A 72,089-nucleotide genomic window follows, 5' to 3' on the forward strand; every position below is an offset into this window, starting at 1 on the left:
CTAATTGGGCCGTAGAAATTATTAAATCTCAAATATTAGCCGACTTCGTAGCGGACTTTACCCCCGCAATGGTTCCCGAGGTAGAAAAAGAGCTTTTGTTAACCTCGAGAAAAACCTCGGGGATCTGGACCCTATATACGGACGGTGCATCGAACCTAAAGGGGTCTAGATTGGGTATTGTTCTTAAGGCCCCCGCAGGCGACATTATTAGACAATCAATCAGAACTTTAAAATTGACTAACAATGAAGCCGAGTATGAGGCTATGATTGTAGGTTTGGAATTGGCTCGAAGTTTAGGGGTTGAAGTCATCGAAGCTAAGTGCGACTCCCTTCTTGTCGTAAATCAAGTCAATGGTGTTTTCGAGGTCAAAGATGAATGAATGCAAAAATACTTGGAAAAAACTCAAGTAATCTTGCACCGGTTTAAAGAATGGACTATGCAACATGTACCGAGAGAACAGAATAACAAAGCAGATGCGTTGGCTAACTTAGGTTCGTCGGTTGAAGTGGAAGAGTTCAATTCTAGCATAGTCGTCCAATTGATGAACTCGGCAGTAGAAAATGGTCACGCCGAGATAAATGCAATGGGTCTGACATGGGATTGGCGCAACAAATACATAGATTACTTGCGAGAAGGAAAGCTCCCAAGAGACCCTAAGGAATCGAGGTCTCTTCGAACCAAGGCTGCGAGATTCTGCTTGGTCGATGACCAATTGTATCGTCGATCTTTCTACGGACCTTTGGCTAAGTGCTTGGGGCCTGGAGAAACGGATTATGTGATGAGGGAGGTTCACGAAGGAACCTATGGTAATCATTCGGGTGCCAAAGCCTTGGTCCGAAAGATAATCAGAGCGGGATATTACTGGAACTGGATGGAGGAGGATGCGAAAAGCTTTGTCCGAAAATGTGATGGGTGCCAAAAGCACGCATCAATGATACACCAGCCGGGGGAGTTACTGCATCCGGTTCTATCCCCTTGGCCATTTATGAAATGGGGAATGGATATTGTTAGCCCTTTGCCGTGGGCTCCAGGTAAGGCTCGGTTTATTTTATTTATTTGTGACTACTTTTCCAAATGGGTTGAAGTAGAGGCCTTTGAGAAATTAGAGAGAGGGAAGTCATTAACTTCATTTGGGACCATATGTTTGTCGGTTCGGCATTCCAGCCGAGATAACTTGCGATAACGATCGTCAATTCATAGGCAATAAGGTTAATGACTTCCTCGAAGGATTGAAGATCAAAAAGATTTTATCAACTCCGTATCACCCGAGTGCAAACGGACAGGCGGAGTCGACAAATAAAACCATAATCCAAAATCTGAGGAAGCGGTTAGAGTCGTCAAAGCACAAGTGGAAGGAAGTTTTGCCGGAGGTATTATGGGCCTATAGAACGACATCAAAGTCAAGTACCGGAGAAACACCATTTTCCCTAGTTTATGGGGCCGAGGCTTTAATTCCTGTAGAAGTTGGTGAACCGAGCCTAAGGTTCTGGTATGCAACGAATGAGTCAAATGAAGAGGCTATGGCTGTAAAGCTTGACTTAACGGACGAACTACGCGAGAATGCACTGGTCCGTTTAGCAGCTCAAAAATAGTGGATGGGAAGATACTACAATCGAAGGACGAACCTTCGGCATTTCCAAGTTGGGGACTTAGTGCTTCGGAAGATTACCCTGCACACTAAGAATCCCGATGATGGAAAATTGGGTCCGAACTGGGAAGGACCGTATAAGGTAACCGGAATAACTGGCAAAGGATCATATCAATTGGAAACCGGAGACGGCCAACAGCTGCACAACAACTGGAACGTAGCACACTTGAAGAAATACTATTGCTAAGGTACGATCCGTTAACCCTTTGTGAATTCCAATAATTCTCACCTTTCTTCTTTGCAGGGTCAAATCGGAGTAAATTCGAAGGTCTTAGAATTAGGTCTGAAAACACGTGTTGCACTCTTTTCCTTAGCTCGATTTTATCCCGAAGTGGGTTTTCCGGCAAGGTTTTTAACGAGGCAACAAGTACAACGTGTTACCTTAGTTTCGAAGAACGAGGCTAAGTGCCGTGAACTCGAAGACCAGCTAAGTACTGGGGACTGGATATTCAACAACATCATTTTCATGTAATGTTTCCCCATTCATGCTTCACGAACAAACACTAGGGGACTATGATACCCTCGCCAGGAACAACAAGATCGGAGGAAAGCTCAAAGAAGCAAAGTAAGAAACGAAGTCAACGTCGAAACAATTTTTATTTTCTTTCGGAATTGACCGAGCCTTCTGTATTAGGTTTTGATGTAAGGGCCAAATGATCGAATGAATCGTGCCCATATAGTGTTGCTACGACAAAAGCAGAAGGGGTCGGATGAAGTCCTTAGTTTTTGTATGAAACAAATATTTGAAATACGAAGAGAAATACTTTTGAAAAGTACGTTTCAAATATGCTCTTTTATGAATGATACCCTCGACTGGGGACTGTCGTCATAAAATAGACGAAGGCACTAAGGTTATAATTAACCGAGCCCAATTTACAAAGAATTCAAACAGTCGGAAGAGGGTCGAATAATTAAAGACCTCGACTTAAATGCCGAGGTGATTCGGAGACGTCCGAATTCACAAAGCATAAAAAGGCTCCCGCGGGCAAGCCATCAATAAGTTATCGGTCAAACAGGAACCGGTTAAAGTAAAGCCCAAAACTCATAAGTTAAGTTGGCTCGATTTTCTAAGAGAAAAAATGTTAAGGGCTTAAGGTCGAACCTCGGCCATTTTTTACGAAGCAAACATCAATACGGAACAATATCATAAATTATACCCGACTTAAAGATCGAAAAAAATACTGGCAAAAGGAAATGCGAATTTTATATATAGCATAAAGGGCCGAAGCTTTACACTTGTGAAAATCACAAAGATCAAAAACAAAAAAAGTTTCTATAAGCCCTATTTACTCCGTCGAAGAAGAACCCGAGTCATCAGAGCCGGACCCTTCAGGGTCTTCCTCGGAGCTATCCTCGAGTGCTTTCCTGGCCCTATCCTCGATCATCTTTGCGTCGGTTATACGAGCAGAGGTATCTTCAATACCGCAATGAACCGCCTTAAGTGTAGACCTTCGAGACCTCCACTTCTTGTGTTCTACTAGAAGGGTGGAACGAGCCTCGGTAGCCTCAATTTCTTTGTGGGCTTCCTCCAGGTCGGCCTGAGCCCTCTTTAATTTTTCCTCCAGTTCGGACTTCATATCGCTCAGAGCGACCCGAACCTCGTTGGAAGCTGCCAGCTCGGCCTGAAGTGCATCATTAGCTCGGACAGCGGCCTCGAGCTCACTCTTGAGTTCATCACTGATCCGGGCTCGAGTCTCGGCCTTTTCTTCGACAATCTTTAACTTGTCTTTCTCTATGGCCCTCTCGACTTCGAGCTGCCTGAACTTCTCCTCCGTTTTTGCAGCCTCGCCTTTAACCGAATCAAGCCCTTCCCTCAATTGGGTGATGGTAGCTTCAAACTCACCAAGTTTGGTGGCATATTTAGCGTTCCCTTAGTTGAAATGCTTGTTGTCATCTTCCAGGACTTTGCTCTTTTTGACTACTTCGTCGAGCTCAGTTTTCAATCGGAGGTTCTGTCTTTTGGATGCTTTGAGCTCGTCTTAGAGAGTTGGAGGAGCAACGACTTGGCTTACTTGATCTTCTTTTTGTTGCAAGAGAAGTTTAAACTTGTCTGTTTCTTGGCCCTAAGCATCTAACTGGGCCTGTAAGTCATCTATCTCGTGCTGGGCTCGGAGAAAACCTTCGTTCACAAGCACAACACTCTGCAAGAATAAAATAAACAAGATTAGAGATCGTTTACAAACAGTGAAAGTTACACCAGATATATTTAAACTTTTTAGAAGAATGTTTACCCAATTGTCGGCATGCATACCCTCGTTTAGAAGGCACTGCCACGAGAGTCCCTTCATTTTCTTTTTATCAGAATCTAAAATGAGAGGTCTTAGGTAACTGGCCACCCCCATGGGACGAGATAAAAAATTGCAGTCTTCAGGAACGGTGACCATGGTCGACCTGGTCCTCTTCGGCTTTGCACTTGGAGCCAAAAAAATATCTACAAGTCTAGATCTCGAGCCTGACTCAGCAGACCGGCTAGGCCTCCTCTTTGCTCATGGAATAGGGAGATGGCCATACCCCGAGGCTTCCTTCTTTGCAAGAGGAGTATTGACAAACATGTCATCAAGATTTTCCTGATCCGAAAATGGAGCAGGAGGAGTTGCAGTTGTCTCGGCCCTTGATGGTATCTCGGCTGTAGTAACTATTTGGGCCCTTGGAGGCATGTCGGCAGTTGTAGTTGTTTCGGCCCTTGGTGGTGTCTCGGCCCCTGAAGTTGGGTCGGCCCTTCTATCCCTTTTCACCAAAGGCACCACCTCGGGTGAAGTGTCACCTGTAATGTAAATAAAATCAACAGACTTTAGTGGAATCGGGGCTTGGATATATTTAGCTATTGGGGGGAAAATAACCTCGGCCCCCACCCGTGACTTGGCTCGCCAGTCTTGACAATATTTTCCCCTGCGGACCTCTACCGAAGCTGTCTCGGCCCCTGTGGCACCAGGACCCGTGGTGATGTTCGCAATCCAAATATCATCTTCGGGTTCATCTCTCAGACCTCGACCTTCGGATGAACCTACGGCATCCTTCGAGCTCTTCTTTCTTTTCTGACCCCTAGACTTGGTCTTTTTCTTTTTCTTTTCAAGCTCGGCAATGAGCTGTGCTGATCCTGATATATCAAAATCCAAACCTGGTGTGGCAGGCTCATCTCTATTTGGTACGGGTCGTGAGGTCGAGGAGCCTTTACCCAAACCTGGATATTGAAGGATTAATTCGGAGTAAAGTTGAACAAAAGAGAATGACAAGAATTAAGGGAAGGAAAGGATACCGTGATTCTATGCTATCCATCGGTCATGGGTATAACTCTCTCCATGTCCGCTTTTCGTGCGGTGTTGACCGATAATTTTTTCAATCCATCTGGGAAATTCGGGAATTGCATCCGGAAGCCATGCATCGGTTGAAATGTAGGAAAAAGTTAGAAGGAATGCTCGAAGACATGTAAAAAGGAGATAAGCCCATAAAACTTACGTTTGTCATTCCATCTTTCGGGGAAAGGCATGTAATCCGCCGGTATAATGTCCTTGGTCTTAACCCGACAAAACGCTCGTGCCAGCCTCGATCCCTGTTCTCATCGACACAGGAAAGAATGGGGTTCCTTCCTCATTTAGCGAATTTTATAACACCTCCGCGGAAGATCCTCGGGCAATATAACCGGATCAGATGGTGCAAGGTAAAGTTGATTTTGGCATTATTAGCCAAAAGACGGAGGCAAGCCACGATCCTCCAAATGTTCGGGCCTATTTGAGCAAGGCATACTTTATATGTCCGGCACATTTCGAGGATAACCGGATCTATTGGAGGGTTAAGCTTGAGGGTGAAAGGATATATATAAACGTATGAAAACCCCTCCTTGAAGTCAGTGATTGACTCGTCTCCACCGGGAGCAAAAATGTCTATGTGGGGGTTATCCCAGCCACATTCAGTCCGAACTAAGGGAAGATGTTTCTCTTTGATCGAGGATGGGTAACGTCTCACATCAAAACCCCGGTCAGATTTCTTTACTATCGTTTCAAAGGCAAATTCGCAATTGAAATTGAATTTAGAGGGGATTATGTCTTTGGCCGTCGGTTCAAAGGCAACGATTTGTGTTTTGTCTCCGGGGCTGACGATAGGCTCGGTAGCTAGAGAAAAAATTGAAGGAACATTTTGGGAAGCAGAGTCGGTATCCGTTGCCGTTTTTTGGGTTTGGATGATGAAGATATGAAGATCTGGGTTGAAGATATGTAGATTTGAAGTCTAAAAATATGAAGATACAAAGATTTGGAGATGAACAAATGGAGTTAAGGAAGGTTTAAGAAGATTTTCGAGAAAATGAAGAAGATTTTGGAACCTTGGATGAATTTTCTCAACAACTTTTCGAAGACACGAAATTTCGGAACAAAGATTCAAAGAGGAGCAAGCACAGAACGAGGATAATCAAAAGACAACGAGTGAATGGTGAAAAGCAAAAATCGAAATCACTATGACTCTTTATATAGAGAAAATGTTGAGGCGGTTACTGAAGTCATCCAACCAAGAGGAGACACGTGTCTGAAAACAGAGAGACGTGACATGAAGGGACGAGACCTTGAAGCGATTACCGAAGCTATCTAACTGGAAGGAGACACGCTCCGGAAGTCAGAGGGACGTGGCATGAAAGGACATTTTATTTCCCGCTTGTTTTCAAAGTAAAAGCTTACTAGAGAAGTCACCGAGGCAATCATTCCACTTCCCGTCACTTCGGCCAAACTTCGATCCGAGAAGTGTGGGGACTATCTGAATATGGTAAAAACCAAAGTAACTTGTACCCGGTAAGAACCAGGGTACAGTTTAAAGAAGTCTGATATGAGATCGAGGAAGAGTAAGATCGTTGATAATCGATGGGAACGAAATCCGAGGCGTTGTGAGTGCATTCAACTCTGTATCAAAATCGAGGGTATGTTGATGGGCACAGAAAACCCGAGCCTGAAGAGAGCACACTCTACATAGGCTCGGAGAATCCGTTATGGAACAAGCCACTCGTCATCTGACCGTTCCGCCATTTGCGCTGACAACAGTACGGGTGTTAGACCGTACGGACGCAGCCTTATCCATTTTAGGATTTTTCTAGAAAGGTCTTTTCTTACATTGTACTAAGGCCCATCTATTGTTAGCTATAAATAGAGGTCTACCCCTTCTTTTTTAGATTAGCTTTTTCATCATTCTTCACATTTGTAATCAGAAAAGTGGCAATAAAATCTTCTCAAGTGTTTTGGCTAGGTTAAAGAAAGCAACCTCCAAACCGAACCAGTTCGCAGAGCTTACAAACTTGGCTTCCTAAGTTTTCTTCACTGTTACTTATCAATATATTATCATTTACTTGCTATTATCTTATCCTGTAAATTAATCTGACCACATATCCTATCAACCACTTACAAATTTGATTATTATCCATTTTCAGGGGTAAACAACTACAAAAAAACAGAATTTAAGATTACAAAATGAAAAATAAAAATAAAAACTGCACCATTTGTAAAAAAAAATTCTTAAAACACTGCAACAGTTAAAAAAAATTCTTTAAAAACTGTGAAAAAGCTTAAAATACAAGGAACCCTACACAAAAACAGATAACTGAAAAAAATATTAGCAGAAATTAAAAATAAAAAAACCCATCTTTGCAAATAATCAAGAAATAAGTAAAAAAAAAAAAAAAAAAAAAAAAAATTTAAAAAAAAAAAAAACTTACTGAAAACATATACTAACTGTAGTCGGGAAGTCATTGAAGTAACAACACGAGTCCAACAAAAAAAAAAAAATAGAACCGTCTCTCTTCCAATAACTATCTTCCCCCATCGAGAATATCTCTCTCTGGGTTGAAATGGCTGGCATGAATTTAATCTCTATTGGTAAACAATACTTTCTTCCCTATCTCCTAATCTGATACTTAGTACAAAATTGTTGTGATTTTATCTGCATTTTTTATTCATTTTTTGTTTTGTGGGTATAACTGGACTTGCTCTTTAAAGTTTTTGTTTTTGGTCTCTCTACCTGGATATGGGTGTTATTGGTAATTGTATTATTGGAGTAATATTTTTGCTTTCTGATTGAATCTTTCCTGTTTAAATTTTTCGAATTAATTTGCTTAATCACTACTTGCCTACATTTCGCGGCAAGAATTGGCTTTATCAACTTACAATTGTGAGACTGTTTATGTTTGTGCTTTGGCGTAACGGCTAAATTAGAAGCAGTTGTCTTCACGTCCACTTGACTTTTTGGCCACTGACCCAAATGCCACCAAAACTACCCTTTTCAAACATCTATCTCTTTTCAGAGCATATTTTCTCTACTTATAAAAAACCGTCTCGCTATGCAGTTGTCATTTGTTTTCTATTGATTGGTAGTCTTTTTTGGGATGGAAACCAAGTTTCCTTTCTGGGTATCATCAAATTCCTGTTGATCAGATAAAATTTTACATCACAAGGTTTAGGAATTCTAACACTAAGTTCTTCATAGGGTAAGTTCACAGTTTCCAGTTTGTGGTCGCAATTGTTGGAAGCGCTTTCAAATGAAACGATTAGCTATGTTAGATTTGACCATGTTTTCACTGCCCTTCTTCCTCTGTAGTAATTCCATTATTCATCTTCAGTTCTATCTCTTTCTACTATAGTGGAGTGTGTGTTTATGTGTTTTTTTGTCTGTGAGAAGACTACAAAGAAGGCTCTTACATGAATGATAAGTTCTCACATAATTTGCTTTCAGAATTTGTTGTTTGAATGTGTAGATATTTGTGTTCTGAGCCGTATCCCAAGAAAACTCAGAATTTTTATAAATTAACAATATCAAGCTTCTTAAATTTGTGATAGATGGCACTGAGGTAATCCATTGTGTTTTCTTTTGTTTTTTCTGCTTTATTTTCAATGTTTTCTACTGTCAATTATCTCAAGTTGCCATTTTTATGTCATATCATTGCTGATTATGTAAAAGAGTGTAGTTCCATTTATAGTTGTTGTTCAATGATGGATTTGATGTTTTTTTAGTAAAATAAAGCTGAAATTCTACGAAAGCCACATGAAGGAATTTTTCTTGCCTCATTGCATATACAACAACATCAACAACATACCGAGTGTATCCCACAAGTGGGGTCTGGAGAGGGTATGATGTACGCAGACCTTACCTCTACCTTTATGGGGTAGAGAGGTTGTTTCCGATAGATCCTCGGCTTCTAGCGTAATTGCATATAACCAAGGCAATTTAATAATTGAAATGTGAATTTTTGTTATTTTTCTTCGTTCTCAGAATTTCCAATAATTTAGATAATTTGACGTTTACCCGTGCTTGAAGATGATATAGAAATGATAGGTTCCACCACATAGAAATGATGTAGATCTTTTCAATATGGCTCTGAAGGCTAATAGGAGCAACACTCTCTGTAACTTGATAGCATCCAATTTCCCATTATGGGTGAAATATTGAACCTTTGAATCACCACGTCTATTATCTGAAGCAAAAGGACCAATGGACATATGTAAATTTTGAGGAATAATCAAGAGGTAAATTGTGATGGTTTTTTGCAATACTATTATACATTCTTCCTGTCAAAGTTGTTGGATCATGTTAAATAGTTAATACATACTTGCTTATGTTAATGAATGTCTTAATTTTTCTGATGAAGAATAGAGTAGCCAGGAAAAAAAACTATGTAGTAGATGAGTGAAGTATAAAAAATTGCATTTGGAGTATGAAGTTTTATAAATCGTATCCCATGACCTCACCTGCTGATTCTAATGTATCTCTACATAGGATATGATGATATGGAAGAATAGCATTCATGAACCAAGGTATGACTATTGCAAAAAATACACAAACGTGTGGTCTCCCCGAATGAAGATCAGTCATACTTCAAGAACACTTAATTGACTTGCAACCACCCATTGAGAGTACTCAACCTGAATGAAAGAAAGTTTCAGGTCATATTAATATATTGACTTATGTATATGAGTTTTTATTCCAAATCACGAATAGGCTTCCAATGAAACAGTGGTAAATAATATGACGAGCAGAAGATAAGGTTGTCAAAGTTGTTTCTGTTATCCCTTTTCTCCTTTCTACGACTATGATGTTAATTTATTTGCCTATGACATTAGAGAAAGTAAATATGGAATTAAGATGTCCATTGTGCATGACCAAGAGGCATCATATTTCACAAGAATAGGTTCAATTTGGGTTTAAACATCTGTATATTTGAAAAATTTGTCCTGTTATATGAAATTTTGTTCTTTTTCTTTTTTCTCAGACTTCACCAATAATTTCGATAATCTCTGAGAAATTTTCACTCTTTCTGGAATCCTATTTGAAGAATTGAGGCATAAGTTACATGTCTTGGAGTATTTTGTTATGATTCTTATGTTATATATTTGCCCAAAATTATTTTCTCTCTAACTAAGAAGAGAAGTTTCAAGTACGAGAAACTCAATAAAATTCTACTAGATTGGGAAACTAAGAAGAAGAAAAGGGCAAAGATATACTGGCCAAAGAAAGATCTTATTCGATCTCAACGGATTGAGAAAGGAACTATTATTCAGACGAGAATCAGTACATTTGAAATGTCATCCAAAATTGAATGTAATGACTCCTAATTTTCCTTTGATTTCTCTCAATTTTGTCATTTATACACTTTAGAGAATGCGGTGAATGTTTTGAATCTTAAGCGGTTAAATTAATGATATAAATTCTTGAAATTTCAGATTGCTTGTGTGTACCATAAGTGAGTTGTTCCATTGAGATGCTTTGCCACAAAAACTGTTTATGTTTGGGTTCTTGAGAAAGTCATTTGCTTAATACTTTTTAATTGGCTGTTGTCAAACTTTTTAGTATAAATTTCTCTATTGTTTCAAAGTATCAAAGCAATGAGAGTGAAGGTGTTATGTTTGTGCAATTATTTTGTGTCTATAGATTTTTTAAAGACAAATACTGGGAGAGTCCCAAATTTGTTCTTTACGGTTTATGGTTATCAGTGATTGTTATTGCATGCTTATGTATAGCTAAATTGCCTAAAATTTTCGTTTATATGATCAATTAACACAAATATGATAGCATGGGTGTTACAGGCATTATTTAACTCCTCTCATTTGGTGCTTTATAAACATAGTAATCCAAGATAGGCTCAACTTGAATTTAAACATCTGTATATATGAAAACTTTTTCCTATTATAACTGGGTTTCGTAAGTCGGTATTACGTCTTCTTTTAGGTTTGTAGGTTGGATTTTTCCCAATCAGCAAAGTTCTGCTACTGCATTCAAGGATTACAACTGTGTCGGTAACTTAGATAGGCATTTACCTGAATGACAATTTAGTGCTCTTGCAAAATTTGTGCGTTTCTAGATGTCATTTTGGTTTTCATGAACTGCTAAGACTCTCTGATTGGTCTGAAGCATATAAATGCTTGTGCAGTTTCAAGTTTTTATTTATTGATATTTATTGTCTAATTCTTCAAACAGGATCATCATTATCATTGAATTAGATATTTTACTTGAGATGTGTGATCAAATTGGAGAACCATAACATTATCTCAACATTGATGGTAGTACTCCTTCTGCCACGACCAGCTGCCTCACTGCAGGCCTTCCACCAATCAAATTAGGTGGTGTAAGTGGAAACCCTCAATCATTTGCTGCTATTTCAGCTACTTCAAGCTCAACGCCAAGACCAAGTATGCCTGGAGGAATGCAATCTCCAGAGACAAACCGTACCGGTTTTTCTTTCCTTTTTGGTAGCAGTAGTTACAATACTTCCTCTGTTGGAAATATTGACTCTAGACGATATGGTTCAGGTGCACCCTTTACCCCAAAGCAGAATCTGGTCTTGCGTTATGTGCGGCCAATGAAAAGAAAATCATCAGATTTCCTTAGAATTATTTAGATAGCCATATTCTTGACGTAGGATAAGCATACTGAAAGAATTTCAAGCACTAAAATAAAATTTAAAAAATAAATAAGATAGCAGGAGTATGAAAAATCATTTAATCTGTATGTCAACAATTAAAATTAAAACTCAGAGTCGGATGTGAGCTTATCGCCTACTGATCTTACTCAAATAAAGTTAATGGGAGCAGAGCAGACACAGAGGAAGAAATCTTTGCTCTTCGGGCTAAGATGCTGACTTTGCCGTGGAAAGAGTAATGAGAGGAAATCTACTGAAAATAAAGGGAAGAAAATTTAATTTCTTATTCTATATAAAATAAATACTAAATATACCGATAGATTTTATGATAAAAATAATAAAGGAAACATACCTACTTTGGTAGAAGGTAGAAACTCGAATTATTCCTTAAGACGTTTGAAGATGGATGTTGGACTATTGATGGGAAGATTGCAAAAAAATATTGATTTACTTGCATCAACATCTAAAGAACCTGTTCTCTAATTGAGTTCAAAGTACAATCATTCTGTTATAGTAATTCTTGATTAAAAAAAAATGAAACATATAATGAGTGTCGATTATGTACATAAATATTATGAAGACCAAAAAGACTACAAAATATATAACAAGTCAATGAACGTAACAAAGCCAGAATTATTTCATGCCCCTTGTGACTACCTTATTTTTCAACAACAACAACAACATACCCAGTGAAACCCCACAATGTGGGGACTGGACTACCATATTTTTCAAGTTACATTTGCATATGATACAATATATTTAATATTCTCTGCTCAACGCACGAGTACGGATACTAGTATATCATAGTGAACCCCTAAATTACACCCCCCCCCCTAAAAAAAAAAGCAAAGAAAAAAAAAAGGGAAAGAAACTTAAAAAAATGAGTAACAATGTCACGATCCAACCAGAGGGCCATGACGGACACCCGGAGCTAACACACGGAGCACCTCTAAACATAAAACTCATAAACATTTCTGGGTGGACAATAAAGATAGCTCATGGATATCATAATCTATAAGGACATATATCACAACATAACGGCACATCTCTATATAATGTTCGACAATTATGCCTATCATAACCAGCTGACAAGGCTACTAAAATGTTATACAACGATATGAACCGGGGGGTTATGAAACGTCTAACTGTACACACATGTCTACGAGATTCTACATAGAATACAAGCGACCATGAAGACCAATACCAATAGATTGCAGCTCCGAAGTAAGTGGAGTGCTCCTAGGAATCCGCTGATAAAGCACCTACGGATCTGATCCGTCTCCCTGCCTACCTGCGGGCATGAGCGCAGCGTCCACAAGAAGGGACGTTAGTATGAATAGTGTACTGAGTATTTAAGCCATGAATAACAACATACAAGAGAGATAGAACATAACATGAGATAAAGATAACCTGTACATCTGATTGCCTCTTAAGGCGGATACCATGCATGCTAACTTTAACTTTTGGAAAAAACACTCCTCATATATATATATATATATATATATATATATATATAAATAATAGTGCTGCGGAACGTGTAGCCCGATCCATAAATATATTTTGTTATTGCGGAATGTGCAGCCCGATCCATATATATATATATATTATATTGCTGCGGAACGTGTAGCCCGATCCATTTACCCATATATCCCGCGTCCGGGCATCCCGTGTCTGGGAGGATATCATATTATACCAACTGATCAGGTGATTATGCATATATAACGCCTCACCTTTCCCAATATCCCCTATATATATATATATATATATATATATATATATATATATATATATAATGTAAGTAGTATGCATGAGAGCCCAAATAAAAGCTACGACTCTATTGGAGTGATGTAAGATCGGTAACCTCCGATTTATATTATGGAACAATCATCATCGCTATATCTCACCTTAAAGGAACAATTATTATAAGGTGAGATCAACGACAATGTATAAAATCGAGAAAATCATGAAATAAGCTCAATAATCTCATAATAGCATTAAAATCATAAGCTTTGGAAATTCTAGAATTGGAATCATCATCATTATGTTCATCATAGAAAACATCTCATCTTTAGTATCATAAGAAGTATTTAAGAATCAGGAACTTCTAACTTTTGAAAGTAAGAAGGTTATGGAAATATATATGGAATCATAACATAGGAATCATGCCTTTTAAAAGAAAGGCACTAGCCTTAACATACCTTTTCGGTCGCCTTAACTTTAACTACTTAACGCTTGTCCTCCCAAGCTCGTAATCTACATTCAAGAGAATTCATGCTATTGTTAGGCTTATCGTCATATGCTTATCTTAAGCCTCCAAATTAAACCCCTTTAGAATCTGCCGAAATTCAAGCAGCATCTCCCCTATATCTTATACTCCCTCTAATCTTCAAAACAACTCCCAAAGCACAATAAAATATCAACAATTCCATAATCAAAAGTTTACATTCAAACTATACTCAATTCAATCCCAAAACTTCTTTTCATAATCAATCCATAACAACAACTTCATACAACCCCTTATATACTCGTATACGACAATTCCTTAACATCATTATTATCCCTCATAACAATATTATACTCAAAACATACTAATAATTATAACTCAAGTTAATTCACAACTCAAAATATCATCAATTGACGTCGTATTGCGTTGAAAACTAGACTCGACGAATTTTATTTTAGGCTCTTGAAACACCTCAAAACTCCTGATATACCCGGAGATATACCCCTCCAAATTTGACCAAAAATTCTATCAATTTTTTTTCAAATTTTTAACAAACTTATTTTCTTCGATTTGCTTGATCCCGGAATCTTTCAAAACTCTCTATACATGATATTTATCATTAATCATACTTGATAATGGTCATATCCTTTGATTCCAAGGTTGTCCTTCCCAGTTACGACTTACGAGATCGTAATTCATCCTTTACTTCATTGTTATGTACTTCCCATGGCTTGTACCTTTCAAAACTTCACGGGATGTTTTCGATACTCCATTAATACCGTGAAGTACGTAGCATGCTCATGCTCTAAAAGTTCGAGGTGTAACATCCTTCCCCTTTTAGAAACATTCGTCCTCGAATGTTGTGGCTTGTGAGCTTACGATGCTATCGTTAATTTCTTGAAATGGTTGTCCTCCTTTAGTTCCTAATCTCCATTCTTCTTCGGCTCCTTATCATCGTCCTTGCACCATTCTGTTAGCCATTTCATTATGGTGGTTGTTTATATGGTTCTATGTTATACACTTTCACAATTGATATAATCAGCAGCTTGAAATTTCACGACTTACAAGGTTCTCCCTAATCTCTGACAGTGCTGCTGTCTTGCTATCCATAGGCACACTATCTTCCTTTCCTTTGAAGATTATTGAACTTCCTACAAACATTCCTCTTTTAAAGCTTTCACCTCTTCTAGTACTACAAGTTCTTGTTAGTAGTCTCGATTGTCCCTTATACTTATTCCTGGTCAGCTTGCAGGCCCTTCTTACTCCTCCTATTACCTTTTAGAGTACTTTATTATATATTTAGTTGTAACCAAAATTTCTCCGGTGTGAGTGATTCGAATCATCGCCCGGAACACAACGTATTGCGTTGACAAAACTTATTCTCTTTCCCATATTTGTCTCCTGATATACCTGCACTTAATCCATTCTCACTTTTCTTTAGCACATTCTTGACATATCGGTTCATCTCAAAATTTGACTCCTTCAATCCAATATACTTCGCTCTTTTGAGCTTGGGAATATTGTAGCTCATCTTAGAACTGAATTTGTTCTTCCCCCTTTTTTAAGGATGTTCTCATATACCCGTAACCTTTGACTATTAACCATTTTTGATAGTCATCTGACCGACCTTAGCGATCCTTCAACTTCTCTATTCCTTATGATGTCGGAGTTCTTTTCATCGCATGGTTTAACTTATTTCCTTTTTGCTAGTTGAGTTCTTGTATCAAATCAAAATGCTTATACATATCGGATACAATTCAGATGCCTTCTTTATTGTCTTTTCACCTCTACTTTTCATGACTAGTAATCCTCTTGGCTAATGAATTAATGGGGACATCGAAATTCAATAGGCCCCTTATGGAGCGTCCGACTATACCGCGCTCCTTTAGTCCTAGTCTTTCTCCATGACTATCTTCTTAATATCATTGAAATTATCCTTGCTCTGGGTTCCCAATTCCGATTTATGTCTATACTATACCATTAAAAGTTGATATTCTACACCATCCATTCCCACGACTCTTCCTTTCATTAGCTTAGCTTATTTTGTCCCGCAATTCTTCTTAACTACTTGTTTGCATCACAACTATGCATCATAGTCCTTTCGTTCTGTCGGTTCTTGTTCTTATCATAAAATCCTCACAAAGTACCCCCTTTCCTTTCTTCTTTCGTCGAGTCTTCATCTTATTTTATGATACTACAACTTGTACACACACACACACACACACAGATATATATATATCTCGAATTTTCTCGATTTTCTTCATGATCGCATCTTTCACACAACCATTGTCTTATAATTTCAATTTATCTTCCTTTGGTCAAGCCTACTGACTCATTAATCTTCTCCTTGTTGTCGGCGGCCACATAATTCCCTTTAACCATTTCGTTAACACCTCCTCCTTCCTTTAGTCCTCATAGTTCTTTTGTTTTCTTTTACTCGTAAAACACCTGTTTCCATTAGTCATCCTTTACTCTTAGATTAGGAAACTTTGGAGTTTTTCGTTATGAGTGCGAATCCCTTTTGATGCTGAATATCTCTTCTTGGGGTGTTTTCTCTCCTTAAATAGGTGTACCAATCATGTGTTCACATCCATTCTCCTGGTTAAAACTCAGGAGCTTAAAATTTCCTCGTTGCTCTCATAAGACCTGTTTATTTCTTCTCAAGGATGCACCTTTGTCCATTATTTACAACCTTCTTGATTCTAGTTATGAAGACGTATAGGTTGGTTCCGGGGTCCTCACGTTCATCCTTTGTCACGTACAACATTACTCTATCTCCCGTTGATTTATTTAAATTTGATCCTATTGTCTGCTTTCCTGCTTTCATGCTTTCATCCTGACCTTTTCCTCAAATATATTACCCGATCCTCAATGTGTATACGTTTTCCTTTTCCAAGTTTCTCTCCCTTTCATGATATCATGACCTTCTTTTTCCTAATGCTCGTGCTTACATATTTGGTCATGTTACCGCTATCTGACTTTAATTCCCAAGAAAACCCAATCCTGATTCTTTCTGTAGTGCTTGCTACCTCAATTTTCACGTGCGGCACAATCAATATTTTTAACATGTCGTAACATCAATCATAAAGGTATACATAATACTCGATGTAGCCATTCGTGACTTATCTTTTTATCGCTTTTCAACACCTTTTCTTGCGAGATATCCCGTTGCCATTTGATTTTGTCCTCAATCTGTGGCTTTAATACATCTCCCCTCTCTTTTTGCCCAGCTAGCCAGAGAATTCTAGTTGTAACACTCATATGCTCCTAATTTCCCTCGGGCTATTCTGGTTTCTCGTATTTTTTTTTTCTTTTTTCGTATGTCTAAATCTGTAGGTCTTCCTAGCATACCTTCCCACGCCCTAATTGTAAACCCTGACGGTATAACTTTACTTAAAAATCTTTACTCGTACTTGTACCCTATCTCTTGGTCTAAGATAATCAACCTCGCATCCTTTACTTTCATGTAGCAACCGAATCGATCCTTGCGATATTTTATCTTCACTTGTACACCTACTCTCTTGTCTCCTTACACATAAACCGACATCCCACCTAATTTCTCTATCGTCAATAATCTTCACAACACCCGTCCGAAAAAATTTGAGATAACCTTCTTATAAGGATTAGCTAGAAATACACCACATATTCCTAAGGTTGATACAATCTCTACTTCCTTTGTCAGCCAAGCAATATCATAATTAGAAGTTATATAAACAATCCAGAAAATAATCATAATTGCAATCCAACTTACCTAACCATTTCTCATTCTTGAGTTCAAGGTCGTCATTAACACCCGAAGTAACTTGGCCCTAATGATTTTCAGAATAGTACCAACTATCAAATACTCAGAATCCCCTTGAAGTCGAATGACTGGTGACTTCTAAATCCCAATGTAAACCCACATCATATAGGAAAGTTCGATAAAACGAGTCTGAGTGCCTGTCATCAACCCGTCCTGATCTTATGTGTGTGTGTGTATATATATATATATATTGATACAAGCCGAGTTTCATCAAGAATATCCATTTCAATCCGAGCTAGGGATCACGTCTTTGGAGACTTACTAGGTGCTTGGATTGAAGGCATGAAGCTCAAGAATATGCTAAAATGGAAGTATAGGCCTTATTTGGATGAAGTAGGGAGAAGAAGTTCTCCCCTTCTTGAAAAGGATTCGTCCTCGAATCTAAACCTTGCAAAACCATAGGGAAGACAAGCAACAACAAGGTCCTCAAAGGATGAGGGTTAGTGTTAGAGTAGCCTACTCTACGAACATGGAAAATATGCACACACTTGTGATATAACCAAGTATCAACCATGATTAAGAAGAACAAGCTCTCATATAGAGCACTAAGAACTTGGTTTTCGCAAAGAACATGAAATGAATATATCATAGCGGAACCAATGGTTTCAAAATACCGAAAAGGCAATACTACATTGATTCTACTAGACATGACACATAAATTTGAAATATCACCGGGGTCAAACGGGAAGAATACCCACACATCGTGGCCAAGAGAACGACTATCTACCCCATTTGACCCCCTCCCAACATAAGATGCACCCCTAACACAAGCATGATTGTCATCATATGCGAATAGATAGTAAAGAAAGGTTTCACACAAAACAACTTCATCTATGGTGTCCTCACATGTAGCTTCACTATTAAATTCAAGTACATGATCAAGCATACTACTAAGACTCGGAACACACAAGGAAGAGTTAACACTTTGCAAGCAAGTATCACCTCTCTTTTCAAAACACTCCTTCCCCACAAGTGTATTATCATTTCCTAAGGGGAGTTTTCTATCATAGGGAAGAGCGTTATCATTCCATAGTGGATTTTCAAATACCATGTAGTTCCCAAAAGTGGCTACATTTTCAATATTACAATACATTCCACTAGGCACTTCACTCTCATTAGTCATGTTATCATCAAACAAGACATTATCTTTAAAGAGAGAATAATCAATGAACAATGGTAAGCCGAAGCATGTAATTTCATTTTCAAAAAGACAAATGTCATTTTTCAAAGTACCTTCATTTGCATGACTATCCACATGACACACATCACCATCACAAACGGGAGTCTCATCACTCGACACAAAGATAAAGCCAAGAGACTCATTTCCACATTCATCAAAGAAGGGTGGGGTGTCACACTCATTCAAATGATCAACTAGAATCACATCATCACTAATCGGAGATTCATTAATCACATCACAAAATTCTTCGACTAGTGGACTAACATTACACTCAAGTTGATCACATGATAATGTATTTTCATTCAAAGCACAAGTGTCAACACTAGGTGGACACAAATCAATCTTGCAAGAAGAATCAATTCGGTCATCTAAAGGATCAACTAGTGTAGGGACACTTTTAACAATGACATTATCATCACATGGTAAAGAATCATTAAAGTCACACAACGACAAGCTACTACTCACACTCACATCACAAACTTGTGCATTCAAAGAGTTGGAAGTGTTGAGTTTAGCTATCGTACCTTGAAGTTCACACGAAGAATCTTCTTTAGTTGACAAGGTTTCCATGGAAGAAGATTTTTGCAACCTTGCATTCATTTTCTCTCGTGGAATAGGTTGTGGAAAGAGAAGACTCCCACAATTGTCCACTTCATACTTGTGCCCCTCTCTTTCATAGGTAGTTCTATGAGTTTCGAACCAATCACGCTCTCTCTTCGTCGTTTCTCCTTACATTCCGCAATTTCTATCCTACTCTCTAGGTGATCCAATTGACTATTCGGTGATCCATTTGACTATTCAATCTCCTACCTTGTTGTTCATATCATGCAACAACCTCATCAAATCAACAATTGTAGGTTCCCCGATGGGAACTTGCATTTCTCCACCTTGATTAGTCATTAGTACCGATTTAAGAAACTCAACAAAGCAAGCAAACACGTTACGTTAGTTAAAAATAACTCACCAAACGCTCAAGTATGCGCACCTTTTGAATGCCTCACAAATTGCTTCGGCTAATGGTTGTATGCTTGTTAATCCGGTTGGGTCACAAGGTCCCGTTCACTACTCGAGGTCAAGAGTGGATTCTTATCGACTCGAATAAGAAAGGACGACTCAATTTAAAGCAAACGCACTTGAATCAAGAAATTAACGATGAAGTTATAAAACGAGAAAAGAACGAAAAGAATTGGCTTGAAAGAAAGGACTTAAGAACTAATTAACAACCAAGTAAGAATCAATTACTAGTTGTTAATTATCTAGGAGAATCAAAGAAATGAGAAGAAGAAGTGAGCAAACCTTAGCCAAACACTGAGACAAATTTTTGGAAGTTTTGACCAACACTAAGAAATTCGGAACAGCTTGCAGCATATTTTTATAACGCCTATAATTTTTTCTACAGACCTCTGGTTGATGAACGGCTTGTTGATTCGGAAAGTAGACTCTCTGAACTTGAATTTACATATATTATGGGTCCCGTAACTCCTTATACACACAAAGATATGCCCTCTCAAAGTTGGACCAAAATCTGCCAACACTTGAAAATTTTTTCTAAGTGTCAAGAACTCCCACTCTCTGAATTTGGCCCCCACGCGCCCGTCAGAGGCGCGTCAGACTGCTGACGTCATTGCTGACGTGGCGGCTGACGTGGCAGATGACGTGGCACTTTTTTTTTTTTTTTTGAAAAATCAGAAATTTAGAGTAAGTATTTCTGATTTTTTTTTTTTTTTTTTTTTTTTACTTATTTGGGCCGACAAACACTTTTTCACAACTTTATTTGGCAACTTTTGGATCAAATAGCCCTTTGGAGAGTCTTTTTCCTTATGAAGATTTGAAGGTCTTCAAGAACACAAGAACAATTCAAAAATTCAACTACCCTCAAACCAACTCCAAATTAGCTCAAATTTCGGATTTAAGTTCTCTTTGATGTAGAGAACAAAACCCAATAGGTTTCAACCTTCAATTTCAACCAAATCACAAGACTCACTTTTCAAGTTCTTGAGTTCTTCAAAGCTTCAAATACTAAAAATGGTAGATCTTTCAAAAGTACTCCAAATCACTTCAAATTTTGGATTCTTAACCTTCTTCACTAGGAGATACAACCCAATGACTTTCAAGCTCTAATTTCTACTTCTTCTTCAAAACCCACATTCAAGTTCTAAAACCTTCAAGTTCCAACAATGGTGAATGACTCAATATGACTCCAAATAACTTGAAACTCAAGATCTAGACTCAAAAAACACTAGGGAACTCAAATCTAGTGTCAAAAACAACAAACAAGGGAAGATCAAACACGAATTTGAATTTTTGAATTTCAGATTTTTTTTTTTTAAATTTCAATTTTTTTTTTGAATCAAATCCCAAGCTAGATTTGTTGAAACAAACCTAATTTAGGCTCTGATACCAATTGATACAAGAACGGATACGCGAAAACGAGAAATTAAGAAGATAAACAAAAGGAAAAGAAAAGATAGATAATTTGACACAACTTAAGATTCAATTTAGCAACCAAAGTTATATAAAACTAAGACCTCTAAATTATCATCAAAAGAAACACCAAATTCTTAAGGTGACCTCAAGGGAAACAAAGTCCCAAGCAACCAACCTTCTCAACAAAGAATTCAACTAAAAAGCTTCAACAAGCTCTCATCTCTCATGCTCCCAATGGAGTCTTACAATTTCACAATTTCAATAATTCATATCATAAAAGTCTACCAAATGAAATAAACTAAGATAGTATTTATACTAGATAGAAAAGGAAGACTACTATAGCTATTACAATAATACCCTTAAGGAAGTGAGGGCCTTGTTTGGTTAGTAGTCTTCTCAAAAGATGAGAAAGGCCTTCTTCTCCCTACTTCATCCAAATGAGGCCTATACTTCCATTTTAGCATATTCTCGAGCTTCATGCCTTCAATCCAAGCACCTAGTAAGTCTCCAAAGACGTGATCCCTAGCTCGGCTTATATATATATATATATATATATATATATATATATATATATATATATATATATATATATATATATATATATATATATAAATATAAACTTCTAGAGTAAAACGTTCCCCTACTCGTTAACTTCCTTTCCCTTATCAATATCTCTTCGTTATCTCTTACTCACCAATCTATAAATCGTAATACTGTATTTGAATTCTTAGTGCCAACTTTCCCTATATCTTCAATAAATCTCAATTCTCCGAAATCTCGAATGCAACTCATTCCAGTTCCTTTAATCACTAATCATTTCCCCCTTCAGGGTTCATCCCTTAAATTAAATTAAAATCATTCTAAAACTTCTCTTTGAAAGCGTCTCATAATGGTTCATTCAATCATGACTTACCAAACATCCGATTGTCACATTTTCCCTTCATTCTTTCTGTATAGCATAGACATTTGAACAATTCAATTTGTAAAATTTTTGACAGAGTTTCCTCTATACCTCTTACTGCCTCATTCCTGCACACAGTCCAGAAAACACATCCAATGCCTCACAGGGCGATCACAAATACCTGTAACATCTAGCTAAACTTTTATATCAAAGTCTTTCGGAGTAACAACTTCAATTCTCATCAATTACCTCATAGTGGCATAATCAACTGCTTATCCACAATCAAAACATTTAGGGTTAGAATCAGGGACATCACATCCTATAATTTAGCTCTACGGCATGATCTAAGATGAGAAGGAAGGGTTAATGGTTCCTAAATGCCCTGCAGCCTCTTGTTTATAAGTGGCGCGCTTCACACCCATAAACAAGACTTTACTGGACACGGCTCGTAGACACTACCTAGGATAAACTGCTCTGATACCAGTTTTGTCACAACCCAACCAGATGGCTATGATGGGCACTCGGAGTTAACACACCGAGCACCTCTAAACATACATCTCATCAACATTTCTGGGTGGACCATAAAGATAGCTTATGGATATCATAATCTGTAAGAACATATATCATAACATAACGGCACATCTCTATATAATCTTTAACAATTATGCCTATCATCACCAGCCCACAAGGCTACTAAAATGTTAAACAATGATATGAATCCGGTGAGGGGGGAGAGGGGGGGGGGGGTTATGAAACGTCTAACTGTACACACATGTCTACGAGCCTCTACATAGAATACAAGCGACCATGAAGACCAATACCAATAGACTGCAGCTTAGAAGTAAGTGGAGTGCTCCTAGGAATCCGCTGACAAAGCACCTATGGATTTGATCCGTCTCCCTGCCTACCTGCGGGCATGAGCATAGCGTCCACAAGAAGGGACGTCAGTACGAACAGTGTACTGAGTATGTAAGGCATGAATAACAACATACAAGAGAGATAGAACATAACATGAGATAAAGATAACCTGTACATGTGATTGCCTCTTAAGGCGGATACCATGCATGCTAACTTTAATTTTGTAAAAAAAAAAAAAAAAAAAAAAAAAAGTGGATCCCATATTAAAAAATCAGGTGGGCCCCATACTAAAAACACCAAGCAATATTAAAAACAGAAAAAAAAAAGTGGACCCCACCATCTCCAAACTCATGTAAAAAAAAAAAGTGGACCCCATATTAAAAAAAAGCAATGTCAAAAAAAAAAAAAAACATGCACCCCATATTAAAAATCAAACAATATTCATATAATTCCCAAAGTATCCCCATTAAGTCAATAATGGTGGATTCATTGCCACATGCGTATCAACCCATTAGTGGGAGCAAATGAAATTATTGTACAGCAAAAAATATGGACTCCATATTATTGCTTTTCTTCAAAAGGTTAAGTAGCCAAACCATACAATTTCCTTTCTTTTCTTAGATTAGCCTGAGACCTAATATAGATATTTAACTGTTGTATTTGTTATTCCGTCATGTCATTTATTTGTTATGTTTACTAAAATAAATATACTTAAAATATTTATATTTTAAAATAAGATGGAATTTAATTAATTTTTCATTTTTATTCTTACTCTAATAAATGTGAAAAGAGATAAATGTCATAAAAGAAAAAATAATATTAAATGGAGATCAAATAATTAATAAGGTAAATTAGTCAAATTATAATTCTAATTGACGTTTCCTTAAAAACCCGTGTAAAAGACAACATGACAAGTAAAATGAGCTAAACCAAGAATATTTACCAAAAATTTTAAAACAGTAGTTCTTCATTTAAATAGAAAATCAAATTTCTACTTTGTTTCGTTTTAAACATGTAAGATTAATTTAATAATTTGAATTAGAATTATCTAAATCAAAATTTGATAAAAAAATAATAAGTATTGTTTAGGTCCAATCTACATAAATTAATAATAGAATATTTTACACCTTTAAATTAATCGAATTAAAATTCAAAGTATCAACTAATGCTTAAATATTGCTATTGTTTTATCTCAAAGAGAGGAAAATAATTTCTTTTTAAACAAGTTTTCTCTTTTAAAAAGTATTAGTAAATTTTTGCCAACTTTGTATTCGTAGCAAACACTAATATAATAAAGTTTTGGATACGGAGCACAAACTACAATGTTGTATTAATCATGTTTTGGACATAGTATATATATATATATATTGCATAAAAACAGTGCCAACTTATGTATGTTTATTAGCAATATAAAATATATATATTATCACTACCCAAACACAACTACATACACATAGATACACTATAATCCAAAGTGCGCACGGGCATACGCCGTCTAGTATATATATAAATATATTATATTGCTGCGGAACATGTAGCCCGATCCATAAATATATTATGTTGCTGCGGAACGTGCAGCCCGATCCATTTACCTATATATCCCGCGTCCGGGAATATACTAACTAATCAGGTGGTTATGCGTATATAATGCCTCACCTTTGCCCATATCCCCTATATATATATATTATGGAACAATCATCATCGCTATATCTCACCTTGAAGAAACAATTATTATAAGGTGAGATCAACAAAAATGTATAAAATCGAGAAAATCATGAAATAAGCTCAATAATCTCATAATAGCATTAAAATCATAAGCTTTGGAAATTCTAGAATTAGAATCATCATCATCATGTTCATCATAGAAAACATCTCATCTTTAGTATCATAAGAAGCTTTTAAGAATCATGAACTTCTAACTTTTGGAAGTAAGAAGGTTATGGAAATATATATGGAATCATAACATAGGAATCATGCCTTTTGAAAGAAAGGGACTAGCCTTAACATACCTTTTCGGTCGCCTTAACTTTAACTACTTAACGCTTGTCCTCCCAAGCTCGTAATCTACATTCAAGAGAATTCATGCTATTGTTAGGCTTATCGTCATATGCTTATCTTAAGCCTCCAAATTAAACCCCTTTAGAATCACGAAATTCAAAGCATCTCCCCTATATCTTATACTCCCTCTAATCTTCAAAACAACTCCCAAAGCACAATAAAATATCAACAATTCCATAATCAAAAGTTTACATTCAAACTATAATCAATTCAATCCCAAAACTTCTTTTCATAATCAATCCATAACAACAACTTCATACAACCCCTTATATGCTCGTACACGACAATTCCTTAACATCATTATTATCCCTCATAACAAGATTATACTCAAAACACACTAATAATTATAACTCATGTTAATTCACAACTCAAAATATCATCAATTGCATATTTGAACTTTTCCTCCAATTTCCTTCTCCTCAAATCTTAACATAATTACCAAATAAACTCATAAACATGAAACTAAAATGAAATCTTACCTCAAAATTCAAGAACATTTCAATTCCATGGTTTCTCCACCTTAAAAATACTCACCCCAACATCTTCAAGAAGGGGAGACAAGTGTAGACCTCTCTTGGAAACCCTTAACCACTTTTTTCGTCAATTTGATCCTTGGTTTGGGCTTGAAAATATGTTGGAATATATTTGGAGAAGTTTCTAAGACTTCCTAGGACTTGAGGCTATGTTAAAAATGAAATAAAAAGGACCCAAAATTGTCATATAGACTTGTAGGAATATATGTGCATGTTGTAGAAGTTGGAAGAAGGTTCTAGAGGATTTGGGATAAGTTTAGAGAGGTTTGGAGATTGGATGAATGTTGTGGGAGATTCTAGAGAGGTGTGGAGGTGAGAGATGGTGAGAAATTGATGAAAAATGATGAGTTAGATGACTTAAGGGGTATATATAGTAGTCCAATTCGGTTTTGGGCTAATGGGCCGAAATTGTTGGGCCTTTTTAAGTGGTTTCTAGAATTTCCGTGTAGATTCGCAGGCTTCTGGCAGTCCATATTAAAATGCCCATAACTCCCTACTCCGATTTTGTATTGAAGAACGGTTTATTGTGTTGGAAACTAGACCTGACGAAATTCATTTTAGGCTCTTGAAACACCTCAAAACTCCTGATATACCCGGAGATATACCCCTCCAAAGTTGACTCAAAGTTCTGTCCAAAATTCTTCCAACTTTTTTCCAAATTTTCGACAAACTTATTTTCTTCTATTTGCTTGATCCCGGAATCTTCCGGAACTCTCTATATATGATATTTATCATTAATCATACTTGATAATGGTCATATCCTTTGGTTCCAAGGTTGTCCTTCCCGGTTACGACTTACGAGATCGTAATTCATCCTTTACTTCATTTTACGTACTTCCCATGGCTTGTACCTTTTAAAATTTCACTGGACGTTTCCGATACTCCTTTAATACAGTGAAGTACGTAAAGTGCGAGGTGTAACAAACAAGAACCTAGCTCAGAATTAAAATGCGCCTACAGATGAGATGATTGGCCAGCAATGTCAATGACAAAACGGTACTTAACATCATTCTTCACTAGCCTATCAAGTCCTACATTAATTTGATCAGTAGTGATCTCAATGTCACTCAAGATGTTATGTTTTCCTCATAAGTCCATCATTTCTTGCGTCTCTTCTATGCTTCCTTTCATACTTCCTTTCACTGTTCTTTTCCTTGCAAAAATGAATTTAAATTTATCTTAACATGTTTTGATAATGTAAATAATTTCTACATTACCGAATTAATATATTGTATTGGGTAAAATGCGAAGGATACAGCCATACCAGCATGGTTAAGACACGAGGCATGAAGGATAATACATAAGGCAAGTCACCACTTCTATCACCAGTATTAGAGCCACAGTACCGGAGAAAGCTCCAGGTCCGGTGTAACGTTGTAGCCACTTCGGACCTGGAATGTAACGACTTTTCATTATGAGTAAGCTTAAACGTTACAAATAAGGTGTTATTGCGTTATAATAACCCTCTTTATTACTCATTATTGCCCTACATTTAAGGCTCATTATGAGCAGAGGCATAATACAAGGAATATGTACCCCTAGCTCATAATATAAATAGAGATTGTCATTTCATTGTAAAGGACACGAGATCAAGCTAATATACTCAGTACTTATTCTTTGCATAAAGTTTAATCTTATTGTCATACTTACTAAGATCTGGTGCTATGGCCTGACTGAAACAAAGAAATCTAAGTCTGAAATTGTCACCTGCTGCCCAGGCTTTTCCTTACTTCTTACTTTGTTTTTGCATACTTACATTATTTCAATACATCTTAGTTTTATTGGAAACTCTGATCCACGTGTCCCTGACCACGACTATAAATTCAACTGAACCATTTTACGGATAAATAGTTTGGCGCTCACCGTGGGGCCTGGACAGTTGTGGTTGTTATTGTGACCATTACTTGTTTTACTAACTTTACTTAAGTTGCCTATTTTTTCCTATGTATCCATTCTAGGTATGGCATGACTTAATGAGAACACGAACGGTACAGACCAACGGGCCAACCTCCCACTGGGACCGGATGGACAACCTCTTCCAACTGGCCTACAACAGCCGCACGTGGAAAATCCAACAACAGGAGGAGAACATGGCCTGAACAACGAAGCAGACAGTATCCCTATTGATAAGGTTCCCTATGATCCTATGTTTTGATAATTGACAAATTGATGGGAACCGACAAAGAGACTTTCGTCGCGATCCGTTTTGAATATATCGTGCGCACGCGATGGCACAACTTTAAACACCGTAAAGTAGGACCGTACAACAGCAATGCTACAGCCCATGCCTCGGGTCAAAGCTTTGGATGAGAAGTCTCCATCACATTCCACATGTTCCCCAATATATATTCAACATGTCCCAACATATTGGGCAACACTTGGAAAAACTAAAATCACTTTAAAAAGTGTAGCCGCCAAAAGATTCCCAAGTGTTCAACTAACAGTCTTTGAGAATAGACTGAAGGACCAGATGCTAACTCTGAAGATATCCAAGTCTCTTAGTCTGTCTTAAGCTTTGTTTCATTTGTACTTAAATTGTAAACCTACTCCTCTTGTTTGAGAAGTTATTTGTAGGTATTTAAAAGTCTCAAAGCCAGCTTGTTGGAAGTGTGTTTCCACAAGCTCTTGAGCAGTACATTAGGCTAGGACTAGTTTCCTTAGCTAGAGTTAGTCAAGTGAAGGTGCTTGCAATCGGTGTATTGCAAAGGCTGAGGGTTTATAAGAGTTAGTTCCTAGGTTGAAACTATTATGAGAGTGAGGGATTATGGGAGTTAATTCCTAGTTTGCAATTTGTTGTAATCGGAATTTGCTCGGTTAGTGGAGTTGAATTCCTATTGGGGTAGGTCGTGGTTTTTAATCCCTTGAGCAAGGAGTTTTTTATGGTAAAATCTTATGTCCTTTACTTACTGCACTGTCCAAGGGAACTGATAGACGACCAGGTCCTTTCATATTCTGTTTGGTAAACGCAAGACCTCTATCAATTAGTATCAGAGCAGACCCTTTCTAAAAGGCTAACACCTAGAAAGAAGCTTCAGTCTAATGGCTGCTCTACCAAACTCAGAAGAAGGACATTCGACGACAACACCACCACGGGTAAATGATGAATCCAACATGGAACATTTCACCCGTAAGTTTCAAAGGATGATTATAAGGGACAAATGATCCAGCAAAAAGAACTCCATTCCCAAGAAGCATACAATGAATATGAGTCAATCGTCTCACTTATGGCCAAGTTAGATCTAGATGGTGAAGATCAGAACGTCAAGATTGAAACAGATAGAGGGGGTAAAACATGGTACATGGACAGCGACTGCTCAAAGCACATGACCAGTGAAAAGGATAGATTTCTCTCACTCAAAGCTTTTCAAGGTGGGAGTGTGTCCTTTGAAAACGGTAAGAAGGGGTACATTTTTGGAGTAGGCAAAGTTGGGAGGACACTTGCTCATGCCATAGAAAATGTATACTTCGTAAATGGTCTGAAGTATAGCCTGCTAAGTGTCTCTAATTTGTGTCAGAGGAAATGAAGTCAAGTTCCTGTCTTGCTCCTGCATAGTCAAAAGTCTCAAACTAGTGAAGTGGTTCTGGTTTCCAGGAGATTCAAAAATATATATGTTGCAGACTTTGGCTCCCAAGACAAAAGTGACTTGACATGTCAGAGTGCGATTGAGGAAGATCCTGAGCTCTGACATAGATGAATAGAGCATGCGAGTCTTTTGTTATTAAACAAACTTACTGTGAAGGACCTGGGTCGTGGAATACCAAAGGAAAAGTTTAAGGATCACAATACTTGCGATGCTTGCATAAGAGGGAAGCAGGTGAGATCTTCTTTTAAACCGAAGAAAGAAATAAATACCTCGAGGTCCCTCGAACTTCTTCATATGGATCTCTATGGACCAACGAGAATACCCAATAGAGAAGGATAGAAATATATCTTTGTAATCATTAATGATTACTCTAGGTTCACTTGGACTTTGCTCTTGAAAAGAAAAAATGAAACATTTTTTGTGTTTCACGCCTTCGTTAAGCAGATCCAAGTAAAGCTTGGGACCCTGGTCGCGAGCATCAGATCTGATCATGGGACTGAATTTGATAATGCTCAATTCGATGATTTATGTACTGAAAATGGCATCAGTCACTATTTCTTTGGGCCTAGAACACCTCAACAAAATGGTATTGTGGAGCGAAAAAACATAACTCTTGAAGATATGGCAAGAGCAATGTTAATAGCTAGTGGGGTGTCCAAAAGTTTCTGGGCTAAAGCTATGAACACTGCTTGTAAAGTAATGAACAGATGCATGATCAGGTCTCTACTTGAAAAAACTCCATACGAGCTATTAAATGGAAGAAAGCCCAAGTTGATTTACTTAAGAGCTTTTGGGTGCAAATACTTTGTACTCAACAACGGCAAGAAAGCTCTGGGAAAGTTTTATGCCAAAAGTGATGAGGGTATCTTCCTTGGGTACTCTTCTCATAGTAAAGCATACAAAGTCTACAACAAAAGGCACAAACTGAGGAGGAAAGTGTGGATGTAATTTTCGATGATTCTAGCTTTCAAGGGGATATCAGGGTTCCACATGATGAAGAGAAAGATGGAGTTTTCCCAGAAGTTCCAGATGAAGACATTGAAATCTCCAGTGGGAAGACTGAGCTGATGAATCAAATCGAACCAGTTGATGAAGAAAATGCTAATGATTCTCCAGAGGAAGCAGAGGAACCTGCGTCTCAGATCACTACCCTAGAGGCTGTGCATAGAGTGACAGATGCTGTATCAGTAACTCTGGAAATTGATCAAGGAAGTGGTGGAAATGTATCTATGGATGTTGACAACGGATCAGACAATGAAGAAGCTGGTCCATCTACTCTTCTTTGTTCAAACATCCACCTGGAAGCTCAGAGGATCTCACCCCTTCACAATGTAATTACTCTTCTAAGCTCAGGCATTCAAACCAAATCTAAGGCAAGAAACCTATTGATGTTCAGCGTTTCTGTCTCAAATTGAGCCTAAGAACATCAAAGAAGCCTTAAAGGATGCCGACTAGATAACTTCTATGCGAAAAGAACTTCATCAATTTGAAAGAAACAAAGTATGGCACCTGGTCCCTCGACCATTAGATAGAACTATGATAAGCACCAGGTGGGTGTTTCATAACAAGCTTGATGAGCTTGGGAATACCACCAGAAACAAGGCAAGACTGGTAGTTCAAGGCTACAATCAAGGAGAAGGAATATACTATGATGAGACGTTTGCTCCCGTGGCCAGAATGCAGACAATCAGGATTCTTATAGTTTTTGCCTCCTATATGGAATTCCAGCTATTCTAAATAGATGTCAAGAGTGCCTTTTGGAATAGGTATTTAAAGGAAGAAGCGTTTGTCAAGCAACCTCTTGGCTTCGAAAATCATGAACATCCAGAACATGTGTTCAAACTTGACAAAGATTTGTATGGTCTAAAACAAGCCCCTCGAGCTTGGTATGAAAGACTGTCAAAATCTTTGCTTGAAAATGGATTCACCAGAGGAAAGATTGACAACATTCTATTCCTTAAGAAGATAGGAAGATGTCTATTGATTGTACAAGTTTATGTCGATGATATCATCTTTGGAGCCACAAATGATTCACTGTGTGAGGACTTTGCAAAGCTTATAGGAAGTGAATTCGAGATGAGCATGATGGGTGAGCTGAACTTCTTTCTTGGTTTGCAAGTAAAGAAGACCCCAAAAGGTTCTGTGATCAATCAATAGAAGTACATTAAGGAGTCGGTCAAACATTTTAAAATGGAGAATGCCAAGCCTATCGACACTCGGATCACTACTGCCACTTGACTTGATATGGATGAATCTGGTGATCCAAGAATGCAACAATGTACGGGGGTATCATAGGATCTCTTCTGTATCTAATAGCTAGCAGGCCTGATATAGTATTTAGTGTCAGATTATGTGCTAGATTTCAGTCAAGTCCCAAGGAATCTCACTGGAAGGCTACCAAAAGAATTCTAAGGTATCTCAAGGGAACTCCAGACCTTGTCCTTTATTATCCCACAAGAGACAGCTTTGAATTGGTTGGACATGCAGATGCTAACTATACTGGTTTCTTGGTCGACAAAAAAAGCACATCCGGAATGGCTCATTTCCTAGGATCATGTCTGATATCTTGGGATACGAAGAAATAGAACTCAGTTGCTCTTTCAACTGCCGAAGCCGAATATGTTGCTACTTCTTTTTGTTGTGCTCAACTGCTGTGGATCAAGCAACAACTTGAAGACTTCAGTGTTCTCACTGACTACATTCCTTTGCTATAAGACAATACAAGTACACTCAACATGGCAAAGAATCCAGTTCATCATAAACGAACCAACCACATCGATGTCAGACATCACTTTTTAAGGGATAATGTTGAAAAAGGTCTGATATGTGTGGAGTTCTGCAAGACGGAGGACCAAGTGGATGGCATCTTCACAAAAGTGTTGAGTAGGGAGGATTTTGAAAGAAATCATTTGGAGCTGGGCTTGATCAAGCCTAACTAAGCCTGCAAAATATTTTTGGCTATGCAGAGGGGAGAGCTGCAATGCAATAAAGTGTTTGTCAACAGCATCTAACTCATTTTTACACTGTTATAGATGTACATGCATAACAGTCTTGTAAGGAAAAGTTGGCATATGAGACAGTGCACATTTCAGAGTTTCTGCCAAAATCTATCATGAAACAGCCCAGATCTTTGGGTCTCTGAGGCTCAGGTTAGTAGTCTACTCAATGATTGTATAAATCTTGAAATTGTTACAAGTGCCAAGTCATCCACGTACCATCCTACTCAACTACCAAAATATTCCCATTAATACGTGCCTCTTGTTTCTCTCTCCTCCCACCAATCTGAAACCCTGCTGAATTCCTCCCTATCTCTCCCCCTCTAGAAGTCGTCCCAAACATCTTCTATGGTTTAATCCTTGAATCTCACCAAGAACAATCTACCTACCCTCTCCTCAAATCCTCAAATCTCTGGCTCCTCTCGAATCTGCAAAAGTCACGCTCCCAGAAATTCATAGCTTCCCTGACTGCCTCCAGCTCAATCAACCCAAATAGCAAAACGATAGATCGAAATGCATCTCAAAGTAATTCACTCTTCAACAAAGAAATAGACAACTCGTCTGCACAGTCAGATGGGTGTATCTCTAAGTAGGGGATGAGTGAATCAGATCTACTACAAAGTAAAGCTAAAGTTTTGGTTATCGTGGAAAAAACCTTGCAAGCTATGAGAAATAATGAAAGTCTTTGTTAGTGGCATGGAGTCTAAGATTTTCGTCTTAGCGAAGGATTTAAATGAGGGACTCAGTCCACCTACAAGGGAATCTAAATCTTCAATTGGTTTTGTGTTGAATGAGTCGGTTGACATTTCTACATGTGCTGATGTTGCGGTAAGTGCTCTTAAGCGAGCACAGCCTCAGAAAAGGCAATCGGAGGTAAATCTGACTAAGGATGGAAGCACCTTGTGCGCTGCCAAAACATAAATTACCAGACCTAGTTCCTCACGGAGAAGAACAGGTCGCAGTCACAGGGCACACGCACTAGGACTCATTTCCAAATGCGAGAAATTGACCTTACAAGGAAATGTTGGTGTCATCCCAATGAGCTCAGAGTCTCTTAAAATTCTGGAACTCGCAAAGGCTGAAAGGTCATAGGGTTTAGGTCTCTCTAGTACTTCGGAAGATGTCGACACTGAATTGCATGCCTACAACTATGAATGCAAGACTCCGACAAAAGATTGATATTCTTTGTGATTAGACGTTGCAAGATCGAGGGCGCGCGGCAATGAGCGTATTGACGCTCTTACGGACCCGTTCCTCTCTCTAACCTTCTTTACGAGTCGGTTTGTTCTCGTACCTTTCTATACGCCTTTTCATAGCATATGGCTTGGCTTTATGGGCATTTCATTTTTCTACATTACCTTTTTTGGCTGTTAATCTTCCCTGTATTCTCATCTGGCTATTACTCTATTTTGTGCGCTGTCATTCGCCATATTGTTCCTAAAAATTGTCTGTGTTGTGTTGCCCGAGTGGCTCTGAGTTTATGCTACTAAACTTCTTAATTTGCTTATGTTAGCTCGAGTCTTTTCAATGATACCAAAAGGGGAAAAATGGAATGATAAGAAGGAAAAAGAAAGGAAGAAGACAAATGAACAGGTGGAAGACAAATGAACAGGCGGAAGACAAATAAACAGGGAGAAGAAATGTGAGATCTGATACTCAGGGGGAATTAGGATGAAAAGGATCATCAGATCTGGTCTTCAGGGGGAACAAGTAAGAAGAGGGATCTGGTCTTCAGAGGGGATTTCGTCTCCAAGTTTGTCATCATCAAAAAGGGAGAAATTGATAAGGTGCCCTATGATCCTATGATTTGATAATTGACAAACTGATGGGAGCCGACAAGAGACCTGGTCTACAATCTATTTCTAATATAGCGCGCGTACTCAGTGGCACAGCTTTAAATGGTTATAAAGCTGGACCGTACAACAGCAATGCTGCAGCCCGTGCCTCGAGTCAAAACTTTGGATGAGAATTCTCCATCACATTCCACATGTTCCCCAATATATATTCAACATGTCCTAACATATTAGGCAACACTTTGAAAACCTAAAATCACTTTAAAAAGTGTAGCCATCAAAAGATTCCCAAGTGTTCAACTAACAGAGCGGAGAACAAACTGAAGGACCAGATGCAAACTGTTAAGATATCTAAGTCTCTTAGTTTGTCTTAAGCTTTGTTTCATTTGTACATAAATTTTAAACCTACTCCTCTTGTTTGAGAAGATGTTTGTAGGTATTAAAAGTCTCAAAGTCAGCTTGTCGGAAGTGTGTTTCGACAAGCTCTTGAGTGGTACATTAGGCTAGGATTAGTCTAAGTGTATTAGTTTTCTTAGCTAGAGTTAGTCAACTGGAGGTGTTTGCAATCGATGTACTGCCAAGGTTAAGGGACTATGAGAGTTAGTTCCTAGGTTGCAACTATTGTAAGAGTGAGGGATTATGGGAGTTAATTCCTAGTTTGCAATAGGTTGTAATCGGAAGTTGCTCGGTTAGTGGAGTAGGTCATGGTTTTTAATCCCTTGAGCAAGGAGTTTTTCACGGTAAAATCTTATGTCCTTTACTTACTGATAGATGACCAGGTCCCTTAATATTCTATTTGGTAAACGCAAGGCCTCTATCACTTACGGATGAAACTATGGCGGAGTCCATCCAAATTCTGAGGGGGCAATACTCCGGAACGATGGCAGAAGTGGAACGGCTGAAGCAAATCGTTAAAGCCTTCATGGGAGTACTGGTAGGTAGGGCCGCCTCCCATCGGTACGCCTACACCTGCTACCAATTTGAACTCCACCGATGGAAGCAGGCAAACTGTGGGGAGGAACGGAGATGCCTACGGAAGTGAATTTGCTCTTGATGATCCCTTCCAAGTTGAAGTCAAGTGGTTCATGAGGGAAATCAGCGTGAAGATGGACCAAATTGCCAAAGAGGCCGAGAAGAATGGGAACGAATTTTAGAAGCGCCTTAGTCAAATTCTCGGGGCACCCCCAGTCATCGAAGAGCCCGATTCAAAGAAAAACAGTCAAAGAGCGTATACTCAAAGCGGCGCCAGAGCCGATCCCGAAGTGGTTCAAGATGCCCGATATTCTAAAATACGACGGTACCACTGATCTGCAGGATCACATCACGGCCTACTCTATGTCGGTTAAAGACAATGAGTTGCAAGAGGAGGAGACCAAGTCAGTGTTGATCAAAGAATTTGGCGTGACCCTCGCTCGGGGGTCCATGACATAGTACTCCCAGCTTTCAAAACATTCAATCACGTCATTTGCCATGCTCGCTGATATTTTTATTAAAGCTTATGCCGGAGCAAGGAAGGTGAAAATCAGAAAGGCGGATATCTTCCGCATCACTCAGGGAGAGTCGGAGTGTCTCAGGGATTTTTTCCCTAATTCTAGAATGAAAGTATATTGCTACTTGCCATGCCAGACGAGTGGGTAGCAATGGCTTTTACTAAGGGTTTGAACTCTTTAAGCTCGGATGCATCCCGGAGGCTCAAGGAAAGTCTCCTGAAATTTCAAGATACAACATGGGAGGACGTACACAATCAGTATGAATCCAAGATCTAGGTGGAAGATGACTTCCTGGGGGCTCCGTCTTCAGTTTCCCTCGCGAAGGTAGACAAAGGTTTGGGTTCGGACCGGAACTCCTCAAAGAATCATTTTTGGCCGTACCCCCTAACAGAGGCTGCCAGTAGCGAGTTTGGTTATAGGTCAGTGGAGAATCCTGGGGGAAGCAAAAAAGATAACTTCGGGAAGAACTGACGGGGCGACAACCTAAGAATAACCAGTCCGGGTTTCCTTCAAAGGGCACGAAGCATACCGAACTTTCGGATTACAGTTTCACCATTAGTGAGTCTCAGATGGTGGATGTTTTGAAAACTCATCCGTCTTCACGGCCTCCTAGGCCATTGGGATCTGACCCAAGCTCTAGAGATCGGATGGCTTGGTACTAGTTTCACAGGACTCATGGGCACAAAACCACCAATTGTAGACACTTCCGCGAGGAGGTGGCCAACCTGCTTTCCTGGGGACATCTTTGAGAATACCTAAGTGAGAGCAGAAGGAATAATGATGGTAGATCCAACCCCGTCGAGGAGAACGACGTGCCAAACGCTCCCCCGCACGTCATCAATATGATTTTTAGAGGAGCTCTAATCGCTGGAACTAGCTTCACAGCATCCAGGAAAATGAAAATCTCGGTAACTTGTGAAAAAGATAACTCGGGAGCTTTCGGAGGATGATGCAATTACTTTCTCCGACAAAGATGCAGCAGGCATCACTTTGCCCCATAACGACGCTCTTGTCATTACCGTACTCATCGGTAGCTGCCAAGTCAAACGGGTCATGGTAGATCTGGGATGTTCTGCTAATATCCTCCGCTTGAAGGTGGTGGAAGCAATGGGACTTCTTGAAAAGATGATAACGGCTGCACGGATGCTTTTCGAGTTCAATATGGCCAACGAAACCACCAAAGGCGAAATTGACTTGCTCGTGGGAGCTGGTGGGTTCACAAAGTTGACTAAGTTTAATGTGATGGGGTGATATGCAGTACTGCAACACCCCTCGTGTTCGTAGTGGTATATCCTATGGTTTCCTAGTCGGGTATGCCTTTAGAATAGAGACCCGAGCCTGAGTTTGGAGGTGTAAAATGTCTTACCCCGTATACAAGGGTACCAACAGATATTCCTGGCAATTTATAGAGTTAAAAGTTGAGCGAATCGAATCGACACGATCTGAACTGAATCAGAAAAATCTGCAAGACACCAGTTATGATCGAGGGGTCGTCGACATGCTCGACGGACCATCGATGTACGGCGTCGACGGGATCCCGTAGCCTTGCATCTGCAGGCGCAAGTTGACGGAGCAAGTCGGCAGACCGTCAACGGTCTGTCGACCCGCTCGTAGAACTGGACGCTATAGCCTTTTTGGCTTTCAAGTATAAATAGGTGGTCCAAGACCCTATTTCATATTTTCCTCCTCCTAAAATCAGAAAACCCTAATATATTCTCTTCCAATAAAGTCCATCATATTAGTGAAGGTTTGACAAGACCCAGACCCCGTAAACCCTAGATGGTGAAGAGGAAGGTTGCTTCTAGGGTTTCTTCAAGGTTGTAAAGTTGGGGAGTTGAAGTTGGAGAGTTGAAGTTGGAGTGATTCTTGGGATTCTTGACCCCTCAAGGTATGTAAATGATTTCTACCCTTATATTTAAGTTGAGTATCAAGAGTTTTAGTGATTCTAAGTAAAGAGGGTATAGTTGTGGAAGTGGTAAGTGGATGAAAGACAAGATAGTGACTTAGGGTTATTTTAAGAGATGATTGGGAATGGACTTGAAAATATATATATATATATATATGTCATCATGGTTGATGTGAGTATTGTAGTTGATGTGGGATCGAATGAGGAGTTGGAAAGTTGTAAGCTCACAAAGGAAATTATTGTCCATAGTTCGTTGAGCTTTATATGTATTTGAGGATGGTTGGTAAGCAAAGTAAATAGCCTAATTAAGCCCTATGCTATCTTAATTGTAAACTTGCAAGTCCAAGAGGTAGAAGTTGGGCGGTTGCGTATACTTCAAGGTATGTGAAGGCTAACCTTTCCTTCTTTTGGCATGATCCTATGATATGACCCAATAAGCGAGTAAGCGAGGTTCCATATTACTCTACCCTTAGAAGTATTAGGAGTACTTCAGTCTTTGATGTTTATGTACCCCATTTATGAGTAATCCTTCTGTTCATGGATCCAGTTTTATATAGCCAGTTCTGTTCATACAGTTCATTCATGCATTACATTCATTATATATTTATGTACATTGGCCCGTGGCTAGAAGGCGTTATATATGCATTACTACTATAGATGCACGACCATCATTGATAGGTATGAGCATGCATATTATGTGCCCACGGAGGCATTGTCGATTCTGTGATTTACGCGATTTAGGCGGATACTAGTTCATACAAGTTCATGCAGTCAGTCATTTCAGTTTATGAGTGCAGAGGATGGGTACTACTGGCCTCACAAAAAAGTCGCTCGGGGCTGGGTACTACTGGCCTCGAATGGAAGAGGATGCCAAGGCATTCGTCTGAAAGTGTGGCAAGTGCCAATGGTACACACAAATATTGCATCAACCAGGTTAAGAGATGCATCCGGTTATCTCATCCTAGCCATTTATAATGTGGGGTATGGATATAGTAGGGTCGTTACCAGCGGGACCTGGTCAGGTACGGTTAGTGTTGATGGTGACGGATTACTTCTCTAAACGGGTCGAGACAGCAGCTTACAAAAAGGTCCGAGAGAAAGAAGTAATTGATTTCATTTGGAATCATATAATCTGCCAGTTCGGGATCCCAAAGGAAATCACTGTGACAACGGTCCGCAGTTCATTGAAGGAAAGGTCACAAATTTCTCGAGGAATTGAACATCAAAAGGATCACTTCTTCTCCTTACCATCCCAGCAAAAACGTCCAAGCAGAATCAATGAATAAGACGGTCATTCAAAATTTGAAGAGAAGTTGGAAGATGCTAAAGGGGAGTGGCCACCAAAGTTACTGGAGGTGCTATGGGCTTACAGGACCACGGCGAAATCTAGCACCAGTAAAAGGCCTTTCTCCTTTGTGTATGGAGTAGAGGCATTGATTTTGGTGGAGGTCAGGGCTCCTAGCCCACGGTACGACTGGGCAAATTCTAAAGCAATGTTAGTTTAGCTGGATTTATTGGAGGAACACAGAGACCTCGTGTAAGTCCACATGGTTGCTCAGAAACAACAGATGGAATGATATTACAATTGTCGGACCAACCTCCATCATTTCAAACTCGGTAACTTGGTGCTACGGCAGGTAACTTAAAGTACTCGAGACGCAAATGCTAGAAAGTTAGGCCTAAACTGGGAAGGCCCGTACAAGGTGATGGGCATTGCTGGTAAGGGCTCGTATAAACTGGAGGACAAAGATAGTAAACAAGTCCCTAGTAATTGGAATGTTATTTTCCTCAAAAGATATTATTGCTAGTCGGGAAACTGTGGCTGGTGCGTGGTGCTGTACTCTTTTTCCCTTCGTCCGATTTTTATCCCAATTGGGTTTTTCTGGCAAGGTATTTAACGAGGCAATGCTGCTCGGTCAGTATCACGTTTCTACGGAGGAATTATACAATGTGTGGAACCTCATTCTTTGTTTCCAAACATTGGGAGGCTACGCATACATATATATTGAACGTTGAAGTGATTGTTGTTACGACTTAGGAAAATTCGAATGTGACCACAGGGGAATGCCCGGATGAAATATTCCTATGTATTCGGACTGACCACACTAGATGGCAGCCAAGGTTTCATTGAGCTCAAGATAAAGCTAAGGAAAGAAATTGTTTCTATTTTGAAATAGTTTTGCCATGTTAAGCAAGTATTTTCTTTGCCATGTCAAGCAAGTATTTTAGCCATGTTAAGCAAAGTACGGTAGATGGATGCAATTAAACGTTATACCGAAAAGCTTTGTGCCAAAACGAATAGGAGACGTCTTTTTCTAAGCACCGAGACATAAGGGACTTTTCTTATAATGATTAAAACTTCTAACAAAGAAGAGTAATTCCGAAAAAAAGCTTAAGGACTTGTCCGTAAATTAGTACCAAGTACGATTCGGACGAATATTAATCCCGATAAGACAATTTCAATTGTCAAAGTCTGAACCTTTCATGAGAAGTGGCCAGTTGCACTCGAAGACTCAGGATGAGCCCGGTCTTTGAGTCTATAATAACCATATATTTCTTGATTAAAAGAAAATATGAGAAATAAAAGCATGAATCAAAGCAGATCATCAAATAAAAACTCCGGGTTCGTATTGCCCGGGATCAAAAGATAATTACAAAGCCTGCTGACCAATATATCTGGTTTTATGGTCCGTCAAGACTTCTTTAAACAAAGGTTTCAAAAAATGAAAATGCTGGAGTTAAAAGTCCTGGGGGGCTAGAATGGTCGAAGAGACCTAGAGGCACGCATAAATATTACGGAAGGGTTGGAATTCAGCTCCGAAGGGAGAGTTTGTCTTGCAGTCAGCACAATCTCTTCGATGTCCTCTTCATCAGTAGAGGCATCGTCTCCATCTCCCTCGTCCTGGCTCCCTTCTTTTGGGGATTCCACCGACCTTTGTTCCAATATGTTAGCCTTCTCGATCCCAGCTCTGAGGTCACTAATTCACTCATCGCTTACAGCTTTGAGGGTTTCCTTTCTCATCTGATAAGTGGTCTAGATCATGGCAAGGTCATGGCTATCAACAACAGACTGGAATTTGGCCTCGTCCAAGTTGGCAGCGAGGGACATGTCAACATTTTCGCTCCGGAGTGCCGCTATGGATGTCGAAAGTTTTTGGTTGCCATCCCGGTGCTCAAGGTTCTGGGCCTTGACCACAGCCAGCTGATCTTTCAGTTTTTCATTTTCACTGCGGACTGCGGCAAGCTTAGTGTTCTTTGCCTCAGTGACCCCTTCCAGGGAGCTCACATCTACTTCCAGTGTGGACACTTGTGTCGTTAGCTCAGAAACGGTGTCACTAGCCAGGATCCAACTTTTCCCAGTCTTCGGCCTTGTCTTGTAAAATGGTGTCTTGCTCATGGAAGGCTCTTTTGTCCTCTTCAACTTGTCTGAGCTGGGTCTCCAATTCTTTTACTCGAGGTAAATTCGCCTCCGTAGCCAACATCTTCTCCACAACTGAATCCCTTTCCTGGACAAGGGCGGCCTTCTCTTTAATCATCCTTTGCAATCCCTCATTACAAAGAAAGCTAGCCTGCGTCACATTATAAGTTATGGATTATGGACTTAGCAAGCAGATTTTACCAAAAGCAGCATTATATGGAACTTTTCTTACCCGGGTGGCGGCATGATTGCCGGCATTAATCAAGCATTCGGATGAGACTTCCCTTGTCTTCATTCGATCTATCTCTCGAGGCCACATACTTCATGTAGTTGGCAACGCCCACAGGCTGGGACAAAAGATGGCACTCGGCTGAGAATAGGAAGGTGATCTGCCTAAATTCATTCGACTCATTGGCAGGAGCAGGATACTCGTTTGCCAAGCCATCCCAGGTGGATGAAGGGCCATGCTCCCGGATCAGAGGAGCATTGGTTCCAAAGCTAAAGAGTGTGAAGCGGTTGTTATAGAGGTATGAGGGGCCAGAGCAGCAGATGAGCTAGGAGCTTGCACACGCAGACCAATAACCCCAGATCCTACCGGGGCGAAGGTAGCTTGTGTCGCCGAAGCTCCGCGTTCAGCGATTGTCATTTCCACCTATAGAGAAAACTAGCTCCCGGCAGTAGCACCCGAGATGCTGACCCTGCCAATGCTCCTTAAGAGCAGCAGTTCATCTTTATCTGGACCATCCACGTCAATAATTAATTGGTTATCGGTGTTTCGGTCGGTTGTTGAGAAGTTGATGGGAGGATTGATTCGGCTCCTTCCGGACCTTTATTTAATTTTCTTCTGGTCCATTTAACCCTGGATCGGGGGCTTGAAGAAGTCTTCTTCCGAGCGCACTTGCGCTCATTGATTTGTTCAATCATTTGGTGGTAGCGTACGCATCACTGTGAACTTCAAAAAGTGGGTCAAAAGAGCCGGATTTGGCAACCGAGATAGTAAGGAAAACATAAGGATACCGTAGCTCAACCAATGCAGGAAGAGAATAAAGGGTACCTTACTATGATTACTCAAAATCCAATTCCGGTCTTCAGAGAGAATCTTCCGAAAGGCCAGGGTATCGTGAGTCGAGACTTCTAAAAGTATGCTCGGGATCCGCCTTATTCTTCTGGGGTTCTCAAAGCGTAGTCGAAAAAAAAAAAAAGAGGAATTAAGGATCCGCTAGTAAAGTTCGAGCGGCCTGTATTGAGAAAGGGATGTACACTTACGAGTACCATTCCGTGTCTGGGACGGGGGCCACCGGTGGTAGCAGTTTGCAGAGCTTATTAGCACGAAACATTCTGGCCACCCTCGATCATGGTCATCGTCCAGGTCAGTCATCAAGGACTTGTTTCCCCTCCTTGTGAGCTTTATGATGCCTCCCTAGAAGATCCTTGGAGAATAAACTCGAATCAGGTGGGCCAGCGAAAATCCCACAAGGGCTTGATCCGAAAAGTACCGGATGCTTGCTACCACCCTCCAGACCAAAGGACCTATTTGTGTTATGCACACTTTGTAACGACGGCACATCCCTAAGATCACTTCATCAACTCCAGTTCCAATTTTCATAGAGAACGTGTACGTATAGACAAAGAAGTATCCCCGCCGCTGAGGCGATGCTTTTATCCCGGACCGAGAAGTGATCACCGTATCTTCCCACCGTTCAGCCCTGCATCGTGGGGAGGATATCGGAGGTGATTCGGCTATGATAATCACCGACGTGAGAGTCCCAAGCTCCAAGCCGTCCGAAACGGCAGCTCTCTTTGACAAGAAGTTGTTTTCCTGGCTCTGCCCCTTTTGGTGGCGACGGACTGGCCGTAAGATTCCACTTTTCACCGCCTTTAGTACGACGTTCAGCGGCGGAAGCAAGGCAAGTGGTGACAATGCAACGAAGAAATAGTAGCTTCGGCGTAGTCAGAAGATGACATGATGCTTATTTCAATCTTATCGTATGTAAAGCTTAGTGGAAATTCCAGTGAACGGAGTTGGATGTCAGATAGTTTATTTTTTTAGGATAAAGGTTTGGTAAGAGATAGTGAGAAGTGAAAGAGGTAAGGCACGAAAGGGAATCTATTTATAAGTCGATGAGATACCTAGGGTCATCATGAGATGTGTAGGGTCCTCATTCATCTCGGGACCCTGCGAAGAGGAATACAGATCGGTACCCATCCGATGGTGGGCACGTGTACTGCAAGAGTCAGAACATTAGGCATCATGTCTTGTCAATTAATTAAGGCGTCTCGTACACGTTTGTTCAAAATCTCTTCCACTTCCCGGGAGAACCTGTTCGAATCCCGAGAAGTGGGGGGACTATCTGTATTGGGAAAAATACGAAGGATACAACTGTACCAGTATGGTTAAGAAACGTTGCACGAAGGATAAGACACAAGGTGAGTCAGTACTGCTACCACCGGTGGCAGAACTACAGTACCTGAGAAAGCATCAGGTCTGGTGTAACGTTGTAGCCGCTCCGGACCTGCAACACAACGGCCTTTCGTTATGAGTCAGCTTAAACGTTACAGATACGGTGTTATTGCATTATAATAACCCTCTTCATTACTCATTATTGCCCTACATTTAAGGCTCATTATGAGCAGGGGCATAATACAAGGAATATGTGCCCCTAGCTCATAATATAAATAGAGATTGTCATTTTATTGTAAAGGACACGAGATACAAGCTAATATACTTAGTTCTTACACTTATTCTTTGCATAAATTTTAATCTTATTGTCATACTTACTAAGCTCCGGTGCTATGGCCTGACCGGAACCGAGAAATCCAAGTCCGGAATTGTCACCTGCTGCCCAGGCTTTTCCTTATTTCTTACTTTATTTTCGCATACTTACATTATTTCAATACGAATATCTTAGTCTTATTGGTAACTCTGATCCACATGTCCCTGACCACGTCTATAAATTCAACTGAACCGTTTACGGGTAAACATATATAATAATAGACGATCTCCGTATCATGCTTGATGAGCTAATCTACAAAAATAGAGCAATAAGTTCTTTTTTATGCATGTTAATATAAACACTATTTAACAGTAAACATAATCATCAATGTAATTACAACGAATTCTATTTGATAATGTTAACATGGAACCTGAAATAAAGGGTAAATATCTTGATATAGCGGGTTAAATAACATTGATGATGTAAGAAATTCATAGTACGTATAACATAAATTCTGATTTCTCTAACTAGTTAAACTTTCATTGATCGCGTGGCAATTATTTTGCAATGTCAGTGTATATAACTTCAACATTTTGCAATTTTCAAATTCATGCCTTTTGCATCAAAAAGCTGCAAGAATAGTATTTCTTTTATTTCCGAGTAAGAAAAATTGGAAATTTGCTTAAACAATCTGCCTTACTTACTTTTCAACAATAAATTCTGGGACATTAACTTTTTTCATTTTTTCCCTTTTAAAATTTACTGCAAACAATAAGGAAAATTTCAACTTTTTATTTATTAAAATATTGGAAAAATACACATTTGCATGCTTTTTTCGAGTGGAGATAGTGATAATGGAACATGCTTTTTCCCTTGTTTTTCTCATCCTCATTTTTTGCAGTGTTTTGAAATTAATAAAATGCACGGTTCATCTTCATTCAATCAAATAACGTTGATTAACGGTATATGATTCCTATCCTTCTTCTTTGTTTAATTTAATATTTTGTTCCATATACTTCTACAACATTTTTAGCATTAGCTTCTACAAATTCTTTTTTTTTTTTTTTTTTTTTTTTTTTTTTTTTCTATTTGCGATTGTTGGGTATATTTTGGTATGGGTCGTAAGCATCGTGCAGAGGATTGATGGTGGGGTCGTCCTCGACTTTTTACTAATTTCGACCATTCTTTAGACTAAGGTGTAGGTTAACACGAGTCTATTGCGTCAGAGATGTCAGCCCAAATTTTTCGTTGCATATTGATGATTTGCCGTCGGTTTCTTTTGGTAGCCCTAAAATGAGTCAGTGTGATCCAAAACTCCGGGGTGACCCAAAACCCCGACACTCAGGGGATGTTCATGAAGAGTGTCAGATAAAGATATTCAAAATGTCAAAAGAAAAGGGAAAGAAAAAGTGTCGGAGCATGGTTCAGGCGATGAGAATGGGAGGAAGAAAGAAAAAGTGTTGTTGAATCACAAATTCCTTGTGAATGGATTCCTGAAACAGTAACTCATAGAGTTCCTCCAACACTCGACAACCTTGATGATAAGAAGGTAACTTGCTTTTTTTTTTTTTTTTGATTTTTGATACCTTGATAATATACTTTCATGCTAAATGGGAAATGAACTTGTATATAATGTAGTTTGTGTCCATAAAGTGCTACTCTGTGTTTTGAAGTAAAGAGTCTTTTCTCCTCTATGATACTCTGATAGTATATCAGATATACTAATTGAGTATCATAGAGGAGTTAATAGTAGTTTGTTGAAGCAATTTAGTTGATCCTCTATGATACTCTGTCAGTATATTTATATACAATAGGGGTATCATAGAGAATTTTTATCCAGATAGTATGTAACATAACAATAGGTATGTTATTGATACCATGCCAGTATATAATAAGTACTATGTAGGCATCACAGAGTACTGAGGTTTCTTTTGTGGTTGAATGGGATGGAGCATGGTTCTATAATACCCTCGTAGTATACAAGTAATATACGCCATATGAGGATTATAGGGTAATGAGGCATGTTGTTTTGATGGCTTTTTTTTTTTTTTTTTTTTTTGTTGTTGTTGTATAATCATTGTGTTTGCAAGCTGGAGATATTCATATTAAGATGAATATTGACTATAAATCGAAGATTGAATGCAACATCAACTGCAATATTCTTAGTGATTTTCTTTTCAAGTTGTCGAATTATAAGCAACTTGCTATGTTTAGAAAAATTTGTTTTGGTTCACATGTCTCCGGTTATGGTTCAAGGGCGAGTCTTGCAAAATTTGCTGATGAGGCAGGTGCATTACTTATATGATAATGCGTTGCATTTTTCGGTGAGTGGTGCCAAGTTGCGTTTTAAGTTGGCTGAGTTTGCTCTTATGTTGAATGTAAAGGCTCTATCACAGTAAAATCAGTTCCCAATCGGTTGGTGAAAAAGTAATTTAACAGTTCACCCAATGTGATATGGGCCCAGCTAATTGAGCACTGTTTTACTAAGACAAGATGGAAGTTTGATGTTGATGCCTTGAAGATTGCAATATTGTATTGTGTAAACACTTTCCTGTTTGCTATCTTGAAGACCAAATTTGTTGACTTGGCGTACTTTGTTTTGGTTGAGAGTGGTGAGTTCAATACGTGTCTTCATTTGTTGACCCTCAAGAGTACTCTCCAAAGCTTCCCTTTGCATAAACACGGTTTTAAGACTTGGAGTTCCTTGACTTGAATTCGTGTGAAATTAAAGTCTTGAATGAGTTCGGTATCGTATCACACATTCTATATAACTTTTGATGGCTTAATTAAATCTGTCTCAATTTACAAACAGCTAACTATAATTTAAGTATTCAATTTATGGTGTGTTCTTTTTCTAACCATGACTTTATGTAGCTAGACAATCTCAAAGGGAAAACAATTAAAGAAAAATAGAAAGAGAAGGGCAGCTTCTACATTATTCGGGTAAAACAGTAAGCAATATATATCATAACAGTAAGAAGTACAAGTTCAGGGATTTGGAATTAAATAAGATGTGAACCCCCAAATCCCCCACAAAAAAAAAAAAAAAAAAAAGGGGGAAGAAACTTAAGAAAATGAGTAACAAGAACCCAGCTAGCTAAGAATTAAAATGATAGCAATATTGCCTAAAGATGAGATGATTGGCCAGCAATGTCAATGACGAAACGGTACCTAACATCATTCTTTACAAGCCTATCAAGTCCTTCATTAATTTGATCAGTAGTGATAATCTCAATATCACTCAAGATGTTATGTTTCCCACATAAGTCCATCATTTCTTGTGTCTCTTCTATGCTTCCTATCATGCTTCCTTTCACTGTTCTCTTCCCTGCAAAAATAAATTAACTTTAATTTTACATATTATGATAAATGTAAATAATTTCTACATTATTGGATTAAGTTGATATATATGATAGACGAGCTCTGTATTATGCTTGATGTGCTAATCTAAAGAGTACTCATCGCATGTTAGTTTCATTGCAACTTCTTCCAATTTTCAAATTCATGTAACTTTGCATAAAAAAATATGCAACGGAATTTTCTTATATTTTATGAGTGACAAAAATTGGAAATGTGCTTAAAACAATCTGCCTTTCTTACTTTGCAACAATATATTGTGAGAGATTAACTATATTTCTTTTTAAAAAATTAACTGTAAACAAAAAGGAATTTTCACTATAATATACAAAAATAAAAACACAGTTGCATGCTTTTGATCAATTGAGTGGAGAGAGCGACAATGTAACTTTACCAAAAATCATAGGGAAAGCAGGCAAATCAATAGGCTTATCTGGTGCTCCAACAATCACTAAAGTTCCATTTACTTTTAGCAGCTCCAAGTAATTCCCAAGTGAGTGTTTGGCTGATACTGTATCCAAAATGAAGTCTAGTGTCCTTTTCTTTGCCTGCAAATCAACAGAATGAAGTTCCATTTAGTACTTCTTGTTAAGTTCTTTAACAGATACTCCCTCCGTCTCATAATAAGTGTCATCTTAGTTAAAAACACGCATATTAAGAAACTAATAATGCAATGTGAATTTTACTAAATTACCCCTATATAATAAAGATAAATTACTTTTTCCTCTTGATGAGAGCATGCACAAGTAGTAGTCCTTTTGACATTGGGAATCCAACAATACCAAGTTACTATGTGATTTTTTTAATTATCATTTAGATGTTACTTTAACTTGTCATTTTTTGTCTAAGGGTAGATTTGAAAAAAAAACAAGCCAATTTATTTCTTGATTTCCTAAGGTGACACTTATTATGGGACAAATTTTTTTGATTAAAGTGACACTTATTATGGGACTGAGGGAGTATTAAGATTGTGAGAAGATTTGAACTATGATATATATTCCACTGAAATTTTTTGTCTGCAGTAAGTCAAACAAAGTGTTTAAAACCTTAATTCCTTAAATATTAAATTTTTAAAATTTAAAAAATAGAGAATAAATTACTTCAATAGCTTACAATGAAAAGAGTTTAATTAGTTCTATTTTGACAGTACTTTTACATTATCAGGTCATTTAAAAACCAAATGCCGGTAACTTTGTGTAAGAATGAGTAACAGTAACCACCAAAAGTTGGTAAACGTGACCCGTGATAGCTGGTAAAACATATTGATAATGTAACATTGTATTCTTTGACATTATGAATAAGCTAATTTAATTGAAATGGAAAAGTAGGAAGGTCATCAGCACAAACCTGCATTTGTTTGGGATTAGTGCTTAATATAAAATCATCAGCACCTAAGTTGTTTTTAGCTTCTTGTTCTTTGGATGGAGAGGTACTGATGACAGTAACATGATGTCCAAATGCTTTCCCAAATTTCACAGCAACATGACCAAGTCCACCAAGACCAATAATTCCAATTCTTTTACCTTTTGTATCCACCAAGTTATTGTCTTTCAAAGGAGTATAAACTGTTATTCCTGCACATAATAATGGTGCTGCTCTATCCATTGCCATGTTATCTGGTATACGTACTACATACCTTCATGTAAACAAAGAGTACATTTAGAAAATTTAATTTTTAATGCTCTAAATTAATTTGACATCATCAATATTTCCCACATTCTGTGATTATTTTAAGAATTTCTGTAAATTCAACAAAATGGTTGTGATTTCACCTTATATCTTATACTAGTATATATGGGTGTAAATTTCAAATATCACCAAAAGCTTTTTCTCTTTTCTTGCTTCTTAGCTTCTTCCTTATTCACGTGCCCAAAATTTAAATTTTAAAATGTTTTCATTAAAGAAAGGGGAAAAAATGCGTTTATTTTCCTCATACAAAAAAGAAAACGAGGAAAATGTTTGTCGCATTGTAAAGTCCAAAGTATTTTTTGTAATAGATGCAAATTTAGTATACCTATATTATTTTAAAGAAATCTTTAACTTTATATATACGGTTATTGGGTTTTGAATACTATGTTGGTACACTCATTACTAGTTTTTTTAATAGTAAAGTTTTGTACACATATTTTAAAAAGATCGCCAGAATCTCAAAATAATACTCCCTCCGTTTTAATTTATATGAACTTATTTGACTGGGCACGACATTTAAGAAAGAGGGAAGACTTTTGAAACTCAGGTTCAAAATAAGCCTTGAAAATTTATGTATCGTAAATCATTCATAAAGTGAATTTGTTTCTAAATTAGGAAAGAGGTCATTCATTTTGGCACGGACTAAAAAGGAAATAGGTTCAAACAAATCGAAACAGAGGGGTATAAAATATCTAATGAAAATATATAAATCGTTATAAAATGTGTACAAAATTTGCATCTATTAAAAACTCTAGTATTGAATGTACCAACCCTTCTACTGGTTTCAATTTTGTGGGTTGGAAAACCTGTTTTGCTGGCCATCAACACGGTTGGCTAGCTAGACCATCTCAATAAAGTACAAGGAACAAAAAAAGAAATTATTCATGTGTGAGTATTTTACAGATAAAAGGGAATGTTAGTACTCCCTTCATCTCAAAATACTTGTCGTCTTTGCTAAAAAAATTAAGCTAGACCATCTCAATAAAGTACAAGGAACAAAAAAAGAAATTATTCATGTGTGAGTATTTTACAGATAAAAGGGAATGTTAGTACTCCCTTCATCTCAAAATACTTGTCGTCTTTGCTAAAAAAATTAATCTCAAAATACTTATCATTTTAAAAAATCAAGATAAAATAAAATAGTTTTTCCCCATTTTATCCTTTGTATTAATTATAGCATTTAAGTGGGAGTAAAACATTGATGGAATGTTTTAAGAGGGTAAAATAATTAAAATATTATCCTTATTAATGTTTTTTTAAGGGGCGTGTAAATAAAAAATACGACAACTATTTTGAGACGGAGGAAATACCTATTATCAGCAACAAGCATTTTGGAGTAGCCACCATAAGTGATGCTGCCATCCCAAAAGATGCCATTGTAAGTGAATTGGACTTGGTCACAATAATTCTCTTGGGACTCCTCACAATACTCACACTTCAAACATGTAGCTGCCAAGCAACCTACCCCTACTCTGTCTCCTATCTTGAATTTCCTCACATTGCCTCCCACCTTTGTTATAATCCCAGTAATTTCATGCCTTCAACATAGAAAAAACAAAAAAGGTACATTTTTATATAAGGGGATAAAACACCAATGTTCATTTCAATGCATGCCATCTTCTTAAAATTTTCATTCATTTTATGTGTTTTTCTTTGACGGGATACATAGTTTAAGAAAGTATAATACTTCCTCCGTCCCAAAAAGATTGTCCTTTTTTGACTTGGCACAAAGTTTAAGAAATAAAGGAAGACTTCTGAAATGTGTAGTCCAAAACAAGCCTTAGATATTTGTGTGGCTGTAAATCATCTCATAAAGTTAAATTGTTTCTAAATATAGAAATGTGACAATCTTTTTAGGACAAACTAAAAAAGAAAAAAGGACAATCTTTTTGGGACAGAGGGAGTAGAAACTTTTGAATCTTATTATCTTAAACTAAAGATCTGTATTTTGTATCAAAATGTGTTCTGAATCTTGATCTTAAATATGCTACATGGGATGTTGGAAGTAAAGAGTTCCTCCATCCGTCCCATTTTATGTGAAGGTGTATTACTATTTAGGGAGTCAAACAATTTTTCTTTGACTATAATCTTCTCAAACTTTTTGAATCATTAGCTATTTATTGACTTGTAGTACGTTTCGTGTAGTTTTCAAATAACTAAATAAATTATATTTTAAAATATTTGAAGAATTTATGCCGAGTTCAAAGTCGGACTTAAGTGTTTTGACCTCGTACACCAAACTACTTCACATAAACTAAAACGAGAGTTATGGTTTAGATCGAAAAATCTCAGAAAAAGATTAAGTCATACAGAACATGTAAAATGTAGTTAAGTTTTGCATTGTTGCGTCATTTTCCTCTTTATAGCATGCATAAAGATAACTATTATCTAGATAAAAAAGAAGAAGGTAAATGAGATAGCTACATACCCAGGCACAACAGGGTACATAGTAATGCCCCAATCGTCCTTGACATGATGAATATCCGTATGACACATCCCACAATACAAGATCTCAATGGTCACATCATTCTCACCATTTTCTCTGGTATATTTCAACCCAAAGAAAAAGAAAAAAAAAAAAAAAAAAAAAAAAAAGGAAAAAGATTAGTAACTTATAGTCACCGGTAAAAATCAAAACTAACCTGTTATTACATGTTACAACTATACTCATAGTATAACTACTTTTTTTTTTTTCCTAAATCCAACAATACAAAGGACAAAAATTGGAAATGTAGTAGTGATTAGTGAATATGTACCTCCTCTTGAAGGTAAAAGGTGTGATTTCGCCAGAAGAATCATGAGCTGCCCAACCAGAAACTGTTTGTGTGTGATTAGGTGTTGTTTGCGCCATTGATCTATCAATGTTTGGCCTTTTTTGGGAGTTGGGAGAATATAATGGAGTTTGAAGATGAGTGAGTGAGTGAGAATGGGAACAAGTGACAAGGCTCCCCTTTATGTAGAAACAGAAAGCAGATGAAACATTACTAATTTAAAGTCATCTGGTTGGCAGTGGGTAACTTGATATTAAAGACAAAGCTTAAACAGGTCTACCTAGCTAGTATACATAAATAAGTCCTTTTATCTATTCAGATTAATTTTTGAAGCACTATAGGTGGGATAAAAGTTTTGTGTTTCTTATCGATCCCATTCCTACAGAAAAAAAATTCTTAGATAATTTTGAAACTTGTACCTGATAAATTTAATACTTAAGCTTGACACTAGACAATTAGGATTGCAAATGTCACCTGAACTTTGTGGAATTACAACTTTCTGGAAGATGGTCAAGACGGTCTTTGGATTGGCTTTTTTAAAAATAGCTTATAAGTTAAAAGTTATAAGTTTGAAATACTCAATTTTTGGCTTTTAGCTTATTTTGTACCTTTTAACGTAATAGTAAGTGCTTAAAAACACCTTTTATTTTTCCCAAACTTTGTGGAATTATAACTTTTTGGAAGATGGTCAAGAGGGTCTTTGGATTGGCTTTTTTAAAAATAGCTTATAAGCTAAAAGTTATAAGTTTGAAATACTCAATTTTTGGCTTTTAGCTTATTTTGTACCTTTTAACCTAATAGTAAGTGCTTAAAAACACTTTTTATTTTTCCCAAACACCACATTTTAGCTTAAAGCTATTTTAGCCAGAAAGCACTTAAAATAAGTCAATCCAAACACCTCTAAGAAACCCGTCGATGTTTATAATGATTTGTGCATGTAAATATACCGATATCACGATCAGGGGAGGAGCATTCGGCCTAACCCAGTAGCTTTGGTCCGAATCATATATTTGTATTAAATTTGTTATCAAATATGTACAAATTATTACTTTAGAACCCATTAACTTTAAGGGAATTAAAACTCCGAACCCATAAGCTTCAAATTCTGGCTCTGCCTCTGATCACGATACAATTTCGAAGCTCATTATCGCACTTAACGAGCATATATTTCCGGAGTAAATATCTCAAATGGTCACTCAAGTTAGGAAAATTATGAAGCAAAGTCATTTTACTTTGTTTCGTATCAATAAAGTCACTCAGCTTGTGCGTTATATCTTAGAAAATCACTAGCTATTGTCAGATTATGAATTAAGTTTGTCGGAAATCTTTTTTGACATTTTATAATCTAATTTATATTTCATGTAGGACCCAACTAGTAACCTAATAATAAAATCTACTGAAAACATTTACTTGAGATCATTTTCGGTCTCATCAAAACTAAAAAGTGTTTGTCCACCGGGGAAGTTACTAATCAGAAAATCAAAGATCAAAACACAATGTTGTATTTGAAAATGCAATTGAGTTTTTTTTTTCTCTGTTTCTATTTGATAATGATGTAAGAAGATTGAACACTTAATTACCTTTTCAATGAAAGTGCTTGTCCACCCTACGTACAGTTTTGTACTCTGTCTTTGTATATCATTATTAAATAGAGAAAGAGAAAAAGCTTAATGACGTTTTCAAATAGAACACTATCATTTGAGTTGCGATGTTTTGACTAAATTAATTACATTTTCAAATATGAAATTGTGTTTTTGAGTTTTTGATTTTTGATTAATAGCTTCCCCGGTGGACACACACTTTCTTGTTTTGATGAGACTGAAAATGATTCCAAGAAAATATTTTCAGTCAATTTTATTACTAGGTTACTAGTTCGGTTCCGCGTGAAATATAAATTAGAATTTGAGATTCTAGAAAAAAATTCCAGCGAATCTAGCTCATAATCCAGCAATAGTGATTTTCTAAGATATAACACACTATTTGAGCCTGCTTGGACTAAACGAAAGATATTGTCAATAAATAGAAGTATCTCTTGCTCATTAACATCTCGGAAGTATTCAGCCACAGTTAGGGCAGTTAAACCAACTCTCACAAGGGCTCCCGACAGTTCATCCATCTGACCCTAAACTAGGGCCACTTTTAATTCTGCAATATTTTCTTCATTAATCACTCTAGATTCTTTCATTTCCATGTAATGATCATTTCTTTCCCGAGTATGTTATCATTTCTTTCCCGAGTATGTTCACCCACTCGGCCAAATACAGATACCCCCCGTGAGCTTTAGTAATATCGTTTAGCACTTCCATAATGAGTATTATTTTACCCACTCTAGCTCCCCCGATTAGTCTGAGACTTTATAGATTCACAATAAAATAAAGTGACTTTATTCCATAAGTTCCTTAACTTAAGTGACCATAAAAAAATTTACTTTATATTACCGCTAAGCAAACCTGCATTCATAAGAATAACTTTAGCTCCAAAAAAAAAAAAAATCACACTCTCGCCTCTCTCGGCGCACGTTAAGGGTTGTTATAATAAAGTGCACCACCGACGGCTATGGGGAGAGCAAGACCATGGAAACAACAATACACCTCTGTGGAAATTATGTATAGTAATTTCTTTATTGGTAATGCAAAGTCAAAGTTCCTTGTGGGTTCTTTTTCTCTCACTTCTCTTTTGTCCTTCGTGAATGCAAAATGTCCCTCATAGGTGGTGGAAAGTCTTTCTTTACACTTTATAATGAGAAGTCCGGGTTAGTAAATGGGCTAGAACAAGAGAGTGGTCTCACGCACATGAGAATTGGGCTTCGTAGGGGCAAAAGTGTAGAATTCCCCCTCCCCCCATGCGCGCGAGGTATACGTGAGGCCTAATTCAAATGGGAAATATTTTCTTTGCAATCTCCAAACTCTTAGCCACGAGTGCACATGTTTGGAAGTGACTGTGGAAGCTTGCGGAGCGACCAGCTACAATGATTTGCATTCCTGTCAGGCCGAAATCGCTTTCAAGGCAATGGCTTGCTACGATACAGTTTTGTGATAATTTATTTACTGTTTTAGCTTTCGGATTTGAATCAATATTGTACTATTTTTTCTAACAATTTGAAAGCAATTTTAGACCTACAATATTGATCAAATGGTTATTTCTTTGAGCAAAACTCTTCCAAATTTATCAAAGCTTGAACCTCTGGACTAAAATAATTTTAAACATTGGACTCAAAAGCTTGTGATTTTCTTTGAACAATTAGAAGTTGATTATGTTTTGCTTGACGAACCACCTGTTGATGTTCCTAACACTCCTACTGATGTTTCTAATACCACTGGTAGTTCTTCTTGTGCTGCTGTTGTTACTGATGATACTGCTAAAAAGAAATTTGAAAAGGATAACAAAATTGTTAGAGGATATCTACTGAACCATATGACTAACCCTCTGTTTGATCTGTTTGTTACTAATAAATCTGCTAAGAAAATATGGGACAGTTTGGAAAAGAAATATGGTGTTGATGATGCAGGGAAGAAGAAGTATGTTGTTGGCCAGTAGATTAAGTTCCAGATGGTTGACAATAAGCCAATCATGGAACAGGTTCACAGATATGAGAACTTGACTGATAATGTTCTTATTGAGGGCATGAAGATGTGTGAGATTCTTCAGGCCAATGTTTTGCTTGAAAAATTCCCACAGTCTTAGAGTGATTACAGGAACCAACTGAAACATAAGAAGAAAAACTTGACTCTACAGGAACTGATTAGTCACATGAGGACTGAGGAGGGAAAACATCTCGAGGATAAGGTGGAAGCTCTTTCTCTTAATTCTCCTAAATGTAGCCTTGTGGAAACTTTCATCGTTGTGAAAGACAAGTTCAAAGGAAAACAGAAGAAAGTCTTAACAAAAGGATGTGGGAAGAAGAAGAATCACTTCAACAAGCAGTGAGCCAAATCCAGAAGTCCAAGGGACCTTGTTTCGTCTGTGGAACTTGGTCACATGGCTGCTCAGTGCAATCAAAGACAAGGGCAAAACTCAAAGCAAGGAGGGTGCTGCCCAAGCCAATCTTGATGAGGGGAATGAAGTGATTGCTGTTGTCGTCATTGAGGAGAATCTGGTGGCTAACAAGACTAATTGGGTGCTCGACACAGGCGCTTCAAGGCATCTCTGTGCTAATAAAGAGTTGTTCCATAACTTTAAGGAGTCTACTGATGGAGAGTGTGTCTACATGGATAACTCCACTACTGCTGAAGTTATGGGTAAAGGAAAAATTCTGTTTAAGTTAACATTTGGAAAGGCTTTAGCCTTGAACAATGTTTTGTACGTTCCCTCCCTTCGTAGAAACTTAATTTCAGGTTAAACTTATTTTTGAAGTTGATAAAATAATTATTTCTCGTGGAGGAGACTTTGTTGGGAAAGGGTATCTTAGTGGAAGTTTATTTGTACTGAACATTGTTCAAGAGATTATCAATAATGAAAATATTTCCAATTCTGCTTATATTGCTGAGTTTGTTGATTTATGGCAAGGTAGACTAGGTCATGTTAATATTGCTTCTATTAAAAGACTTAGAAAATTAGAAGTAATCCCTGCGATAAAAGTTGATGAATTCTCTAAGTGTCATGTATGTGTAGAAACAAAGCATGCTTAGAAACCATTTAAACCTGTTACTAGTAGAAAGACAAAATAGCTTGAACGAGTACATTCAGACTTAGCTGATTTAAGGAACACTGTTAGAAAAGGTGAAAGAAGTATTACATTACTTTTGTTGATGACTTTTCTAGACTTAGTGTTCTTGAAATCAGCTAAGTCGAGGTATACGTGATGTAACGACCCGCCTGGTCGTTATTTAATACTTCGCAAACCCATGCCCAATCTAGGTCTACGATCTTAAATAGTAAGTCCCATGGGGTGTTTAAATGATTAATAGTGGGAAAAATTAATTTCGGAAAGAGTTGAAAATCGTGGGCCGGGGCAGAAGATGGTCTGCTATAGCGACCAGAGTACCGCCGCAGCGGTCTCGCTATAGCGAACCGATGATCGCCGCAGCGGAAGTCACGGACCAGTGGACGCGTTTTCTATACTCAGTTTTATATTTCACCCTCTTATTTAATAAAAGACCCTCCATGGCTGCTTTTAGGTTTTCATAAGAAGAAAAACCTTTAATACCAAGAAAAGAGGCTTCTCCAACATTCTTCACATCTTTTCCTACTGTTATACCCCATTTTAACTGGGTCAAAGCGGAGTACAACATATTGGTGATTCCTAACTATTTAACTTAAGGAGTCGCCACCTAATTATTTTAATGGTGAATTAGGACACCTAATGAAGCCAAACTAAACTCTACTTTTAAAGGTCTTACAAACCTAATAAGTTCTAGGTAAGGGTTCTAAATATCCTAATGCGAAGGTGTTAAGCATCCATTAGAATCCATTAAATACGGTTACCGACTAAACTTAGGTTAATATTAAGATGAAATATAATAGATTAATACCTTATAAGTAATTTGAGAAAAAGGTATTTCCTAAAAAAGTATATAAGTAATTAGGTAGAGAGCTTTGCAAATAGTAATGCATTTCTAAATTTAAACAAAGAAATAACTATTTTTCAAAGGACTGAAATCATTTTTTATAAACCATATATCTTAGCGTCACTTGTTTTCAAATAAAAGTATTTTCCAACATCTTGTATGAATTTAAGGAGTTGCACATAAATAACTGCTTTAAAGAAACTTAAGAGTTTCGGGTTTGAAGTTAGCAATAATTTGACTCATACGTTGAGAAAATTGTTTAAACAGAAAACTTGAACCTGTTGTTTAATGCTTGACAACTTAGGGATGAAATGCCACTTTAATTTAAGAGGAATTGAGTAAAGGTAATAACTTTTAGTTTACAAAAGGTTTGCTCGATGCTTTTAAAAAAAACGTAAAGTTATTATCCAAGATTTGCTATTAATGCTCAAAGACATTTCCTTGTTTAAACTTCAGTTAATGTGACAGAATTAACAAAAGATTGCTATTGTTCCAAAGGTATAGTTAGAGATAAACATCTATAAAATTAATAACTTAAATCCTCAACCCATGAAAATAGATTAAATTACGAACCCTTTAAGACGTCACTTCAAAATCTCTTGAACTCTAAATCCATCATCTCTAAACTACCCCCATAAGATTAACTATTTGAAGTACTCTTAACTTAATCGTACCTATGAAATAAAAATATTCTAGCAAGTCAAGAGATCTATAAGAAATATATAAAGCGTAAAATTGATTGACGCGATAGGAGGGGAATTCCGTTGTTTCTTCCCCTCTGTTGTGTTCTGTTTGGGTGTATTTTCGAGAGCATGAGAGGCGTCACTGGAGATGTAAATGCAAGTCTTGGATTTAACGGCGACAAACATTAATCTCAAAGGAGATTGCTTGGGGCGGTGAGAGTCTTTTATGAAGACTCCATGTCGCTCCCAAAGTGTACATGCAAAAGAAGAGGATGAAAAGGATTAGAAAGCGAGATACAGGGAAAATAAAAGGCCAAAGTAGCAACAAAGTAATCGAAGTGAGCCACAAGCAACAACAAGTGTGGCAATAAATGGCAATACTCCTCCATTCCAAAGTACAACAGAAACTCAACTTCAGCAGCAATGAATTCCAGCAAAATGCAATAAGAGATTCATCGAAACATAGTAACTAAAGGTACAACCAATCAAAACAAAATGTAACAAAGAATGGCCAAAGATGTAGCAGTGAATGGCCAAATGATGCAGCAGCTGACTGCTTTAAGATGTAACAACAAATGATAGCATCTTGATCACAATAGTTAATCAATCAACAACATAGCAGCCACCAAAAGGAAACAGCAGAAGGTTTAAACCTACTCAGGTACAGGAAACTTATAGCAACAAACTATAGGAACACATGACATGTTGAAGAAAAACATGACTTGTACGAAGATGCTTCTACCCATTTTGTGAAATAATCGATGGCTACTAAAATGAACCTATGTCCATTTGACGCAGCCGGCTCGATAGGATCAATGACATCCATTGTCACACCCCGACTTTACTAGGGTGTGATGGGCACCCGACCCCGTAACCGGAGCCGAGCGAACCCGCAGACCCTTACTACGTACCAAAATTTTTTGAACCTTCAAAGCAAATATACATAATAAAATTTCTGAGATATTCCTCTGTTGCTTTTAAGTCAAATAGGATACATAACTGTATAAATTTTTTGTCATAATACAAACTGACTCCCGAAACCCACGACTCTGTCTGCAAAGTCTCTAACTGTAATCAGAAATCCGGCACGTGTACTCCGACTCGCTACACTCCGAAAATGGAGCTTGCCAACTTCGCTGGAACATCTTCTATATTAACTTCAACCCGTTCGGGTGTACTGCGCGGCATGAAACGATACCCCGAAGAAGAGGGGTCGGTACAGCAATGTACCGAGTATATTTAAGGCATGAACAAGAACAACATGGTCGCGTAGAAAGCATATCATGTAAAGAGAGTATATCTCGTACACATGAGACATATCATGGGAAGCCGTATCCGTACATATGGAACATATCACGTGTAAACAAGAACATAAGTAGTAATAACCGTATGGAAACAAAGACCGTATCATAGGATAAAGGAGTAACCACACGTGAGTGCCACTCGGGCGGAGGCCATCGCATGCCTAGCTTCTTTCTCTTTTTCTCGAACACGGTGTTTCTTATTCTTGTACATAGTCAAAACAATACCTTTATAAAACGGTACTTTTTTACTCGCATTTACGAACGCCGAACTTTTCGGCTCTCCCACCCCCCTGAAATGTCCCAAGTGTAACATATTATATATATATATATATATATATATATATATATATATATATATATATATATATATATATATATTACGCCGCTTAGCACTCTCCCATATCCCGCGTCCGGTGCATCCCGCGTCCGGGATGGAATTAATAATCGGTGGAAACAAGCATTAACCCTCCCCATTCCCCACATATATACGTATCATATAACAAAGTAAAGATGCATGGGAGCCCAAGGAAGGTCATGTGTCTATCGGAGTGACGTAAGGTCGGTGACCTCCGATTACATTATGGAAACCCGGATCGCTTTGTCTCACCTAAGGAACGAGTATTTTAAGGCGAGACTATCAACGGACGAGATATCATTAAAGAAAACTTATGGAATGAGATCACGGACGTCATATGCGTTTATTTGCCAAGACTTTGAAATCCTTAGAAAATAATACCATAGCTAAAGGGTAGAATCGAAGATCAAGGACTAGGTTATCACTTTCTTACTCGCATTGGATTCTTGACTTAAGGCTCATAGTCATGGAGTCATCCTTGTCATGCTTATCATGGACATGTTCTTTCCTTTACATCATCGTTATCACTTCCATCATGGAAATATTCCCCTTAGAATAGTTACAACATTTGTCGGTGGTAAACGGAGCACTAAAGAAAATCCGGGAACAATGGGCCCACCTCGGGTCAAATGAGGCTAACACAATTGACGTATAACACGTTTCATGACATTACTTAGAGAGTTTTAGGGTAATCGGGTCTTATTTATGCAAGTTCTAGAGGTCTGGGAGGTTTTTCCCACATTTTGCACAATTTCTATTTCAATTCTACTGAATGAATAGTAACTAATTTCAATCTTGGATTCCAAGAAAAGGAATGGTCCCCGAGGCCCGTATCCAGCCCTATTACATCTAGGACATGCCAAGAAAGGAAAGTGAAGTCTTACATACCTCTTTCCGCTCCTTCTGCTACTCCAAATCCAAGTTGCAAATCCGCCAAAATCTACAATTTGGTCATGTTTACCAAACATTGATTAGAAGCCTTTAAAGGTTGAATCTTAAAATAAAAACCGAAAAAATGGCAAAGATATTGAACTTTCCCCTGTACATACACCATACCGCCAAGTTCAACTCGGCTAATTTCAATCAACAACAACCCCGGGAATTCAACCCGGCCAAACTAACAATAATTCCAACAATTTTGCCAACAATACAACAAGCCATTTATATTCATTTCACAAGATATTCCAACAACTCAATCAACATACTACCTTACCCGAAACCTTCTAACTTCAATGAAACAACAACGACATACTTCCTTCTTTCAAATCTAACCGCAACAACCCTACTTTCAACCCTCCAAACCATTAAATAAATTCAATCCATGTTTCTACCCACACACTATTCCATTCGACTATACACACACATGCATGTTTTTCATGAATTTTTCATCCTTTTATTTACATTACGACAACAACATAACATGCTATATAAAATTCCTTCATTCTTCCTCATGCAATATAACACAACACACACGGCCCCATCACCACCACACGGCCAACATGCAACATTCATGTTCTCATGTTTTTCATTCGTTTATATATATTCTACCACATACACAAGACTAAGTAAAATGTATTCATTTCTTTCCATGCAATACAACACCTACATATGACCAAACTTGGCATGCACACTTCCATATATTTTCATTCATTTCTTTGACATTACCATAACAACTAGATTACTAATTAAAATTAATTTCTCACTTCCACACTCACTACTACATTCGGCCACCCTACTTCATCCATATTTTTTTTCAATGAGTTTCACTCCTTTCATACACTACAACATACACAAACCTTCATAACATATAAAAAGGGATTTAACCTTACCTTCTTCTTCAATTCTTCACTTGGCTAGAATTCACCACTTGTATGAATAGGTGTTCTACTTGCTCCAACAACTCTCCCATGTTGTAGTGAGGACCTCCAAATGAGCTAGAATATTAGGAGAAAATAATTCTTCTTTATCAATTTTCCATGGCTAGATTTTTCTAGCCATGGCCGAACCCTCACCCTCTCCTTTCTTTTTCTTTCTTTCTTCCACTTTCTTGAATTATTATGACAACCCCTCTCTTATATATATATATTGCATGCATGTGAGGGGCACATGCCCCCTCTCTAGATTTTTCTTTTCTTTTTTCCCTCTCTTTTATTTTCTAGAATTTTCTTTTCTTTTTCCTTGAATTTTCTAAAGTGGTCAAAGATGACCACTTGTCTTCCTAGACAAGCTTTGGCCCATGCATTTTTTATAATCTACACTTAGCCCCTCATTAATTAAAATAAGGGCATATAGTACACGGCCAACATGGCCTCTCCATGAATTTTCTAGAACTTTGCAAAATTCCCATTTTACCCTTAGTCCTCCGCAATATTTTCCATGAACCCTTTTCCGAATTTTCCTTTTTACCCTTAACCTTTCTCATTATTTCCATACTACCAACGTCCATAAATAATGCTCATAACCTACTAATGCATTAAGATAATTTTAGAACATAGTCTTGTCCTTAACTTCTCGTCATTAACTCGGGATATTCAAATGTACAAAACACGAGGTGTAACATCCATGCCCCAAGCTGCAAATGGCCAAGGAGAACTCGTCACATTTAACTCATTTGGCGGGACTTGAACTAAATCGCCATGAATCTGACATTGGTGACATTTCTTTACAAAGCGAATGCAGTCTATTTCCATAGTCATCCAGAAATAGCCAGCTCGTAGAATTTTCTTAGCTAGAGTAAAACCATTCATATGAGGCCCACATGTACCGCCATGCACTTCTTCGATCAACTTGACCGCTTCTTTGGCATCAACACACCTTAGCAATCCTAAATCTGGAGTCCTCCTATAAAGGATTTCTCCATTTAGGAAAAAGTGGTTTGCTAATCTTCGAAGTGTTCTCTTCTGAACACTGGTTATGCCTTCCAGATAGTCTCCTACCTTGAGATACTTCTTAATGTCATAGTACCAAGGTTCTCCATCAGGTTCTTCATCTACATGGAAACAATAAGCTTGCTGATCTTGCACGTTCACCTTGATAGGATCTATGTAATTCTTGTCCGGGTGCTGAATCATAGAGGACAAGGTTGCCAAAGCATCTGCGAACTCATTTTGAGCCCTTGGGACATGTTTGAATTCCACCTTGATAAATCTCTTACATAAGTCTTTCACACAATGCAGGTACGGAAGTATCTTCACATTCTTAGTGGTCCACTCACCTTGTACTTGATGAACCAATAAGTCAGAATCACCTATAACCAATAATTCTTGTATGTTCATATCAACGGCCATTCTGAGTCCAAGAATACAAGCCTCGTACTCGCCATATTGTTGGTGCACGAAAACCCGAGCTTTTTGAAATTGGATAATCGTCTCGACTTCGAAACTAAATCAAGCTCCAATGCCAACTCCTTTGGAGTTTGCAGCCCCATCAAAGAACATTCTCCACCCGGATATTCCTCGAGATATCTTCTCCGACAAACAACACCTCTTCATCGGGGAAATAAGTTTTAAGAGGCATGTATTCTTCATCCACGGGATGTTCAAGAAGATGATCCGCTATTGCCCGCCTTTGATAGCCTTTTGGGTAACATATACAATATCGAACTCACTTAGCAAAATTTGCCATTTGGCTAACTTTCCGATGAGGGCATGGGCTTCGAAAGATATACTTGAGTGGATCCATCCTTGAGATGAGATAAGTAGTATATGCGGATGTGTAATGTCTCAACTTTTGTGCAACCCAAGTCAAAGCACAACAGGTGTGTTCCAACAAAGTATATCGGGCCTCATAAGGCGTGAACTTCTTGATCAAATAGTATATTGCTTGCTCCTTCTTTCCCGTTTCATCATGTTGTCCCAACACGCATCCAAATGCATTCGTTGAAACAGACAAATATAACAACAAAGGTCTTCCAGCTTCTGGAGGCACCAAAACAGGTGGATTAGACAAATACTCCTTAATTTTATCAAAAGCTCGTTGGCAATCTTCCGTTAATTTGGTAGCAGCATCTTTCTTCAATAGCTTGATTATTGGCTCACATATTACTGTCGATTGTGCTATGAACCGGCTAATATAGTTGAGTCGACCGAGAAAACTCATCACGTCCTTTCGACTCTTTGGGGCAGGCAACTCTTGAATAGCCTTTATCTTTGAAGGATCCAATTCTATGCCCCTCCTGCTCACAATAAAACCTAACAGCTTCCCAAAGACAGAACACCAAACATACACTTTGCGGGATTTAATTTCAAATTGTATCGCCTCAACCTGTCAAAGAACTTCTTCAAATCCGTCAGGTGATCTGAACTCTTTCGTGACTTGATGATGATATCATCCACATAGACTTTAATCTCCTTGTGGATCATGTCATGAAAAATAGTAGTCATGGCTCTCATATAGGTGGCACCCGCATTACTCGCATTCTTGAGTCCAAAAGGCATCACTCGATAATAGTATACTCCCCAAGGTGTGACAAATGCCGTTTTCTCAGCATCTTCTTCATCCATCGAATTTGGTGGTATCCTGCGAAGCAATCAACGAATGACTGCAGCTCATGCTTCGCACAGTTATCAATAAGTATGTGAATATTTGGGAGGGGGAAGTCATCTTTCGGGCTAGCCTTGTTAAGATCCCGATAATCCACGCATACCCTAACTTTGCCATCCTTCTTTGGTACAGGCACGATATTGGCTAGCCAAGTGGGATACCTTGCAGCTCGAATGACCTTTGCATCAAATTGCTTGGAGACTTCTTCCTTGACTTTTAAACTCAAATCGGTTTAATATTTCTTTTCTTTTGTTTTACTGGAGGACAAGATGGATCAATAGGCAACTTATGTGAAACAATGTCCGTGCTTAGACTCGGCATATCATCGTAAGACCATGCGAACACGTCTATATATTGTCTCAAAAGGTTGATCAATTCTTCCCTTTGTGACGGAGTTAAATGGACACTAATTCTTGTTTCCCTCACAAGTTTCGAATCTCCCAAATTTATGGTCTCTCGTTTCATCCAAATTTAGTTTTGGCTTATTCTCAAAATGTTCAAAATCTTTAGTTAACTCTTCGGGTTGCCGTATGTCTTCATATTCTTCAGAATCTTGTTCGGCATTTAGGATTGGTTCGCTTGTTTCATTACGTGTCATATTCATAGTATCAGCAGATTTACTAGTTTGATTGCTGAAAAAGAAAAGAGAAATTAATTAAATGAAGACGAAATTAAAATAGAAAATTATAGTTTGGATTTGGCATTTAAGCTTTCAAAAGGTGGAGGCAAAACATAACAAAAGCATAAACACGATTCAGGCCTCAAATTTGAATCGCGTTGTTTCATCAAATACTAATACAAATCATCTACCAAGACTCCCGGAGAACCGGGGCGGGGTACAAGTCCAATTGTTTAAAGCATCTCCAGGCTCAGCATCCCAGATAGTTGGAGTTTCTGGGCAATCATCCAGAATCACATTGCATTCAGCTTCTTCCTCGGCAATGAATAGATTCTTGAGACCTTCCACGAGGTTGTCTTCAGCGCTTCCTCCGTACTTGGGTGACGACGCCTTGAAAAATGACCGATTCAGAGAGGGACGAGGCTTTGGCAAGGGAATATCACCTTCCTTTTGAGACTAGCCAATGATATTTCTTCAAGAGTGGGCTCGTATCCAAGACCAAAGGTATCCTTCTGACCGGGTAATTGAATTGGTTCTACTATTCCATCCAAGTTCACTCCAAGACCCCGACTAGGCTTAAAACCATTCTTCAACATTTCCCAAGCCACCATCATAAGCACACGTGGCAACTTTACCTTTTCAGCTTGAGTAGTACACATGGTTTCCTTAATATGGAAAACAGATCCATCTAGCCTTTCTACACTTTCAATAACAGGAATTGAATTTTTGGGATAAATCGAATTGTTGCCCTCTCCATGGATCACAATTTCTTGATGATTCCAGACAAATTTCAAATTTTGGTGCAGGGTAGAAGGGACTGCACCAGCCATATGGATCCATGGCCTTCCTATCAGCAAGTTGTAGCTAGCGGATATATCCATCACTTGGAATTCCACCGTGAACTCCACGGGTCCAATTTTCAGTGCCAAGTCAATTTCCCCTACGACACCCCTTTGAGCTCCATCAAAACCTTTGACTCTCACGTGACTATCACGAAGTTTCCCGATATCAATTCCTAAAGCTCGGAGAGTAATGATAGGACATATGTTAACAGCTGAACCCCCATCAATCAACACTTTAGAAATGAATTTATCTCTGCATTTGACTGTGATATTCAATGCCTTGTTGTGCCCCAAACCTTCAGGTGGCAACTCATCGTCATGAAAAGAAACTTTGTGGGCTTCGAGGACTTCCCCAACCATGGCTGAAAATTTCTCGCTAGAGGTCTCAGCTGGAACATAAGCTTCATTCAGTACCTTCACTAAAGCGCTCCTATGAGTTTCAGAATTCATCAACAATGACAATAAAGAAATTTGGGCTGGTGTTTTCTTTAGTTGTTCTACAACAGAATATTCCTTAGTTGGCATCTTCCTCCGAATTCTTCTACTTCAGCCTCAGTCACAACCTTCTTTTGGTTGTTTTCTTTACTCGATGCTCCTCGTGCTACCTCTTTGGCGGCATAACACCGCCCATATCTTGTCATCCCGGCAGTAACGGTTTCTACAACCACTTTTGCCTTTCCTTTGTTCCTTTCATCAGCCGAGTAATTCCAAGGAACTGCTTTGGTGTTGAAAGAAGGTGCCTGAGCAACTAAGGCTGTGATCTTAGGCCTGGGAGTGAGCACTTCCACTTCAATCGGTGCCCTCATTTGAACTGTAATTACGGGAGCGATAAAGGCTGATGATTCAACTTTTTCCTCTTTTTTGACCGGTACAATAGTCCCTTCCAAGTTACAGTCTTCATCAATGGTGATCATGTTCACATTTGCATCACCATGATTGGGTAGAGGGTTGTTGTTTATATTTGGGGAAGCTCCTTTGAGCTGGATGACTCCTTCTTTGATCAAAGCCTCAATTTTATCTTTGAGAGTAAGGCAATTTTCAGTATCATGTCCGGCAACTCCTGAGTGATACTCATAATGTTTAGTCCCATCATACCATCCAGGAAAGGGGCTAGGAACTCTTTCTTGAATCGGTTGGAGTATCCCTGCGGTTCTCAACCTTTCATATAATTGGGCTAAGGGTTCGGCTAATGGTGTATAAGTTTTAGTTGATTTTCTTTCAAAGTTTGGGCGAGGTCTGGGTGTATTTTGTGGACGGTTTTGTGGTTGGTATTGGGGTTGAGGAGAGTAGGTTGGTTGGTATCGTGATGGGCTTTGATAGGCAGGTGCTCGAGGTGGACAATATGTTGGCTGGGTGTGGTAAACAGGATAGGGAGCGGGTGGAGGTTGGTAATAAGGCTGAGGGATTTGGGCGTATTGGCTGTAATATGAAGGCTGGGATGAAGGGTATTGGTAGGTTAACATCTGGTTTGGTCTACGTTCCTGGATGGTCATGACCGCGGACACTCCGTCCTTCTTCTTCTTAGCTGCTGCTCCCCAATTGAATCTGATTGAATTGCCTTACTTGTTGCTTGCAAGGTCGCCAAATTCGTGATTCTTCCCGTCTTGATACCTTCTTCTATGAAATCTCCCATCCTAATAACTTGAAGAAAACTTTTGCCCGATGACACTTATCAACCTTTCATAGTATGTTGCATCTTTTTAGAGATTGTATAAAAGCGTCGTCATCTCACTTTCCGCCATCGGGGGGATGGACCTTTGCGGCTCTCGCTCTCTACCGCATAGCATACTCTCTGAAAGTTTCTGTTGACTTCCTTTCTAGCTTCATCAAATAGAATCTGTCGGGGATAGTCTCAGTGTTAAACTTGAACCTATCCATGAATCCATCTCTCCCCAACTACGCCATTTTTGCGGATCTTGGCATGTGTATCAATCAAATGCTTCTCCTGTCAAGCTTCTTATAAACAACTTCATCCTAATGGCTTGATCTTTCCCTACTCCAACAAGCTTATCACAGTACGGTCTCAAATGAGCCCGAGGATTTCCTTTTCCATCAAACATATCAAATTTTGGCACCTTATATCAAAGCAGGCAACTCAATATCGGGATGAATACACAGATCCTCGTATTCAAGTCCTTCACATCCTTTGTGGGTTTGGATGCTTCTAAATGCTTCCTTCAGACTACGAATCTCCTTTGCAACATTCTCGTCCGCTTTTGCCCTAGCTTCTCTTTCCATCTCCTCATAAGGATCAACCTCTGGATGTTGCACGGCTTGCAATGAGGTAGTGAAAGGTTGAGCTTCCGCTACATATACCGGTGGCACATACTGCGTGTTATGGTTAGCGGCGTGTGCCAAAGGTATGTGTTGGGTTGCTTGGTAGCTTTGGGTAAGTGGGGTAGTCTGGTTGAGTGGGATAGTTTGGATAACTGAAGGTTGAGGAACATATGGAGTGGTGAAGGGTAACGGATTGGTTTGTTGAAAGTTAACTTGTTGTGGGTTGGCTTGTTGCGGGTTATTTTGTTGAGGGATGGCTTGTTGTGGGTTAGTTGTTTGTGGGGTGGCTTGTTGTGGATTAGATTGTTGTGAGATGGTTTGTTGTAGATTAGTTTGTTGTGGGATGGGGGGCGAATTAGTGGCGCTTGGATTGACTGTGTGAAGTGGAGGGTTTGGGGGAAATGGTTGAGGGGCAGGCGAGTCAACAGGCGAAAAGGATGGTGGGATTGTCGCACTTGTTCTCTGTTCATGAGGAGGAGTGTTGAGGGTAATGGACAGGTTGGTGAGATTTCGCAAGTCGCTCAATTTCACTTTGCATGTTGGCCATTTGTTGTATCAATTGGGCGATGAGTCCGTCAGCATTCCTTCCCTCCGAAGCCTCAGGCTCGTCTCTCGGAACGGTGATAAGTCCCAAGCCATTCCGTTCAGATGCCCCTGAATCATTCATCTTGTCAGATGCTCGTGCTTTTGATCTTGTGAAGTATGGGTGATCCGCCAGTTCGCAGTCAACACGAATCAACCTTTTGGGGAAATAATCAAAATAAAAGAAAACCTTCAAAAATGAAGAAAACTACGTTAGTATAGTGCGAGTAATTGCTATTTTAATAAAATACTGTTAACATAAACAATTAATGTTGAAAGAAACATATATCGCATAGCAAACAAATCACATAGCAAAAGAAAAATCATAGCGCGACCTATTATGCATGGGACCTCTTTTGTGCCAGAGGTAGGCCTAACGCCAAATATTCGAGATTATGATAGAGTGATCCAAGCCATTAAATTGAGACACTTGAGTTTGGGAAATAAAAAGGCCAAGTTTCATTGAAATAACAAAAGCGAGTACATTGATGAGACAATAAATTAAAATACATAAAAAGGTGACATAATGTAAAGACAATCCTAAGACTTGGCCTAGATCTTTCGCACTTGATCACGCTGGCGGCGGAAATGAAGATGATGCCTCGTCATTGCTAGGCCCTGCTCCCGCATTCCCCAAATACTGCATTATATTCGCCATTTGAGCCCACATCTCGGGAGTGACAACCATGGTCCCCAAGCGAGCATGTCTTATCCAAATTGTCTTCCCGATATCCTCGAAGCCTGGCTCACCTGCTGGGCTAGGATCTATGTTACCATTGTCTTCTTGAAGCCACGCATGATATTCTGGGATACCTCCTGCCGGTCCAACCCCAATACTTATTGGATTAATATTATCCCATTCCTCGAGAATCTGGCCAGCCCTAGGAACTCTGAAGTCTGGCCCAAAAAGAATTTCAGAACCACTCATGTTAGCTTGGAGAGGGATTACTTGATCTAGACCGAACTGCCGGAGTACGCGTACTGGAGCGTATGGCTGGAGGCCTTTCAACCCAATAAGCTCAATATAGTAAAGCCTCCTACCTCTTATGTAGGCCGTGGTACGTGATAGCAAGGGGTATTTCCATTGGATTTGGTCACCAGTGCGGGAAATCAAGAACTCATACCAATCATTAGTGCCGACTGGAGATACAAACGGTTTCGTTCTTTCATAAAAACTACTAATTTTGTTTGATTCACTGAAGCATATGTCTGCCATGTTTGGACGTTGGTAAAAATGCTCCATTGCCCACATTTGTAGGAGAAGATTGCAACCCTCAAAGAAATTCGTTTCACCTCTTTTACACTTTCCTAGGGCTCGAAGTATTTCTGCCAAAATCATGGGAACCAAGGTGAGTTGCGCACCGTCAACTCCTTCAAAAAGTGCTCGAGCCACGGAACATATGCAAGTACTGATTTTCCCGTATTCACGTGGGAATACCAAAGTCCCAAGTAAGGCAACAGCAAATACAATGGGACGTCTAACTTGCCAATGGGCGGGAGTGCATAAGAATTCCTTCTTGAACAGCTTGTAACCATCCGGACGACCGTACCTCTCATACAAGTAATCCAAAGAGACCCAGTTATTCTCGAAGCATCTGAGTTCTTTAGTGTTCTTCAACCCCAAATAGCGGAGAAATTTCTTCCCTGACTGACTGTGTGGGATAATCTGACCTCTCCCTTGGTATTTTAAATTAGTGAAGTAACTGATTTCTTCCAATGTGGGTGTGAGTTCGAAGTCCTTAAATTTGAAGACAACTCGATTTGGATCCCAAAATTGAAGTAACGCTCTAATCACATGTTTGTCGGGAGTGATCTGGAACAGTGAATTGAGGAACTTCAATCTCCTCATAACAGCCAGTCTACTACCAAGGTCCAAATCTTCCCACCATACCCTCAGCTTGCTTGGAACACCACTGACCATCTTAATCTTGGGAATCTGGGGAACGAAGTCCATCCTACAAAAAAAAAAAAAAAATGATTCCCAAACTCGACATGTCATGGTTAGGCTTGGATCCTTCTATCATTATCACGTTACACATAATATGCTTGTTGGTCGTTGGGTTATGAAACCCGTCGACAATTTGGTGGGCATCCTAATTGTGGAGTCGATACCAAGGACCGACCCACCTAAGGTTTATGCATGCATGACTTAAATGGAATTGGTGGCATAGCTCTATCCTAAGTTTTCTAAGATTTGGCTTACTAGACACAAGGTTCCCGAGCGGACTACTCGAGTGAGAAGGCTACGCGGTCACCAGGAATTCGGACACCCCGCGCATATGCCAACTCTCCTAAATTTTGGGATTTTGAAAGAAATTTGCGGGTGCGCAAAACACACCTCGCGTGCACGTGTGATAGTGTGAATTTTCCGTAATTGGAGGAAATATGAGCGGAATGACAGTTTTAAAGAAAGCAATAACAAATAATTACAAGAATTCACATAAAAAAAAAATAGTTACAACAAATAACAAAAAATTGTCACATAAATTAAAAAAAAATCACATAAGAGGAATAACTAAAGCACAATAATTTAATTAACCTAAGTTTGTTATGGTTAAGAACCTAATGTCCCCAGCGGAGTCGCCAAGCTGTTATACCCCATTTTAACCGGGTCAAAGCGGAGTACAACATATTGGTGATTCCTAATTATTTAACTTAAGGAGTCGCCACCTAATTATTTTAACGGTGAATTAGGACACCTAATTATTAACTAAAATAATGCCTAAAACTAAACTCCATTTTAAAGGTCTTACGAACCTAATAAGTTCTAGGTAAGGGTTCTAAATATCCTAATGGGAAGGTGTTAAGCATCCATTAGAATCCATTAAATACGGTTACCGACCAAACTTAGGTTAATATTAAGATGAAATATAATAGATTAATACCTTATAAGTAATTTGAGAAAAAGGTATTTTCTAAAAAAGTATATAGGTAATTAGGTAGAGAGCTTTGCAAATAGTAATGCATTTCTAAATTTGAACAAAGAAATAACTATTTTCAAAGGACTGAAATCATTTTTTATAAGCCATATATCTTAGCGTCACTTGTTTTCAAATAAAAGTATTTTCCAACATCTTGTATGAATTTAAAGAGTTGCACATAAATAACTGCTTTAAAGAAACTTAAGAGTTTCGGGTTTGAAGTTAGCAATAATTTGACTCATACGTTGAGAAAATTATTTATACAGAAAACGTGAACCTGTTGTTTAATGCTTGACAACTTAGGGATGAAATGCCACTTTAATTTAAGAGGAATTGAGTAAAGGTAATAACTTTTAGTTTACAAAAGGTTTGCTCGATGCTTTAAAAAAACGTAAAGTTATTATCCAAGATTTGCTATTAATGCTCAAAGACATTTCCTTGTTTAGACTTCAGTTGATGTGACTGTATTAACAAAAGATTGCTATTGATCCAAGGTATAGTTAGAGATAAACTTCTATAAAATTAATAACTTAAATCCTCAACCTATGAAAATAGATTAAATTAACGAACCCTTTAAGACGTCACTTCAAAATCTCTTGAACTCTAAATCCATCATCTCTAAACTACCCCGATAAGATTAACTATTTGAAGTACTCTTAACTTAACCGTACCTATGAAATAAAAATATTCTAGCAAGTCAAGAGATCTATAAGAAATATATAAAGCGTAAAATTGATTGACGCGATAGGAGGGGAATTCCGTTATTTCTTCCCCTCTGTTGTGTTCTGTTTGGGTGCATTTTCGAGAGCATGAGAGGCGTCACTGGAGATGTAAATGCAAGTCTTGGATTTAACGGCGACAAACATTAATCTCAAACGAGATTGCTTGCGGCGGTGAGAGTCTTTTATGAAGACTCCATGTCGCTCCCAAAGTGTACATGCAAAAGAAGAGGATGAAAAGGATTAGAAAGCGAGATACAGGGAAAATAAAAGGCCAAAGTAGCAACACAGGCAACTGTAGGCAGCCACAAGCAACAACAAGTGTGGCAATAAATGGCAATACTCCTCCATTCCAAAGTACAACAGAAACTCAACTTCAGCAGCAATGAATTCCAGCAAAATGCAATAAGAGATTCATCGAAACATAGCAACTAAAGGTACATCCAACTGTTGGCCAAAATGTAACAGTAAATGGCCAAAGATGTAGCAGTGAATGGCCAAA

At 38.4% G+C, this 72,089-nt stretch overlaps 1 protein-coding gene and 1 long non-coding RNA gene across 4 annotated transcripts; one reads left to right on the forward strand and one right to left on the reverse strand.

Annotated features, from left to right (window-relative positions):
• The first annotated feature begins 44,290 nt into the window (after positions 1-44,290).
• LOC132050176 (uncharacterized) lies at positions 44,291-46,026 on the forward strand. Its single transcript, XR_009413276.1, has 2 exons — positions 44,291-44,968; positions 45,804-46,026. It is a non-coding gene; the product is annotated as an uncharacterized LOC132050176 (long non-coding RNA).
• A 430-nt stretch (positions 46,027-46,456) lies between these two features.
• Positions 46,457-51,427, reverse strand: LOC132050177 (probable cinnamyl alcohol dehydrogenase 6). 3 transcript variants are annotated; one of them, XM_059441297.1, is made up of 6 exons: positions 51,222-51,424; positions 50,894-51,007; positions 49,776-50,003; positions 48,124-48,412; positions 47,171-47,324; positions 46,457-46,747 (listed from the first exon to the last, which is right to left on the reverse strand). In XM_059441297.1, the coding sequence occupies exons 1-6, from the start codon at positions 51,314-51,316 to the stop codon at positions 46,545-46,547; spliced, it is 1,083 nt and encodes a 360-aa protein (XP_059297280.1). In that variant the 5' UTR covers positions 51,317-51,424; the 3' UTR covers positions 46,457-46,544. The 3 variants fall into 3 exon arrangements, with proteins under 3 accessions (XP_059297280.1, XP_059297281.1, XP_059297282.1); XM_059441299.1 differs by having other exon boundaries at positions 46,598-46,764; positions 51,222-51,427; XM_059441298.1 differs by lacking the exon at positions 50,894-51,007 and having other exon boundaries at positions 51,222-51,426.
• Between the last annotated feature and the right edge of the window lie 20,662 nt (positions 51,428-72,089).

The sequence above is a fragment of the Lycium ferocissimum genome, chromosome 3 (assembly GCF_029784015.1).
Source record: "Lycium ferocissimum isolate CSIRO_LF1 chromosome 3, AGI_CSIRO_Lferr_CH_V1, whole genome shotgun sequence".
Lineage (NCBI taxonomy): Eukaryota > Viridiplantae > Streptophyta > Magnoliopsida > Solanales > Solanaceae > Lycium > Lycium ferocissimum.

What these genes read in the sequence shown, in the direction of transcription:
- LOC132050177 (XM_059441297.1), bottom strand. Translation starts at nt 51,316, where the DNA reads ATGGCGCAAACAACACCTAATCACACACAAACAGTTTCTGGTTGGGCA. An exon ending in CCTTTTACCTTCAAGAGGAG is followed by an intron (nt 51,008 to 51,221) that starts GTACATATTCAC and finishes GAAATATACCAG; the next exon opens with AGAAAATGGTGAGAATGATG. An exon ending in ATGCTTGTTGCTGATAATAG is followed by an intron (nt 48,413 to 49,775) that starts GTATTTCCTCCG and finishes GTTTACATGAAG; the next exon opens with GTATGTAGTACGTATACCAG.